The following is a 72,089-nucleotide window of genomic DNA, read 5'->3' as shown; positions in this document are numbered from 1 at the left end:
CCTTGAAACAAAGGAACTGCATTGAATAACATTTGTGTTCTATTTCTTATTAACCAATTACATTTCCCAGGTTGTCAAGCAATGGGCTGTTAGAATTCTTGCAGAAATCCCAGGCTTTCTGGTTTAAAGAATTAAGATAAAGGCAGTTGTCAGAGTTGCTGGAAATCAGGTGAAGGAATCTTAGGAAAGAGGGAGTCACAGAAGGATTGCTCAAAAATTAGCATATAAACTCTGCTCAAACATCTGGTTTGCTCTTAAACATTGTATACATGAGGAAGACTCTAAGCAATGTAGTAGAATTCAGGGGAAATTGAAGGCTGAAAGAACTCAGGGGAAATTTAAGCTATAGTGGAAAAACTTAGTGGACACCGAGTAATTGAAAGCAACATTACAAACAAGAGAAGCCATCCCTAAAGGCCTTCTCATACTACACAGTGAAAATTACATTTCACTTCTGGGTTAATTCTGCTCAAAATTCATAATCTGAGCCTCATAGCAGAGAAGCAGTAGATGAATTTAAATAAAGAGCATTCTATAAAATATTTGGCCTGTACTATTACAAAATATCAAGAAAGAACCAGAAAGGCTGAGAAAGTTACAGATTAAAGACACGCCTAAGTTGATATCAACAGTGAACCATCCTTCTGTGATGCTATCTGAGAAGAAAGTTGGGGACTAAGGATTTCATCCCCTTTACAAGGTAGCCAGTCCTCCCTCATGACTGATGCTCCTCCAGTGAAACACCTCTTTCCTCCAGGCTGATGTCAGCAGTAATGAGGCCACCCACACCCCAGTGTCAGTGGAGGCCTAATGGGAAGCTAGAAATACCAATTCTGTCCAATAGTAAAGAGGAACCCATGCTTCAAGAATCAAAGGAAGCCCCATAGGGGAATCTGGACTTAGATTCCCTACTGACAAGAATGATGTTTCATCCTTTCCCCAGCTAAAGCAATGTCAGACAAAAACAAAAAACAAAAACAAAAAAACCATACAAACAGAAAGTTTAAATAATACCTATACTCTTATAATGTAATACCTAAATGTCCAGTTTTCAACAGAAAACTACTCTTTAAACTAATAACCAGAAAGATCATAAACTGAATGAGAAAAAGGACAATAGTTATCAATTGAACTTCATGAGTCTTCTGATGGTAGGTCACAGAACACTAACACTCAATAGACAAGAAGCAAACTCCTTTGTTACAGCTGCAAACCAGAGAAGCCTGCTATGTGTGTGTGTGTGTGTGTGGGGGGGTCACACAAAGGGTTTATCCAGGGTCAAGGTGAAAGAATTAGTGAATATACTAATTGGTAAATAGGACAGCTGACAGAGTAAGCAAGGTGGAATTACTGAGGTTTCCCTCAACTCAAAATGAACTAGCTAGTTTAAATAATTTCATAGGCCACAGGGCATAAGGGCTGTCCCTATGTATTCGGTGCATGAGTATAAACATCTGACAAAGGTGAACAGAAAAGAGTAGGATGCATTTGGAGTATGTTTAATAGGCCTTATAGAATAGGAGCCTGATGAGGGAATAGTTGAAGTAGGTGGAATGAGAGTTTAGCAAACAGACAGTGAAGGGGAACTGAGAGATTTTAATGACTTAAAAACTGTATCAAGACAGCATTTGTGAGATGTTGCAACAAGAGTTAGAATAGAGAAAGAATGCACTCAACCCCTAAGCGTAGCATATTTTGCAATGTTCTTTGAACCTACTAGGTTATCAACTAATGCCAGTGAACTGATGAAACATTTAAAGTGCATATTATGTTTGTTTTAGTCAGTTCAGAAAGATCTGACCTGAACAATTATAGAGGAGGAAAACTTATTTGAGGGCTCACAGTTTCAGAGGTCTTAGTCCATAGAAGGCTGGTTTCATTTCTTGGGGCTCCAGATGAGGCACAGCATCATGGCAAGAGAGCATGGCAGAGGGAATCAGCTCACATCAGGAAGCAGAGAGCACAGACTCCACTCTCCAGGTACAAATACATACCCCATAGTCACACCCCCAATTAACCTCACCTGCCTCCAGTTACCACTCGGTTAATCCCACCAGGGATTAATTCAATGATTGGGTTAAGACTCTCACAATCCAATCATTTCTCCTCTGAATTTTCTTGCATTGTCTCATATGTGAGCTTTTGGGGGACATCTCATATCCAAATCATAATAATGTTGAATGAAATAAACTTTGAATTTAGGTCACATAATCAAAGCATTGGCACTGAAGAACTCACCTCTGTGCTCTTCAGTTCATACATTGCTGGGGGCAAGACACAGCTGATAATTGGGCACATTAATCTTTTGGTGACAGGCTGCTGTTACTTAGCACTTATTGTGTCTCCAAAGAACCATTCACAGCTGTGAGTTCATTCTCTCACAATAAAGAGATATGAGATAAATAAACTCTTGTATTATAAGGTCTATAATTTTCTTGGAAATAACTTGTAAAATAATGCTCATTGGTCTAAAGAAAGAAGATTAAGTCTTCCTAAAATGTTCACAAATGATGATTTCATCTTAATGAGAGGAAGTTTGGAAAAGGAAATGATGTCTAAGTCAGGACACATGTAATTTGGACCTATTAATCACTATTTATATAACATCAAGCAAGTTCTCACTGTTTCTGGGTTACATTTTTTTTCACTGAGAAAATAAAATACCTATAAGTAATGGTGAGATTGGTAGGAATAAGAAACTAAAGTGAGAAATAGGTTTAGACAGTGAATAATTTGTAAATGTCTTTAAGCAAATGTCTAATTTCAACTGTCAGTTCTATGGTTGTTATCACAGACAGCAGTAGACATAAGAAAAAAGAACACAAACTTACACATTGGGCTTAATTGAAAAATAGTAGGAAAGAGCTCTAAACTCAAATAATTGCCAACATTAACAAACCACAGTATTAACTACTCAAGTATTCCCTTATAAAATGCAAAGACTACTGGGAATGGTAAGAGAGAATGCCAGAGTTGATCTACTGCTCTTTGGTCTAAACTCATTTATAATTTTCACTTATTTACTTGAAGCAACTACTTAATATACATAGTTTTCTTTAAAAGTGTGTATCTGGGAGTTGGACAGATATTCAGCCAGAGAAGCTGTAGATATTTTCACCAAGTATCACAAAGTGTGTTAGGGAAACAATACTTGTTCATAAATAGCTATAATTCAAGGTGGAAAACTGTAAGAAGACACTTCAAAACATGGAAAATCATACATGGTTCTGTCTTGTGTATCTACTTGAAAAATGCTAATATCTATCCATTTATACACCTATGTAGATAGACAGATATAGATATATAGATAGAGATATCAACAGCATAAACTCACCAGTAGATAAAAAGGGCAATGTATCATAACCGAGTCAGGTTCATTTCAATGAGTGAAATGTGGGTTTGCATCAGAAAATAATGCAATTCACCAAGTAATTAAATTAGTGGAACAAACAGACAAATACGACGTGAAACTCTAAATAAATTGTATAAATTAGTAAAAAATTAATAAAATATTATATAAATAACACTGTTCTCATAAAGGGGTTATTGTTGGTGCCGTGGCAAATGTCTGTAATGCCAGCAACTCAGGAGGTTGAAGTAGGAGGATCACAATTTCAAGGCCAAACTTGACAATTTGGGGGGATCCTGTCTCAAAATCTAAAACAAAGGGCCAGGGTCTGGGGATGTAGCTCAGTATTAGAGCACCTCTGGGTACAATCCCTAGTGATACCCTCCCGCACAAAAATATATGGTCAACATAACTACCCTAACTGTTGTCTGCTATTGTGATCTTCTTCCAAAGAAAGCAGTATGGAAAGGAAGCGGAAAAAGAGTAGCATTATAAAAGGAACTTGACACATGCTGGCACCCAGGCAAGCAGGTTAGGATCGTCAGTGGGGTGTTGTTTTGTTAATTAAAGATTTCTAGCTTTTAGACAAATTCTTATGTGTGATTTTTCGAGCCCAACCACAGGCAAGTACAAAACCTTTATCTGGCAGTCCTGAGGGGCAGCAGCTGTCCTCCTCACAACAAATCAGGCACAAATAGTGTCCTACACAATCTCCAAGGGAAGTGGACAAGGACTTAGGATTCCTTGACTGGCCATCTTATACATACCTGCTTTTGTAGTCCAGGGAACTCCATTTGAAGATTTCCTGAGAAGGAAACCTTGAAAACAACTTTTCCATTCTGACTCAATATTTTTCACTCCCAGCCTACGGCTTGCCCTCAATCCTTGAGCCTCTCCCTCTGTAAAATTACAGGAGCATTTTATTTGGGGCTCCTAGGCAGAAAAGTGATCCAAATGCCTGTTGTGATCTCCCTGACTCTTGACCAGTGAACTAATCCATGAGGTAAATGGAGCAGCGGGTAAGTTACACTTTCTCTGATTTAGCACCTTGCTTATAGCATCACAGAAAGTGATTAAAGCCTTTCCTGGTACTTTCATTTCAGGCATGTTTCTTTAATTGGCTCCCCAACACCTGGCAGCTCAGCTCTCTTTCCAGCTCCACTGAACTGCACACCAACAGTATGCATCCTTGATATAATGAGCTGAAAATGGCACCCTACATCTGTATTCTTTAAATGAGAATTGTCCTATTTGTTCCCATTCATTTATTTATGTCTTTTCTCCTCATTATATGAAAAATGATGAAATAAATGTCAGACATTCTACAAAATACCTAACTTGTATTCTCAGAACTGTCAATGTCATTAAAAAGAAGGAAAGTGTGAGAAATCATACCAGTGAAAAGAAACCTATGGAGACATGGCCTCTAAATGAAATGTGGCATCCATGAAAAGGCTCTAAAACAGAAAAGCATCATCAGGTAGAAACTAAGGATCTCCAAATGAAGAATGAATATGAATATAGATAACAGAAAGGCATCAACATGAACTCATTAACTGAGATACATATACCATAGTAATGAGGATGTTAATACTATGTGGTGTATGGGAAAACATGTACTACCTTCCCCCCTTTTTTTCTGAAAAACTATCCTCAAAAAAAATATTTAAAAAAATGAAATGAGTGAAAAACTTGTCCCATGATTTCATCATCACAATAATTGACGAATTTATTAATTATATAGATTAAAGAACACAGTGGTGAAAACAAAAACATTAAAAGTCTTTCTTGTTTGACTCAGTGGTGCAGGCCTGTCATCCCAGTGATGTAGGAGGCTGAAGCAGGAGGATCACAAATTTGAGCCAGCCTCGGGAGGCTCTAAGCAACTTAGCAAGACACTGTCTCAAAATAAAAAATCAAAAGGGCTGGGGATGTGACTCAGTAGTAAAGCACTCCAGTATTTAATCCCTCATACCGAAACAAACAAACAAAAAAGTTAAGTCTGTGAAAGAATAATGCAGTTGAAAAACTTTGTTTGGCTAATAAATAAAAAATGACTTCTTATATCATAGCAATAAAAAGACATGACTACAGATTTTAAAAACTTAAATTACAATGAAAGGAAAGTATAAACAATTTAATGTCAATACATTTAATATTAAAGTAGTAATCACAAAAATACAAATAACAATAAATGCTGGTAAGGATGTGACTTATAAATTATTGGTGGGACTACAACTTAGTACAATCATTTTGGAAAGCAGTTTAAAGTTTCCCCAAAAGGCTAGGAATGGAATTTCCATATGATCCAGCTACCCACTCCTTGGCATTTATCCAAAAGAACTCAAATCAGCATACTATGGTGATGCATGCATACCCATGTTTATAGCAGCACAATGCACAGTAGTCAAACTATGGAACTACCATGTGTCTGTCAATGGATCAATGGATAAAGAATATGTGATATACTTACACAATGGAATTTTATTCCATCATAAAGAGGAATGACATGAATTGAGTGTCAACATACTTTATATACAAACAGAGATACAAAAAAATGTGGTATAAATGTTTATTAAGAATTGTAATGCAAAAAAACCAACACATGGATAAAGGCAAAAAAAAAGAAAGAAAGAAAGAGTAGCATTACCTTACATTAGGTAGAGGGAAATGAAAAGAGGGGAAGGTAGGGGATGTGGTGATAAGAAAGATAGTAGAATGAAACAGACATTATTACTTTATGTATATATGTGACTGTATGACCAATATGATTCTACAATATGTATACTCAGAAAAATGAGAAATTATATCCCATCTATGTATGATATATCAAAGTATATAAGTGCATTCTACTGTCATGTATAACTAATTAAAACAAACAAATAAATAAATAAAGGAATGAAATTATGTTATTTTCTTTTAAATGAATGAAACTGGAGAACATCATGCTAAGTGAAATAAACCAGAATTGGAAAGTCAATGATCAAGTTTTTCTCTTATATGCAGAAGCTAGAGAGAAATAAGAAATTTTAAAAGTTGAGGGGAATCTCATGAAAATAGAAGGGAGAATAGTGAAATAGAGAAAGAAAAATGAGCAGGAGGAAGAAGTGATGGAAAAGGGTAGGAACAGCAGAATAAAATTAACCAAACTTTGTCATGGAATGTATAAACAGATCACAATGTATTCTACTTTCAAATAGAACTATAATGCACCAATTGGGGGGAAAAAAATCAAGGCCAGGTTTGATGGTGTTTGCCTGTAATCCCAGCAGTTTAGGAGGCTGAGCAGGAGGATCTTAAGTAAAAAGACAGCTTCAGCAACTCAGATCCAGTTGCAAAGTAAAAAATAAAAAAATACGAGGGGGATGTGGCTCAGTAGTTAAACACTCCTGGGTTCAATCCCTGATTTAAAAAAAAAAAAAGTTCAAAAAATATCAATATAAATTGGAATTCCTTAAAAAATAATCCAAGTCCCCCAAACAGCCAGAAGAGTTAGAAAAATGGAAAAGGCCTAGATCTATTAAGTAACTAGAATATCCAACTTAAAAGCACTCCTCAAAGAAAGGCCCTTTCATCAATGATTTCACAACTGAAATCCTTTAAATATGTTTAAATGGTAAAAAAAAAAAAAAAAAAAAAAACCTTTTCCATAATTTTGTTTCAGAAAAAATAAAAAGATTTAAAGCTCCATATGATCTGTGAATTCAGGACAATATTAAAGTTAAGTGCAAGGGAATAATTCCAGAAAGGAAAAGGTTAGATCAACACCTCCTGGAAATTAAAAATTCCTAAGTAAAAATATTATTTTATTCAGTTTAGCAATAATTAATAATAGGTTCTGTCCAGGAATATGTTAGTTTAAAATTTAAAACCAATGAATATAATTTATCATCCTAATAGAAAATAAAAGAGAAGCATAGTAGCACTTGAATATGCAATTATATCAAATAACATTCACAAAAAAAGAAACTCTGGGGCTGGGGATGTGGCTCAGGCAGTAGCGCGCTTGCCTGGCATGAGTGCGGCCTGGGTTCGATCCTCAGCACCACATACAGACAAAGATGTTGTGTCCGCCAAATACTAAAAAATAAATATTAAAAAAAAAAATATCTCTCTCCCTCTTTCTTAAAAAAAAAAAGAAACTCCTTGCAAATAATAAATAGAACAAATATTCTTAATCTGATGTATAAATTTACACATATTAATGGAGATCCTCACCAGCAGAAGAAATCAAAGTTAAAATTATATAAATTAGAAAAAAAAATATATTTTTAAATAAATTTACAGTTAAAATAATTATACAGACTAATGAAATCTTCATATAAATACTAAAATTAGCATTTTCACAAGGTAACTGAGTATATGATTGGGTTTATTTTAATATATTAGCAACAAATAAATAAAAATTTTAAATTAAAAACTAAAAATCATTTATGATAGATTTAAAATAATCACACATAAGAATAAATACAGGTGAAAAAAAAAAAAAGAATAAATACAGGTGAACACCATGATACATACCTGTAATTCAGTGACTCTGGAAGCTGAGGCAGGAGGATGCCAAGTTCAAGGTGAGCTTCAGCAATTAAGAGGGACTCTGCCTCAAAATAAAAAGCAAATAAACAAAAAAAGGTTGGGGATATATCTCAGTGGTAAAATGCCCCTGATTTCAATCCCTAGTACTAGGCATTAAATTAAAAAAAAAAAGAATAAGTCTAATGACAGATATGTAACACTTCACAGACAAAAACAAAAACAAAATCACTACTTGTATAATATCTGGAGAAAATAAGGAAAACCCACATAAAGTCAGGTGTATTCAATGTTAATCAATTATTCAATAATTGAAAGACATCAGTTCTCCACTCATTTATAAATTCAATGTAGTCCCATCTGAAACTCCAGAAGGTATTTTTTTCTTTGTAAGTTGATGAACTGGTTCTATAATTTATTTGGAGACATAAAAAGATAAGAATGGCCAACATAATCTTAGCAATGAATCTGAAAGATTTTGAGTCACACCCTGGCATGGTGACACATGCCTGTAATCCCAGGAATGGTACATTATCAACTCTATTAAGAAGACAAATTCTCCAAGGTACAGATACAGTTCTATTAATAAAGAAGCTAGTAATTAGGCAGAATGATGTAGCTCAGAAACTGACAGACTGAAGTATAAGTTTCTTTGGGGAAAGGGATGAAAGAGCTGTAATTTCCAACAGTGGTGTTATAGAAAGCCTTGTCCCCAGTGCCAATCAATAATGAGGACACAGTTTTGAGTAAATGGAAAAAGAAAGGCAATTCTGTTCCCCTCTCCAGGTTAGGGATGGGGAGAGGGAGACAAAGAAAAGGAAATATGTCTTTTTAAAAATAAGCCTCAATTATTCAATGCATGAAGTGGATCACTGTTACGTTGGTATTTGAGCCAAACCAATCTATTGCTTGCATTTTATTTTAATGTATCATCATGCGGAATGAGAGGCACACTTTCACTTTCTCATTAATTTCACTTTTGTCCCTGTATAGTTTTCTCATAGAGCACAAAGTATCACATTTCTGACAGCAAACAATTCTTTTTTTTTTCTTTCTTTTTTTTTTTTTTTTTGGTACTGGGGATTAAACCCAGGGCATTTTACCACTGAGCCCCATCCCCAGTCCTTTTAAAATATTTTATCTAGAGACAGGGTCTTGCTGAGTTCTCAGGGCCTTGCTAAATTGCTGAGGCCCGCTTTGAACTCACAATCCTCCTACCTTAGCCTCCAGAGCCATTGGGATTACAGGAGTGCACCACTGCCTAGCAGCAAAGGTTTATCTCCCTCCTTTTTCCTGAAAAAAAAAAAAAAGACAGGTGTTATTTGGAATATCTTTGAGTATAAAAATGACAACTCCAATTTGGATTTCTGGTATGATTATGTCATGTGAATTCACCAAAATGTGTCGTTCAAAAGAAAATCAATGATTAAATAAGTTATTGTAGTTATGAATTCCATCTTATTGAATATCCTATTGAAATTTATTTTCCTAGCAAATAAATCTATTTTTCTTCTGTCCTTGGTGGAGTTTTTTCTTTATACAATAACCCTGACACTTCCTGTTGAATATGGCTTCTGATCTGAGCTGGAAGGTCTGGGGACACCCATTTCTGAGACAGGACCTGAAGCAACCAACATATTTCCCTCAGGGCTCAATCCTAGGTGTCCCCGAAAGCCAGTGCTGCTCCAACTACATCACTGGCCAAAACCATGCTAAGGTTCCTCTGACTCTACTATAGACAGGTTTATACCTGACCAGAGCCCCCTGGTTTCCCTTTCCTCAGACATTTAGTTTAGATAATTTACAATTGCAAATTCTTTCTCTGCCCCTTTGAGGTGCAAAACTCCCAGACTTTCACTAGATTACAATCCCTGAAAGCTTTTTCTCAAGCCATCATTTTGAAATAAAATCAGGATCCCTATCTCCCAGTTTCTGTGGAAAGGCAGAAAGTTGCATCAATTAGCAAACAATAAAGGCCTGATCACACTGAGAAGCTTTTCTCTAATGTCTCCCAGTACTTTTCCACTAGCTCACCTGAACACTTAAAAAACGGTCTCACCTTCTATTTTGGTGAAGTTGAGTTCAATCTCACTCCCGTCTTTCAACAATCTTGAACCATTTGTTTTGCCTGTTAGCTCTGTCCAGTATAATTTTTTTCTTTTACATCTCACTGTCCTTATCTTCCAGGTGTGAGTTCAGTGTAGGTCTCTTCTCAGCCTTCACTTTAATGATCAAGAACTTGACAAGGATCCCAAAATAAAAAGCCTTTATGTCTCCTTTCTAATGATTACATAGAGCCCTAGATGACAGGGGATCAATATGACATTCATATTTTTATTGAGGAGTGGAGTGTATTTATACACATTGGTCCTCTGTGTAATCACTGATAAGGAAAAAAAAATCATGAATGATAGAAGAGGAAGCTAATATTTATAATGAATATATCATGTACCAGGCATTCACACTGCTATTTTTTATATAAATGTTCTTATTTAACCCTTAAAACCCCACAAGAGAGAAATTATTATCTTTATTTTGCTGATAAAAACATAGTCATATAAAAGGAAAAGTATGGCAGAAGCAAAATTCTCACCATGGCTGGATGACCAAAATACTTGAACTTTTTTTTTTTTTAATTCCAGATACTTTTTTTTGTATTTGATTCAGAAATGTATTTAACCTGAATATTCTTGTCAGTTATTTAAATATGCCAGTCATTATTAATATTCCTGGGAATAGGAGATCCTCAGACTGAAAAAGAGGGGAAAAAATTGAAAGAAGAAAACTGTTCAGATAGCCAAATCTTTTTATTTATCTAGTATTTTTCAAATTATTATTTTAAAACACTTAGTGACATTTTTCCCACAAAGTTTTGGAAGGCAAAGATGAGGAGCAGAGAGAAAATGGGACTGACAAGTTAGAAGTCATCATATTTAAATCTTGTAATTAGAAGAAATTTCTCCAACATGACCCACACTATTGGAAAGCAGTCATTCTTAATTTCAGAACTAAAAGTTCTCATTGCCTCACAGAGGTGCAAATAATGGATATGAACATGTGGTGACCAAGGAACATTTATATATAAAATACCTCCCAAGCTTTCTCCCCACATAGCCACTAGAATAATGATCTCATTAAAATTTCTGGAAATCACGGGCTTAAGTGCCAGTATTTATCAATGATAACATTAGGTTATCATTAGGAATCTTGGAAATCTGAACTTAGAATAGCATCTCATTGTGCTGTATGTTAGGGAAAGCAAAAGTGGGGAGTAAGATTTAAAAATTAGGTCAGTCCAAATCCAGGATTGACCTCATCTTCTTTGTGAAGGCATTATTCTGTCTTTATGTGGAGTTTACAACTTATAGGGTAGATTCTCATTCATTTGAACTGTGTCCTTTTCACAACAATTGGTTCAAGAATGAGTATATAATTCCTACTGCTCTTTTTAAAGTAAATTTCCTTCTCATTGCAATGTAGAAACAAACTTGTGTTCTAAAGATTTAAGGTTTAGGATTACTGTACCCAAGAAAGATGACACAGAGCAGTTGAGTGATCCCTGTATGGAGTGATGAACTGCTATGTAGGTAATCCGGAGGGAGTGGAGCCCAGAAGGCAATGCTGCTAGAGTCCCCAATCAGGCTCTTTCTGATTTATACCTACTTTTATACCTACTTCTCTACTCATCATTTACATTACATTTACACCTTTTACTGAAAACCGTTTTGAGACCAGGGCAAAGGACAAGTAGCTAGTAATAAAAAAAAAAAAAAAAAAAAAAAAGGAAATGGGTTGATTGCACTTCCCCAATCCCTTGCTAACAGTTTCCAGGGGAGGGAAGGATCACACTTTCCAACATCCCTGGGACAGCTGTCTTCCTGCCTTTTGGCCACCAGGTAAGCAGGATTGGGGAGGGGCCATGAGAAGAAAGGAAACCTGAAATCAATAAAAAGGGTGGGACACCCCACTCACTCCCTTGGCACCATCTCTATGGGTCCCCTCCTCTCCGGAGGAGCCCCCCACCCTCTCTCTTCCCTATCCCTTAAATAAACTTGTTTTATTGCCTCAGCATTTCTAAGATGTTTAATCTTGAACACCAGGGATATGAGGACCCAATCCTGATTTTTCAAAACCGCTTTCAGTTTGATTCGGGTTTTCTCTTTTTTGATCTAAAAGCAATACTTAAACAATGCTAGCTTCATTTTTAAAAAGCAGACTAGGAAAAAAATAGGGCTCTTCAGAGAAAAATCACAATGAGTGAAGCACAGTACTGACAGGGTTGGGCCTGTTTCAGAGGCTGGGTTTTGTGATGGATAGGCACCCGCAGAAACTGGGTGACATCTCTTGTATCTGTACACTCCTGAAGAAAGCCAGTCTTGAAAAAAATGAATGGACTCTGAAACACTGCACTGGAAGGGCTCTACCTAAGGAAAGAAAGTGAGTTCATCACTGACTCGAGAGAGGGAATACCAGAGATGTGAAAAAGGTTTGGTCGTGGAATTAACAAGATCCTGCCAGTGATGTAGAAATCAGTGGACTATGGCGGGATCAGTATGTACTATAAACAGTACAGTCACTGATCTGTGACCAGCAAAGCAACAGAAGCCAGAGAGACAGTTGACCTGCTTAAGGCAGCTCTGATTCAGTATCTGGCAGATACTGAAAACACAAGAGGAAAATTTCCATTGACTAAAGACCTTGAAAAGTATGGCCTACAGGGGATTCTAGTTGGTTTTAAGTCTCCTTGGCTTCTTAAAAGTATTAGGAGAAAAAAGCCTGGGAAGGCCTAAATTTATCATTCTTCTAGTGGCAAGGGTGTGTGTTCACCAGCTGAGAGGTCAGAGTGCTTGGGACGAAATTACTCAATGTCTTCATATTTCACTTCCCACTTAGCAAGACACTAAGCTTTCAGTTGTGCAATACTTGAAAAAAATGCCATTATTAAATGTATCAAAGGATTAGACATTTATTATTACCAACTACAACAGTAAAAATGGAGCAGCCTAGTAATCAAGTGACCTAAATGTTATATATAAATTTGAGAGCCATAAAATTTTAGATTTTCTGATTTCAACTTGTTAATCTTCCAAGTGAAAATATTTCCATATTTTCTATAAATAATAGAGAAAATACCTTCAAGCACTGGCTCATCTACACTATTTCAAATCTTGAGAAATATCTTTCCTTGAGATGCTTATTGGGAAAAAAAAAGAAAGAAAGAAAATAACCCAATTAAGCATGTAAGAAGTGATTTTTTTGCATAATTTCTAATCAGCAGGTACTGCTAAAAATTGTTCTACTCTGATGAATGGTTCCTTCTTTTAGACTAAAAATGCAAAATTTTTCAACTAGAAAAGATAGGTACCTTCTTGTGTAGCTGCCTCTTACATTGTAGTTCCATTTATTGAATTAGATTTAGATGCAATTCTGCCCAGGTGGCATGTGTGTAGAGTTATTAGAAAATGTGTGCACTTATTGGATCTTATCACTGACATTTTTTCTCTTCTTCACATACCAATTTTCTCCATGTATCAATTGTCAAATAAGTTGATTTTAACCAGGCTACAGTGAAAAAAATCATAAAATCTAATTTTAATAAAAATAAGTTATTATATTTATACAGATTAAATATTGGAGTCACATTTTAGTTCCTCAAAATATGTGAAAATTGTCTTGTATAATTTTTGTATTTGTCAAGAGACTAACATTATATTATATTCTTTATTTAATGTAGCATAGAAGACTACATGAGAAATGCTAAAACTGGAAACTAAAAAAAAATTACTAGTTGGGCTGGGGCCATAGTTCAGTGGTAGAGATCTTACCTACCACTGGTGAAGCACTGGGTCTGATTCTCAGCACCACATAAAAATAAACAAATTAAATAAAGCTATCATGTCCATCTACAATTAAAAGTAAATCCAAAAAATAATAATTTGCTAGATATTCATAATTTCACTTGACATGCTTCTTTTCACAAGATACTTTGACTATATGAAAGTATTTTACTTGCTTTAGGACATACAAAAACTACCTTTGCTCTTATAGCCTTAGGTAAGTATTTGCTTACTCATCTTCATTTCTTTAATAAAAATGAGAAACTTAATCATTTGTAGAATTCTGCCTAATGCCAAACTCCTACTGATATAATCAATTGTGTTTTAGGATCTGTTTTAGTCAGTTTTTTGTTGCTGTTACTGAAAAACCTGACAAGAATAATTTTAGAGGAGGAAAATTTGCTTGGGTGCTGATGGCTTCAGAGGTCTCAGTTCATAGACAGCTGGCTTTATTTCTCCAGGCTCTAGGTGAGGCTGAATATCACACCAGGAGGCAAAGAGGAAAAATTCTGTTCCACAAAGACAAAATATATACCCCAAAGGGACACCTCCCAGGGACTCACCTCCTCTAGCCACACCCTACCTGCCTACAGTTAACATCAATTAATCCCTATCAGGGGATTAATTTACTCATTGGGTTAAGGCTCACAAAACCCAACCATTTCACTTCTGAACCTTTTTGCATTGTCTTACACATGAGCTTTTGGGGAACACATATCTAAAATCTGGAAACACATAACTCAAATCTAGAAGCAATTTAAATGCAGAAAAACAGCAATTATTCACTACATTTGGATCAGAATTCTTGTATAATTTGCTTGTTCAAGTGTCAATGTTCTATGTTCAGTCATCAAATACTGTGGGACACATTATTGACTATTTCTCCCTAAGAAGGGAACGACATGTGTGATATGAATTGTAATGCATTCCTCTGTCATACTTTTTAAAAAATAATATAAATAAATAAATAAAAAGAAGGAGGCAAGAGGTCTTATAGAGATAGAGGTCTTATAGGCGATCAGAGTAGGATCAAGAAAGAGGTCATGGGAAAAGTCATTTCAAAATAAGACAAACTAGCAAAACAGGATACACTAGCAAAACAGAATGAATTAGCTAAATCACATCACCACTTAATTAAGAGTGAAGAAAACAGGGGGTCCTGAGTAAGACCCTGAAATGGCTAGATAAGAAACAACCAATCAATTAGCTCAAACTCCCAGAAACAGAAACAAATCAGAATGGGGAGTAGTAAACTTCTCTACAGAAGCCCTAAAAGAGATTGGGCTTAAGACAGAAATGGTACTCCTGCCCATCCCATGCACTGTGCTGGGAGGTCTGTACTTTCCCCTTCTTAACAAATTTTCTTGTTTGCTTGACTCTGCGCTCAGGATGTTCATTCTTTGAATCCATGGCACATGACCTGATCCAATTTCTGCCAGCAACAATAACACAACTAAGAGCACATAAAGGGCTCTGATAAGTCATAAAAAAAAATGAAATCTTCCATTTATCTTACTTTAACTCCTTTTTTCCCCAAGTATATGTGGCTTTAAAAAGTCTCCTCCTCGAGCAATATATATTTAAATTATGTAAAAATTTCCACATAATCATCTCTTTAAAATTGTCTCTGAGATAATATTTAGACTGAAATTCTTTAGGTTCTACAAATTTGGACAATATAAAATTTCTTCATTGTTTTAGAGTTCTATAAGAAGTTGGTTGTATTAACAGTCAGTTCTCAACCTTGGTTATGTGTTTAGTAATAAATAGGTTCACAGTATGGGGACTTGCTCCAGATCCCCGTTTTTAACTATAAAACTATTCCAAATAGAATTCTTTTCCCTTATTGAAAAATAAACATTCTAGAAATGCACTAATCAATCAAGCTTACAGTACAATTTCCTTTCCAAGGGCAGTAGATGATTCTGTATATCACACAATATTTTATTATATCAACTTTAATTAGATTCTATATCAGGAAGTCTATGAAAAAATAATACTGTTTGCCGCAGTCCAGCTGGGCAAAATAACCAGGAGGTGACAAGCAACTTGAAGGTTGAAGCAAGCGGGAACTGCTTTATTGCAGGGAAACTCAGCGGGAACTGAGTGGGAACTCAAGGTAGCGGGCACCCAAGGTAGCGGGAGCCACTTTACTGCGGAACAGCAGAGGTATATATACCTAACTGATTACACACAGCTTGACTCAATTAGCATCATCCAGATACAGCAATCAGCCAATAAGGAATCTCCACCATCTTAATGGCTCGGTGGCATTGCCTCTGGAACCACTCCTCCTGGCAAACTGCCAGGCACCATCTTGACTTGATTTGTGGTCCCCAATAACTGTTAACACCAACGTATTCTCTAACAATGTACAGTCCTTGGCTTGATTTTTTCTCAGACAAATCTATCATGATTAAAGAAACAGCATAACATCCAAAAAGAATTGGCTAATAACAAACTACCAATTAATATTGTCCCCTCAATTCCTTCTTTGTTTATTGAATTTTAAAACTGAAAATGGGCAGTTTTTGAGATTCACTTTAATGTCCTTTGAAAATTCATGTTTCTATACTTTTTAATCATAAGGAAAAACTAAATATTATAGTTCCTTTAAGTCAACACTGACAGATCATTCTTATAAATTTTATTTCTCCAGCATTGTAAATATATATTTTATTCTTAAAGAAAAATGGACCATGTCAGCTTTTGAATCTCATGAGCTCATAATTAATTTTTCTTTTGGAGAAAGGAAATTTTTCACTGCTGGCATAGGTATGCTATACATTCGCTGTTGGAGAAATTATATATATTTTTAACTTCTCTATATTTTTATCTTTTCTGTTAGGTTTTCCTCTTTAACAAAGTTTGGTTAATTTCCTTTTTGATGAGGTGACAGTAATTCATACTTGCAAAATTGTTATATTAATTAAATAAAATTTCCACATTGATTTGGTGATCTAACTTTAAATTTGGATCCTAATTGTGACATTTCCACTAAATCAGTAACCTTAAATAAAATGATTCTATACCATAGGTATAGTCTATATTATTGCCACCATCAATTAATAAAACTTACTAGTGGTAAGGTTTCATCTATAAAATCATAGCAAAAATATTTTATAAGATAATATGTATTTTACACAAATCTGGGGAGGCAGCAAAAAAAATTGGGATAAATGTGCTAATGTTGAAAATATGTGATCACTAGACACCATGTTTTATTTAGTAAGAAGAGCTGGCAGGCATGGCTGGAAACATGGAGAAGCTCCATGGGTCAGTGGATATTCTGCTTCATGATATCAGCTGTCCCTACGTGTTGTCTAAGAACTGATGTGCTCTAGCTGACTTGTGATATATAACTACAATGATGGCTACATTTCTAGAAGTGATAGAAACAAGTATAAATTAGATGTGATCTGAAAGTCTATGAAAATACTGATCAGGTTCTGGGGAATTAGGAAAATTGCAATAATAAGATGATGTGCCAACAGAATTTGAAATAAATATTAACAAAACATACAAAATTTATAAAATTTTCAAATGTATGTTTTTACTGCATACAATATCAATATAACTGGCATATTAATAAAATGACGTATTTGAACTACTATAAGAATGAAAATAATATTTCCACTGAACTATGAATAAAAACAATATATCCCCACAATTTTGAGAAAAAGTCTCCTGGCTTTCTTTTTTCCTCTTAAGAATTTAATACATAGATTAAAAAGGAACTGTTACTTTGATCTCAGACTGCTTTAATTGTGTTTTCTATCTGCAAGCTTATATCATCTAAAAATTTTTTCAATGAGCATTTGTGAATGTATGAATAAATGATTATTTAGTTACACTTGAATATATATACATGAGTGGGATAGAAATTATTTGTGGCAAGTAATTTGAAATGATTCTAAAATCAGGTCCTAGGGCTGACACATGACACCTTGGGATGTTGGTTAAATTGTTGCTCTTATATATTCATTTTCAAGTTCCTACTTTGCTAAATATTCCTTTTCAGGAAGAATTTGTCTTCAGTTCCTTAAAAGTGCAGCAAGATTAATGGATTCATCAATTCAATCACTAATTCAATAAACACTCTGAGGTCCCTACCAACCAGAACATGTCAAGGCCTGGCTAACAGGTAAGTTTCCCTGAGGTCATGAAAGCAGAATTCCACACTGACCTCCATAATGGAGATCACAAGGTATTCAATGTCTGTGTCAGTTCCTCCTGGTGAATGAGAGGTAGTCACCCAAGACCTTGTTTTTGCAAGAGAATAATGGGAAAAACAGAAAGGCAGAACTTACTGAACTTCCAGTGTAGTATGAGAGAGAGTTATGATAGAAATATGCACAGAAGTGGTAGCTGATGCAATCTAAGGAGAGTATGTGTTAAAGTGTAAAAGGTCGAGGGAAACAGTCACTTATTGGGAAGGCAGAAGTTGGAAAGGGAGATTGAGGACAGTATGCTAGGAAAAGGGGACATAATAAGACAGAGATAAATAATACATAAATAAATGAATAGGTGTATATATATATGTGTGTGTATATATTTCATCCCTCTTGTAGTTTATATTGCTTTCATTATCATCATGTCTTAAAAATCAGTATATAAGTAAATTATCATTATAAATATTTCAAGAATATTGAAAATGGTAACCCAAAAATGAAAAATAGACTTGATTTTACACCCCAGTTTTTAGATAAGATTTAAAAATTTGGTACATGTATTAGTTTTCCATTAATGTTTTATGTAAGTATGCACAAACACATATAAATACACAAATTGCATATTTTGAACTGAAAGACTCATATCATATACTTAGTCTGACTTAATTTGTTGACATAACCATATCTTGGAGCATTTACAAGAATGTACACAAAAGGAGGTGCCTACCTCCTTTTCAATGGCTGCATCATTTCCCATAATACAGCTTGGGCATCTATCAGGTTCTCAGAGATGGACATGTAGGTCAATTTTAAGATTTTTATATAATAAACTGAGTTGTAATGAACATTCTTAGATCTAAGTCTCTGAGTTCAAATGTAGACATAGAATTATTTTTATTTCTGATATAAACTACCATTCTAATCACCATCTAAAAATTTTAAAAACATGTAATCCTAGCAGAAGTTATGCCACTGAATATTTTAATATCCTTCCTGGCACTAGGCATTCTCAGATTTTTACACTGTTGATGTTTGATTCTACAAATCTTTATGCATTTTCTATCTCATATAAATATAAGGCCTTAAAGTCAAATACCTTGTAAGAATCTGGCAAGTAAAATAAACTTTTGAATCAGAATGGAAAATAGCTTGGAAATTTGGAAGAAATATGTTCTAGTTACATTAGATATTAAAATTTAGACTGTTTTGAAAATATTATGTTGATCTTACAAAATAAAACTATAAATATAACTGTGGTCCTGTGGATCATTGATTTGAGGCCTATTGTAAGAAAAGAAGTCACTTGTGAGAAGACACAATCTTTCCTCTTTCCCAACTGAATGACTCTGTCCTTCTCCTTCACGTACACTTAGTCAGTCCTTACCAATAGATAGATTCAGAGATGTGAATGTTGTATCCTATTTTAAGGACTGATGTGTGAGAAAATCACTTTCTATTCTTTAGCATGGGGTGAGATATTTCATACTCTGTAGAAAAGCCATTTATCACATGATAAAAGACAGAGCATTTAAAGGAAATTTGACATGTTTTCTGCTATTTTCATGCAAAATATATGTTTTGCTCCAACATCTCATCTTTTAAAAAGCACCAATTATCTCTCTAGAGAAACCATGAATTTAAGGCTTTCATCCCATTTTCTTCTACCTTTCTGTTCCTTTCATCTGACACATTGCTTAACTTTTTATAACTGGAGAATTTCACATTAAAAACAACTTTTGATTTTACTATGGCAGACATTTAACTTAATATATTTTAAGTGGTAAATGCTCTGCTATGTTAAGCAGACTGTTATTAAACTGAATACTAGGGACTTATTACTATCAAAAAGAAAGTAAGTTCAAAATATTTTTAATTCATAAAACTCTCCCTTTGTCTTTACTATACCCAGTAGGACTACAGTTGGTGACATATCTGATGGCTATGAGCCTGAAGGAGAGTTGGCATATAATAACTAATATTCTTTAAAGATCATTCTGGCTTGCACTTGAAGGCCAATTTGCATATCTGACTACTGAGCTGATGAGGTTATGAAAACAGTCATGATTCTCATCAGAAAAAGAGGGCTGTTAAGTTCTGTAACAAATCTCTTTCAGCTGCTCACTACTCTAGTCTCCTCAGGTTTGCATACATAATACTGTGATAATAAACATTCATGCAGAATGGGTTCTATAACTCAAGCCAAACTCAGCCCCTGGCCAAGTGTTAAGCAAGCCAACTTGGATGGAATAAGCTACCTGGAAAGTTAGTGTAGGTTTCAGAGTCAGATTTATCTGGCTTAGCAATTTATTTGGAATTTTGATAGATTAATTTACTGGGTAATTACTATGACATGCAAACCCTTAATTTCTTAATAGGCAAAATGGTAATAATGATGCCTATTCCACTGAGTTGCAGTGATCGAGGCGAGGTGAGGTACATCAACAAACAGCACTCTGTCAGTTCTAGTCACTCAGTGATTCTCATTAGCTGAGAAAAGACATTTATTTATTGTTTGTTTTGCTTTGTCTTCCTCATGGATAACTAAAGTTGGATCAGTTATTCTGGTCCATTAGCCATGTGCCCCTTCTCTTCCAGATCATGCATGAATGGATGGTCTGCTTGAATGTCTGGTCTGTTCCAACAGAGAAGACCTTTCATCAAAAGGCTTTGAAGAATACTCACATCCCCACTGCAGCTTTCACTTGTGCATTTACCACCTCCTGCCTTCCCTTGATGCTCTTCCTGATATCCATCAGTTCACACCATGTCCACTATTCTCATCATTCACTTCAGCTGAGCTTTAGATGATAGTAACACCATTTTCTATAGCATCACGTTGCTCACTAAATTACAGGAGTATTATGAAGTTGATCAGCTTAAGCTTATTCTCAAGTTCTGCTTGTTTTATTCAACATCTTTCGTTTTCCACAAATTCATCTACAGATTGCTGCTGCTCTAATTTGGCATCTCAAAATATTACTCTTCTTAACTGTGTCTTCTAAATATGTTGATTGACTTTTGCTTTACCAGTGGTGAATGCTATGTCACTACCTGATGTCTCTTGTCCTCTGCCTGAACCTAGCAATCATCTTTACCTTCTGTTCTTTTCTGTTTGTTTGGTTTTTTTTTTTATAACTACCCTTCTTAAAAAGAAGTGGTTTAGGTTAGATTTTTAACACAACTCACATATGAACTAGTTGCAAACCACAGTTTTGATAAACATTCTGTGTTTCAGGAGGCTATAGCAATGGGATTTGTAACTAATTAGCTAATGATCCTGATGATTTCATTGAACATAGAGTCTACTTTTCATCACATAGTGCAACTGTAATTTGATATATTATTCTGCCCAAATAAAGAGTAGAATGTCTACTCTTCTAATTCAAAAGAAGATCCCCACAGACTGAATGCCTGTCAAATATATGATATTCATTATTTTTAATTAACTTGCCAATGTAATGTCAATGTAATTTGGTAGTATGTGACCCATGACACTCTTTCCATATGTATTGTCTTTTAATAGACTTTGGATCATCGTCCTATAGTTTACAAGAATGTCTATAAAACTATTCTGATTGTTCAAATGTATATGTAACTTTCAATAAATATTTAGTTATTTTAAAAGAACATTGTCTTTGAGCATCAATATAGCAAATAGTCTACCACATGAAAAACAATTTCTTGAAAACTGAGGAGACATTGCCTCTGACCTGTTGATCTCCATCTGGCTGAGAAATAAACTATGTCAAGGCCATCTGACTGTCAATCTGCCTGGCTCCTCGTCCCTTAGCTGTCATTGCCTACAATCAACTCTCCTAGGACTTCTGAGGATCATTTGCATTGCTAATGACAGAAAAGATCCTCAAAGCAGCTGAAACCCAGATGGCTAGTCAGGTGTATTGAGATAGACTAAAATCCAACTGACTTTGCTACTCATGGAAAAAGTAATATACAGGAAATCAGCCATTGTCATTCAAAGAAATCACCTTCTCATCTCTTTGACTTTATGGTAAATATATCCCAATATCTGCCAGGAGGACTCTACTCCTTGTGTTTTAGAAAACCCAATATTATTCATCCAACAATACATTCTACTCCATTATGTACTACAAATGTAGAAACCACAGAGAGACAATTCAGAGGCTGGCACTTTCATAATGGGGATACATTCATCCCATGGCCATGGCTTTAAGACCTTCAATAACCAGTGAGGGGCTTGGCTATACATCAATATGAGAAAAACAATTGTACAATAAATAATACAGTTGTGATACTACATTACTACTAAACAGTCTGAGATTATTTGTTCTCCAGAAAATCAGTATGCCTTTTTATTTTATTCATTCAAACTCATATACACAATGCTAAAGTTTTACAATTGTAAGGCAACTTTTGTAAAATAATGCATTGATGAAGCCAATGTCTTTGGAACTCAATCTCCTATTTGCAAGCAGCCTTAATTCATAGTCTGAAAAGATTTACTCACACCAGTGGAGCTATATATAGGATTCCTACTGATACTATATGCTGAGTGAATAATAGATTATCTGAAGAACTTTTCAAGAATATTTGTTAATGAACTCTGCCATAAATTAATAAAAACGTGTGGTTACATCCCTCCATTAGCTAATGCTGATGTTGTTATTTTTTAAAGCTCCAGGTGATTTTAAGGTAAGTAGATGTATCATGAACACTTAACAATGTTGTTACTAACAGTGTTAATACTTAACATTGGTAATATTACTAATGATAAATAGTGTTGAAAATTTTCCATAGGACAAGAGTTGAAGTGTCTTCCAGTTATGATGTCTGATAACTGAACTGAGTTGGAATTGTACCAGGCTGAATGTAACAGAATAAAGGGAATATCTTCAGCTAACAAGAACTTCAGAAGTCAGTAGTCCAAGATTAAATCAGAAACTACTCATGTTAATCAAAGCCACAGGATCCCTTGACTTTATCAACAAACAATAGACTGGCTTTTCCTTGTAGACAGTCGGTTTTTCCAGGAAACAAGAAGAAATTAACAGAGTGGTAAGAGGGGTTATATTAAAAAAAAAAAGCATTTTCACCCTGGAAATTCTCAATTGACTTCTCAGTACCCAGAAAAATAACCACAAAAGAAGTTAAGAAAAATCTAGAAAGTACATTATCATTTCTTTTTCTATTTTGTTAACATTAGTATCATTCTTACTTTGTATCCAAAAATGATGTTTACTGTTTTTATATACCCAGGTGCCATCTACATCAAAAAGTCAGAAATATTTCTCTTGATGAAATATACTTCTCATCTAAATATAAAAGACAATATATGTAAAATATTTTTGAAGGCTCATTTCCCCAAAAGGAATCATTTTCCATGAAAAATATGATATATAATTTGCTTAATAGCAATGCCAAACATGTGATAAAATTGCACTATCAAGAAAATTATACAAATGTGATGTCCCATTAATCAACATTTTGATGTGTTTCTTGAGCAGTGCTCACAAAGACTGCATTTTCCTAGACTGGAAAAATCACGCTTATCATGTATACCTGTTTTAAAATTCAGATGGCATTCACTTTGTGTTAAATTCTGAATCTAAAGAGAAAGAGTTCTATTTTTATCCCCTCTCAGCTCAATTATGAATGTAATTGCTCTGGCCATTAACTGTATGATTACATGTGCTTCCTTTGTCTTTCATTGCTTGATGAATCTTTTTGACATGTTATTTCAAAAGAAGAATGTACTGAGAGACAAACTTCTCAGGTTGATGTGATCCACTTATAAAAGTTCAAGTTAGTAATGCAGAAGACTTGGGAAATGTTTTATTATTTTTTAAAGGCCCAATAAGGAAACAAAAATCACAAAATATTTAAAAGGAAATACTTAAAGAATTATTAACTCTAAGGAGGTTTTCTATAAAGCAATAGAGTGCTCTTAAAAAGTACCCCATGGAAAGTATACAAGGAAGAAATCTCTAAGATTGAACTCAGATCTCCTTGGAGAAACTGACTGCAGATCAGTGCATGGCAGAGAAGGTGTTAACACAGGTAAGAACTTTTCTACAGTTGTTGGATAAGTATGAAAAATCCCTGCAGAGTGCAAGAGATAAATAAACATGACTATTACTGACAAACAGGAATTACTCTGAGTTGACAGAAGAGGCAGGTAACCAACCACTGGCTCACTTAGAAGCCTCATTAGTAATTCATTTATAATATACCATTCAATTTCAATGGCAAGTAGTGCACAGGACTCCAACTGATACATAATGAGGGTGAGTGGTACTGATACTGTCCACATATACTACCCCCACTGTCTCTACATGCCAGTCACGTGGAGCACAAAGAAAATAATGGGAATCCAAAAAGGGAACTCCTTCTTCTTGTTGTGTCTATTCAGTACCTACTAATGTCAAAGCTTAGCATCACCAGCTGCAAAGGAGACATTTTTAAAGGGCTCATCTCAATTTTTGAAGAGCAAACAAGGAAGGATACATTTGTCAATATGTTCATAGCCTACACAGTTCCTATCATCAACCTGGGCCCTAGATGGAAGGTGTAAAAGCTGGGAAAAAGCCAGTAGAGACAAACATACAGCTTTAAAATGCATGATGTAAGTGCTACTGATTTATCTTTAATTAAACACAAATTGACTCCAGAATTTACTTTAAATTTGATTTTTTGGCATTTTCAGCATATATTTGTTTACTTGTTGACAGAAAATGAAAATCTTATCTTGGTCATTAAAACCCATTGACTACTCCTTTCCTAATTAAATAAATTCAGCATTCAAACTTATAGAGATGCAAATAGCACAATAGAAAAAAATAGCATAATGCAATAAAAACAATATAAAATAGTAACACTTTTGTCGGTAATGTTGGTACACTTTATCATAGGGCAATTATTGATTAATTTGCACTTAAAAACAATATAAATTAATAAATTGTTATCCCTAGACATTTATGTTTAATAGCAGTATGTTTACTGAAAACAGATTTTGGGCTAGCATAGAGCATCTTTTAACCTGAAGAGAGGACTGAGTACTAAAAAAAGTTAAATAATCCCTTATATATCATGACTTCTATGTATCTCTGTATTGATAGAGAAACTTTTTAAAAAATGAACTGGGTTACATTTTCCCTTTTTGGAACTATCTAATTACTTTTGAGTACAATAACTCTTTAAACTCAAAGCAATTGCTTATCTTGCCATAAGTGAGTTTTTAATAGTATTTGATAAAAATGTAAAACTCTGTCACTTTTTCTCTAGAACTCAAATAGACATCTGAATCGTTAGCATTGATAAGCTTATGCTTAGGTCTCAGAGCTCAGAGATGTGCCCTGTGGGCTGGGACCTATCTTTGAGGACTGGGAACTGACATTTGTATTAACATCTTTTGGGGGAGTCGAGTTAAGTCTTTTCTGGAAACATTGGGGAATTGCAAAATGAATCTTACTACCACGGGAGAGAATTGCCACTGTCAGCATTAAGAAGATTGACAGAGTGACTCTCAGAGTAACAGGACACAAACAAGCAGAAAAATATGGGAATCAGCAATCCCTTCTTTCTCCTCCAGATTTGCAGTATTTCTGTAGTTCTCACTATAAGCAGAGTTTAACTTACAGACTGATGGGAAAAGAAAACTACAATTTCTGAATTTTAAATCCCAGCATAATAAATTAAATTATAGAAGTCTAAGTCTGGAGCTGAGAGACAATATCTTAATAATTACCACAGATTGTCTTAGAATTTGACTTGCTCTTTTATAATTCAACTGAATATTACCGCTTATTATAGAAATGTCATTATTCCCAATTTGCATATGTAAGTATTGACTCTCAATATTTAATTGTTCCATCCTAGCATGTCTGCTATAATGAACTTCAAATTTGAATGCAGTGTTTTCTCTTTCCATCTATTTATCTCCAAGCTGAAAGCCTTGATATTGCTGTTATCTTGAATGTTGTTACCTCCTTAACTTTAACTCGAGATTCTCTCAAAAACTTTGGGCATCTTTAGCATTATTCAATTCCTCAAATGTTTTAAATATCATGAATGAACTCTATCATTAATGAATGTTTTTTTGTGGGAAAATTTTAATTATAATTTCATGTCATTTATGAATGTATTTATATATACACATAGTTCATACACATATCACTTATATATACCTAAACAGAAGTATATATTATGGTCATATATATATGAAACTGGGTTTTCTAATTCTTGTGTCAATATCCCTGTTTCATTTGTCAGGTATATTCATATTTTTGTAAATATATAATATTTTCTGTAAAGTTTAAAACATCCTTTCAGTATGCTCTGTGGTCATGATCCTTTACTTCTGATACTGGTAATCCATGCCCTCTCTTCATGTTATTGGTTCAGAATAACCTTAATATCAAAGCTTGGGAAGGACTTTTATACCCAAGTTAAATGATGGAAAAACCCTTCTTGTAAACGTAGACATAAAACATTAAACACTATCATAGCAAATCAAATCTAGTAATATAAAATGTAGATGATGTCAAGTTTATTAATTCAAAGATCTATCGTATTACTTAATCATAAAATGATAAAATTAATTCACCACCTTAATAAAACCAAGCAGAAAAATGATATTATTTAAACAAATGTGTGTAAACATTTTATAAGATTTTACATATATCCAATTTGAAGTAAAACTCAATAAAGTAAGAATAAGAGATTTTCTTTAACCTTATAAAGAATATATCTTAAAATTTGCAAAAAATATAATATTTGTGAAATAGTTTAAATATTTTTCCATACATTGAGAACAAAATGGCTATATCTGCCATTTCTTTTAACAAACATTGTGCTTGAAGTTACAGATAATGTTATATGATGACCAAAATAAATTTTAAAATATAAACATCGAGAAGAAAGAAATAAAAGTGATTAATTCATAGGTAGTATATTTGTATACAGAAGAAATCAAAAGAATCTGTACATAAAACATTATCTATACATAAACCATGTTAAGATGCTAATTTTGAACATTTATATTCCTCATAATAACAATTTCAGGAGGTTTCACCTAATATCAGAATTGATACATAAGTTTAATAATATTTCTCATATAATATAAATACACCAAAACAAAAAAGAAACCCTATATTTTTAGAACAGTGAAAAGCAAATTAGAAAATAATAGCTGGAAATAGGAAATGCTAATGTACTCTCACACAGTATGGCTATTGTCAATAATAACAACATACCATCTATTTTGAAAAGCAAGTAAAAAGATTTTAAATGTTCACCATAAAGAAATGATAAATTTTTGAGGAAATGAATATGTTTAACCTAATTTAAAGTTTAGATATAAGTAAAATGTGTAGTTGTACCAGAGGATCACCTGGCATCCCATAAATACATATAACTTATATTTTTATGTATCAGTTAAAAATAAATTAACTAAATAAAATTCAAAAACAAAAAGATTAGAAAATAATATTTCAATTTCTGCCCTCTGAATTGTCTTGTAAGCATTGAATGACTGGGAATAAATATAAAGACTTCAAGGCCTCTAAAAGAAAAGCTTCTGAAAGAATTCAAGCCCTCTAAATTTTGTAGAAACTACAAAACTTTACTGAAACAAAATCTACATAAATACGTCAATGTGCAATGGTTACAGGTTGAATGGCTTAATATTATAAAGATGTCATTTTTTTTTCAAAAATTGATCAACAATACCAGTGCAAGACTCACTGTATCCAAGTGTTTTCTGGTGGTTAAAACTACTTTTAAATTTCATATAAATGTACAAAGAACCAGGATTAGCTCGGATACTCTTGAAGAAAAATAAGTCAAGTTTTGATATATACACACTTTTATAAAAATAAAGACAGCCCAATGTAAAAGTATAAAGAGCCCAGAAACAGAGCCAAACATGGTATTGGAACTATGTGAAATTCTCCCACTGTTCCAAATTATGTTTTGACTAATTGCTCAATAAATGCTAGTTGGAAGAAACTATCTCTAGCTTTTACCTATTTATTAAAAGGCATTTTATTTTACTAAAAACATACAAAAGCTATTAGATTTACTCAAATACAGAGATACATATTATTCCTACTACTAAATAAAATAAAAAGAAATTTTAGCTAAGAAATAGTCATTAGCTAAGTATTATTCGAACTTAGCATTATTGACAAGGGTGTTGCCTGGGGAGACTTGGTAATCTGTAGCTGGACTATGCCACAGAACAACACATCCACCTAACTTGATAACAAGGAGGATTCCATAGTCAAAACACAATTTGGAGCCATGTGAGAATTTCAAATTGCCCTTATGCCTTCAGTGTAAAAGTTCATATCTTCAATGAAACTTTTCCTGGCTCCATTACTTAGCAGTCATCAAAGTCAGTATAAATGACCAACTTTGAACTTTACCTTTCTCTTTTAAGTCTAAAATTTGTCTTCTGGATATATTAAACATTTTGTGAAAAATACAATGAAAGATTAAAAAATGTGTTTTTCTTGGATATGTTAAAGAAGCAAATGAATTGTGAATATTGTCTGTTTTATTTTGTTTCATTTTGCTTTTATTAAAAGAACTTGTAGAAGTTTAGTCATATGACTCTGAAAGATCTCTAGCACACCTACAAAAGAAAATGATAGGCATCTAGAATAATTTCTTCCTAAAGAATAGCAAGAGATATTTTTTAATGTTGTCAAGTAGGATTCTGACTTGTCACAAGGTTAGACATTGTCAACAGGAATTTTGCTATCTTCTCTACCTCCCAAATATAAACTATATTTTTCATTTATAGTTAACAGAATTTTATCTGAAAAACTTTATGTACATACTAGATATTATATATTTTTTATGCTGAATCTTAGAACACTAAGATAACTTGGGGTAAGAATTGGTTTATATTTATGTTTGAATTTAAAACATTATTATGATTTCCCAATGAAAGTCACCATTGAAATAATTATTTTAAGATGATTTTTTTCTGCATGTTTGTGTATTCTAGACATATTACTACCCTTTTTTAGATTGATGGAGATTTGACACTCACAAATCATAATTTGTGATTATAAAATCACAATATGTTCATTTAATTTTTGCATTTTTTAAATTTTGAGAACATTTTGAAATAACACATGAAAATGACAATTGTGCAATACCAAATTACTATAGTTATACAGAATACACCCATTTTGCTTATCGACCTGCCAATGTAAAAGCAGTGTTCAATGTACATCCAATTACACAGCATCCCAGAATGTTTAGAGATTTACTGCAAAATTAGGTGACTGATTTTGAAGTATTAATTGGTTATCTGCTGAATGCTTATGTAGTGTTTCATATTTGTAGAGTGATATTGATTAGATGGCTTGATTTTACTCAATTTGTACAATTTTTAGTTTATTTTAAAAATAAAAACATTATTAAATTCTAAAAAGTCTCCTGAAATTACTGCAGACTATCATAAAAGTTAGAGGGAACCAGATGGGTCAAACAACTATCTATTTTATATATATTTATATTTTTTTTTGCTATTTTGCTGTTAGGTCATTTATGTCATGTGTCTCAACTTTTCAAAGAGGTAGTTAAAATAATAGCTAGCATTTTTTGAATTGAAGACAGTATGTTGGAAAAGAAGGTGAAAAGATTTGCTTAATGTCATATGGAAAAAATTATAGAGAAAAATGATAGAGACAGGAAACAATATCTAGTTTTTTAAAATTTTCAGTTAAGTGTTTTTCAAAGTGAGCTATTCTCACAACTTCTCTATAATAGAAAAAACTTTTAAAAAATCTGCATCACTTCACAACAAAAGTGCTGAACACATTATAGAACGATCATATATCAACATAATGAAGGCTACATATGGCAAATCCATGTACGACCTCATACTGAATGAGGAAAAACTAAAATCATTCCCTTTAAGATCAAGAACAAGACAAGGATGTCTATTATTATTTCTCTTAATCAATATAGCACTAAAGATTGTGGCCATAGAATTAGACAAGAGAAATAAATAGAAGCCATATGAATAGAAAAGGAAAAAGTCAAATTATCCCTGTTTATAGATGATATAATTCTGCATATATAAAAAGTTAAACACTCCACCAAAAGACTAGTAAAAATGGCAAACAAATTTAATAAAGGAGCAGGATACCAAATCAACATTAACAAAACTGTAGCTTGTCTATATACCCACAATGAATTTGTTGAGAAAGCATAATTCACAATAGACACACAAAAAAATCTAATATGTAGGAATAAACTCAACTAAGAAAGCAAAATACCTCTACAATGAAAAAAATAAAAAAAGAAAGAAAATATACTGAATAGTGGAAAGACCACCTATGTTTATGGAGTGAAAGAATGAATATTGTTAAAATATCCATATTAGCCAAAGTAATATAAAGAGTCAATGCAAGTCCAAGAAAATACCAATGATATTCTTCATCAAATTAGAAAAAGCAATCCTAAAATTCATATGGAGTCACAAAACATCCCAAATAATCAAAGTAGCCTTGAGCAAAAATAACAAAGCCAAAGGCATATAAATACCTGATCTCAATACATACGAATGAGCAACAGTAACAGAAACAACTTGGCATTGGTATAAAAACAGACACCAATGGAACTGAATAGAGAACCCAGAAATCAGTCCATGAATCTACAGCCAACTGATTCTAGACAAAGTTGTCAAAACCATACATTAGAGAAAGGACAGCCTGTTCAATAAATGGTGTTGGTGTAAAGTTTTTTGAGCTCTTTGTATGTTCTAGGTATTAATCCTCTAGACAGATTTTTTTTCAAATATACACATGAAGAAGATTCAAGCTTAGCTTCTGTTTCAAAAATCAACTCAAAATGAATCAAAGACCTTAATGTAAGCCCTGAAGCCCTGAAACTGCTGGGTAGAAAAATAAGAAAAAAAAAATCAATGTATTGGTACAGGCAATGATTTTTTTCAAAAGGATTCCAAAGGCCCAGAAAAAAAAAAGCAAAGTATTGGCAAATGAAATTTCATCAAACTATAAAGCACCTCAACAACAAAGGAAACAGTAAAAAAAAAAGTGAAGAGAACTGACAGAATTGAGGAAATACTTGCCAGCTATTCATCTGACAGAAGGTTAATATCGAGTTTATATGAACAACTCAAAAATCTTACAACAGACCAGAAAAGTAATCCAACCTACAAATGATCTGAATAGATACTTCTCAAAAGAAGAACTGTAAAGGGCTAATAAACATATGGAAGAATGCTCAATATTATTATTCATCAATGAAATGCAAAGCAAAACTATAAGATACTAGCTCATTCCAGTTATAATGGCTACTATCAGATTAAAAAAATACATGCTGGTGAGAATTTGGTTGAAAGTAACCCTTGTATGCTGTTAACTATTCTTTCCAGAGAAAAACCTTGTGCTTTGGTTCTAGTAAATATAACCAAATCTACTTAATATTTTATTAGTCTTGAACTCCATCCATTTTCCTACAAATGACATAATTTTATTTTTCTTTATCACTGAATAAAACTCCATTGTATATCACCAATACATTTCTTTATCTGTTATCCACTGATGGACACATATGCTGGTTCCATAGTTTGTATATTGTGAATTGCGCTGCTATAAACATGGGCATGCATGTATCACTGTACTAAGATAACTTTAATCCTTCAGGGTAAATACTAAGAAGTGGTATATCTCGTTCATATGGTGTTTTCATGCCTAGTCTTTTGAGGAATCTCCATATTGATTTCCATAGTAGTTACATAATTTACAGTCCCACTAAAAGTGTTTCTCTTTCTCCACACACTCTCTGGCATTTATTATTTTTTGGATTCGTGATGACTGCCATTCTGACTGGTGTGAGATTATCAGTATAATTTGATTTGCATTTCCCTAATTGCTAATTATATTGAACATTTTTTCATGTATTTGTTGGTCATTTGTATTTCTTCTTTTGAGAAGTGTCGCTTAGTTCATTAGCCCATCTATTAATTGGGTTATTTGATTTTTTGATGTAAAGTTTTTTGAGCTCTTTGTATGTTCTAGGTATTAATCCTCTAGACAGAATTTTTTTCAAGAGATTTGTTGTTTTTCACTCACCTGGCAATACCTTTAACACTTTATCATCTATTCCCAGGTTTGCATTGGTCCCTTAGACCAGACACTTTGATTAGAGAATTTTCATCCAATGACAGAGAAGAAATTCCTTTTACAAAAGAACATTATGAAAGATAGAAAGAATATATATATATATATATATATATATATACACATATGTGTGTGTGTATCTGTATCTATCTATCTCTCTATACATAATTGTAAAAATAATATGTCAAATGAATGAAGAGCAGCAAGCAATAGAGGAATGTGGCTTATGGGGAAGCAAAATAGTTGCAGCTTAGTTCTTTGAACTGGTGACCTTAACTTGAAGTTGAACTTAAGCTAGAGAGATTCTTGGCACAAAGCTGTATGACTGCATCAGTTCCTTTAGACTTATTTAAAAAATGAACTGATTTTTTTTTCAGGTCATATTGGAAATGCTCTGGACAAATTCTTCTTCAAGGCTCTGTAAAGTTCTAGACAATAGTCTTGGTTAATGTGTTAGTTTTGATATTTTAGATTGCCAGGGCAACCAGATAACTTTATAAGGTAAATACTGTTAGTATGGAAATAACTTATATTAGTCTTTCTCAAAGCTGGCATTAAAAGATTTTATCTCTGAATATTCATAGTTATGTTTGAATTTAGGGAATAGGACAGGAAGAGGCAAAGAAAATTGATCTGAGGCAAACAAAAAATGTCAGTGTTAAGAGTAGACTATCTCACTTCTTCTCCTGACTCTATCTCTAACTTTGAGTCGAGTTGTGTTTCCTGGCTGCTCCTCAGTTTTCTTACCCATAAATCTGTGTTGCTGAATCAGATGAACTCAGAAGTTCTCTCAAATTCTCACACATTGCCAAGTGTCTTTAATGTCATAGCAAATGCACTTATATGGAAGGAATCAGAACTAAGGAGAAGGAGCAAGGTATAGGATATGTACAAACAATGGTTATCCCTAGAATGCCACACTTCCTTTATGAAAGTAATTGTTTAAAAATCAAGGAGGAGCCAGGCACAAAGGTGCATGTTTGTAATCCCAGCCACTCAGGAAGTGGAGGCAGAAAGATCCAGGTTTGAGGCCAGCCTGGGCTAATTAGTGAAATGTAGGTCACTGGTAGAGTGCCTCTAAGTTCAATCTCCTATATCACAGAAACAATGACCAAAAATTAAAACAGAGACATCAAAAGCTGTTCACCATGGGAAAGATAGATTCTATAGTTTAATTGCAGGCAACTTTGCTGTTCGTTTTTTTTAATTTAAATTTAGAGATCTTAGATTGTGCAATAAAGAAGAAAAATAAAATACATATTCATTTTAATTGAAGATGAAGGTCTATACTTATTCAGCAATCACCTAATTTATATACAGAAAATCATAAGCTTTTGTGAGTTTTTATTGCTTTTTTTTTCCTGGGGATTGAACCCACAAGCACTTAACCACTGACCCATATCCAAGCTCCTTTTTAATATTTTATTTGGAGTCAGGGTCTCACTGAGTTGCTTAGGGCCTCACTAAGATGTTGAGGCTTGCTTTGAACTTGTGATCCTCCTGCCTCAGCCTCCTCAGCTGCTGGGATTACAGGTATATGCCATTACACCCAGCAAATCTGTGGTTTTATAAAAAATAAACCTTAGCCTAATAAGTCAATTTATCAAAGATTCAGAATTAAAGATCAATATAGAAAAACCAATTGCATTTTATGTCCTAACAGTTAACAACATAAAATATAATGTTCATAAATAAAGACAATTCTATTCAGCATCAAGAAGAATAAAATACTTAGTTACAAATTAAATAAAACTAAAGTCATGCTGAGAGAAACTGAAGATTAAAATAAATGAACAGATAAAATTCATGAATCTCATGACTGGGATTTATTTAAAATCTTAGTTTTCCCTAAATAAATCAGAAGATTAAATGCAAACTATGTCAATATCCCAGCAGGTTCCCCCTGCCCTGGCCATAAATTGACAAATATTTAGCAAATTTTATATGGAAATAAAAAGACCTAGAATGACCATCTCAATTTTGGAAATGAGAAACAGAATTGAAAGTCTTAAAATCCCTGATTAAAAGTTTACTATAAAGCAAGAGTAATTGAAACAATAAAGATGCACATGAACACTAGAACAGAAGAGTCTAGAAATAAACCTTCACATTTAAATATATTCATTACAGCCAAGAATGTACTTTTGATAAATTATTCTCGGATAATGAACATATATATGCTAAAGAAAGAAAAAAGAGAGAATAAATTTACCTTTCACAATACAAAAAACATTATTTGAAATATATCAGAGATAAAAACATGAAAAAAAAGAAAGAAAACTGCATATCAATAAATTAGGCTTGGAAGAAAAATACTGAAAAATTGCAATATATCTGAAGAAGCTGAAGAAGGGATAAGGAGGAAAAACTCAAAATTACAAAAGTTAATTTTTTCCAGAATAAAATTACAATAGAGAATATAAAACAAATATTGGTCTTTGGAAAAAACTTTAAAATAAAAAAACCTGCACACATATTTGCGTAGATAAATTGTAAGAGAAATGATATAAAAAGTACATAGCTTACATATGTGTTCATTATACTGGAATATTCCACAATGCTAATATATTATAAAATATTTAACAATGGAAAACAAAAAAGGAGAAAACATGTTTTTTTTTCTTTATGCAATTGACCTCTAGAAAAAAATGTGATCCAATGAATTGAAAGGCAGAGGAGAGATTTTTGTTCTTTGCGATATTGACATTGTTTTGGTTTTATCAGGGACATATATGACTCTGCTTTGTTTTGAAAATGTCAGTAGGAGACACTGCTATCTCTTGTGACTACACTACTCTGGGGAAAAAAAATACAGTTCCAAGGAAAGAATGCTACTCAGGCTTATATGTAAGTTTGTTTTCTTATACAAATATATATTTATCCCAAACCCAAAGAGCATATCACCAGCATTTTAAAAATCAATGCATGAGTCCTAGCAGTATGGAGACAAAATTTTAGACAAAATTAGTGAGTAGGAAGCTTGGAAGGGAAAAATGAGAAAGCGAGAAATAAAAACAAGTTATAATATAAATTCAGAAAAAGATAAAAGGAAGATGTATACAAATCAAAAATAAAGTGTTTCAAAATTTTAATAAAAGATTGAAGATAGTATTATGAAAAAGACATCTGGCATCTGAAGATATATCACTTTACAGATTCAGACAACAAATGCAATCAAATTAAAACTTTCACTGTTATTAGATTTGACATTGAGGTGTGTGTTGTTCTCAGTATGAGGAATTGTGTGAGAATAGATAAACTATGCTCAGCAAGAGCAAAACACTACTTTCTTCCAATCACTTGAGATAATCACTTTCACAAGTGGTCAGATGGTTAGTCTTTAAAAGATAGCTTACTTAAGTGAGTCAATTTCCTCCTTTTTCCCAGAGAGAGATAATATTGGAAATATAAAGAAATATTAATATAATTTTCAGAGTTTTCACAAATATACCATTGGTAAGGTATGGACTTGCTCATTCCATGAGTAGAATTTGTGTAATTTGTTGTTGGATGGGTAGAACTGTGTACCCACTCTTTGTCCAACTTGCTTCCATATGGCCATTTTAGTTCCTCCATGTCTATAACACAGTCTTAAAACTGTCTCTCTTTTTGAGGTTGGGACATCATAATAAAATACCGCACACAGAGTGATTTAAACAATTCATCTATGTTCTCTCAGATTATTATTCTGAACTGTGTTTACTATGTGTTACGATCCTCTAGCACTCCCTCCCCAAAGGTGAAGCACTTCTAGCTACAACTGAAAAGTCATAGTAGCTGAAGGCTTTTAGCTAACTCCTTGTCTAGTACTTGGCCTTGGTTGGAGAGAGGTGTCTCATTCAAGGTCACAAATGGTGATGCAGGGGAGTAGTTTCAGACTAATTTTTTCAATTTGGGAAAATTCCAAAAAACCATCTCAGCTCCTTATCCCCATATATGGGTTAAGGACTTTTGTTCAACTTATCACAGTCCAATTAGCACCTCTTGCCAATCTTACTTTCTTTACTCCCTTTAAATGTGTTGATCTCAAGTGCACATACTTATAAATTTCCTACTTTCAAATATCTAGGTAAGAGTTGACTCCCTAGGAAACTTGGTGTCGAAAACAGTCCAAGAGAGGTATGAAAATAGAATTTGGGCACTTCATCATCTACCAGCTCATTAACCATGAGAACTGCACTGAAAATAAAGGATAGATCATGAAGTCCATAGCAAATGATAGTGCTGCATTTATATTTTCACCTGAAGGTCAACTGGGAGGATATATCAAGTAGAAGGGGTTGCACTGGAAAGTGAAATGTTCCAAGTGTGTGAGATACAAGAAAGCAATTGTAATGATACCAGGTGTGGAATTTAAGCATTTAATATATTGCAGACATATGAAGAGAGTCCCAGAGTTCCTCATAATATTAGATAGCAGTCAGTCATGAGCAAGTGGGTAAGGTGTTTAAGAGAACAATACAGAGAAAATCAGTTAATCTACAGCCCTGCCTCAGTGGTGGTACAAGGTCTGATAAGTTAGCTATTTCAGGACCCCTACCTGATCTCAGCTCTAAAAACCATTCCTGTAACAACAGAAGGAAGATAGATAAATTCAGGGGAAGACAAAGATATATTTGCTCAGAAGGGCCTACATACTAACACATTCTATGCAAAGCCCTATACAAATAACAAAGACTAGGGATTTTCAGATCTAAGAAAGCCGAATAATTGAGACTTGAACACCCCTGATTCTCACCCCCCAACTCACCCTGCCTCCCACCCTGACTACATACACACCATAAATTCTGTTAAATTAGTTCCAATTAGGACCAGGCCAAGATGACCAAAAGTTGCCCTTAGTGTATTAGCTACTATAATCTGGTAACCCAGAGCCAAAAGCTAATACTTGGAGTGGACTTTCTAAAAATCTCCCTGTTTTATTCAGCTTTTGCATTTCTGTGACCAAATACCTGACATGAACAACTTAGGGGAGGAAACATTTCTTTTGGTTCATGGTTCCAGAGGTTCAGTTCATGCTTGGCTAAGTCCATTGCTCTGGGCCCAAGGTGAGGCAGCCCATCGTAGTATAAGGACATAATGAAGGACAGCTGTTTTACTCATGGTGCCCAGGAAGCAAAGAGAGGAGGGGAAGTGGCCACATGAAAGCTGAACCTTTCCAGGGCATGCCCTGAGTGACCCACCTCCTTTAGCCATCTGCCTATAGTTACCACCTAGTCTATTATTGGATGGGTGGAACTGTGTATTCACTCTTTGTCCAACTTGCTTCCATATGGCCATTTTATTCATCTAGGATACACTCATTAGATTACATCTCTCACAATTCAGTAATTTCACCTCTAGAATCAACACAGGAACTTTTGGAGGACACCTTATTTCCAAATCATAACACCCTCCTCTTACTGGGACAGAAAGAAACTGGGACACAAAGAGTGCATTTTTTTGCTCTCTCTGAGAAGACCTCTCTCTCCCTTGAGAGTATTATACTTTCCCTTCTCTTTCTCTGCTAATAAACTTTGCTATATTTTACTAAAAGTCTTGTAATTTGCTTGAAATCCTCTTATGCAAAGATCCAAGAGCCAAGAGCACAACAAAATGTCTTGTAAAATCTTATCTCAGGAATAATCTTATCTCTATTAATTAATAAGAGATTAAAAGTGGAGAGCCTCCTAGACAGTATACAAAGAGATTCTTCCTGTCTCTATCTTCTTAGAAGTAGACGTTTCCTATCTTCAAAGAAGACAGAAAAATCTTTGAATACAGTCCATCTCATGATCATAAAAGTAGAATTCCAGTGGCTCTGGAGACTAAACCAGGAGGATCATGAGTTCAAAGCCAGCCTAGCAACTTAGTGAGGACTTCAGCAATTAGTGAGACCCTGTCTCACAATAAAATTTTTAAAAAGGGCTGGGAATGTTGCTTAGTGGTTAAGCGCTACTGGGTTCCATCCCCAATATGGGGGGAAAAAAAGAAAGAAAGAAAAGAAAATGAAAAATGGATGAAGATACTTCAGTTCTCCGTCTTCAAAATTCTGCAGGCCAAGGTAAATCCCTGGTTTTAAAAATATGGAACCTCAGGCCGGTCACGGTAGTGCACACCTGTAATCCCAGCAGCTCAGAAGGCTGAAACAAGAAGATCATGTGTTCAAAGTCAGTGAGACCCTGTCTCTAAATAAAATACAAAAATAGGGCTGGGGATGTGGCTCGGTGGTTGAGTGCCCCTGAGTTTAATCCCTGGTACTCCCTCCCCCCACAAAAAAGTGGAAACTCAGATATGAAACAGTGACACCAGTATCAATGGCCATCTTTGGGCTTGCATAGTTTGTCCTCATTAAAGGCTTGAATATCCTATTAATCTGGAAATAAAACTATGGCCTATGTCTTATAAGACAATATGGTTTTCCATTAGATCTACCATATCTCTCCCCTCTTGGCTACCAGATCAATAACTATGGTTGAGGCCAGAAAAACCACCAAATGATATGTTCTCTGGAAATTCCTAGAATACACTCATTCATCAAAGCTCTGCTAATATAGGAACTGGCATCATTAAGAAGTTCAGTGGTGTCTGTCTTTGGTTGGCTAATCACAAGAGAAATTGTCACATGAATTGCTCTCTGATTATAAGGGTGTTTTTAGAGTATTAAAATAACATAAGGAAGATGATGGTGTTTACCCAAAGAAATAAAGTAGAGTCAGTTATTGTAACAGGTACAAAGTAGAAGTATCATTTGGAGTGCCTAACCCATAGAGAGCTGTGGAAATAGTTAATAGAAATGTGATATCCAGACAGGCAAGTTAGATGAGCAGCCAACTGAAGTATTACTCAATCTCCACATCCAAAAGACATCACACATGGGAAAAGAGGGTGTTACAGCCACCTTAATAAAAAGACAAAATTCCTTGATCGCTCTCCAGACCTGATTTAGTTTTGAGACCCACGGACAACTGATTGAAGTATAAATAGACTCACTATGGAAGTTGGGGGGTATCCCTACAATAGTATTAGAAATTGACTACATTGCATTGGATGGATGGGCAGATACATTTATAGCCTTCTCCCAGGGCTATATGAATTTTTTTAACCTTTGTCATATTGTCTAAGGGGAGCAGAAATATCTAGGCCTGGACTATCTGAATAGGAACAGTATATTAAATAAAACAGAGCAAGATGAGCATAAAGCAATGTCCGTTGGATCATAAGACACATGAACTCTTGAAAGTAGGAGCTAGAACCTGTGAATGAGTAGAATTTCCAATGATCTGTGAGATGTTAAGGCATCCTCACCAAATAAAGAACATGTTATTGAATCCCACACCTTTACCACTAAGAAGGAGGTACAATACCTTATAATTTTCTTTGGGTTCTAAAAAGTAACATACTACTTGTGAATAATGCTCCATCCCAGTAACTAGATAACTCAAGGGGTCTACATCAAGACTAGACTATTGTGCAAGTGGACCTGCTGATTGAGTTTTATGTAATGGAAAATAGATCACACCACCATACCATCATGAATGATATTTTAAAAAGTAGCAAGGGAAAATTAACCTGGGAATGGAACTTTGGGTTTGGTAATTGGTAATATAAAATATTATGGGAATAAAAAGCTTGGCTGATTGGTCATTGTTCTAGAAAATATTGGAATAATGAGAAAATAGAGTATATTAATTTCCTAGGACTGCCAAAAACTGGGTAACTTAAAATAGGGTCTCTCTCTCTCTCTCTCTCTCTCTCTCTCTCTCTCTCTCTCTCTCTTTTTCATGAAGGCCATGAAATCATGAAGGCCATAAGATGAAATCCAAGTGCTGTTGGAACCACACTCTCTCCAGATACGGATTCTAGGAGCTGTCATAATTCTTTACATTGTGTTATTCTGCTCCAATCTCCGTTTATATGGTCACATTGTCTCCTCCTTGTATCTTTAATCTGCCTTCTCTGCTATGTATGTTTTATGACAACACTATCATTGGATTTAGACACATCCAGTTAATCTAGGATGATCTCCAAAGGTCAAAATTCTTAATTGCATCTACAAAGACTCTTTTCCAGAAATGTAACTTCCACAAATATTGACGATTAGGTTATACACATCATTTGAAGAACTGCCATTCGACCCGATAAAAGAAGAAGAGGAGAAGAGGCATATAAATCTATTTAGGAAAGCAAAAAAAAAATGAAATATTTATATCATACCAAATTCACTAGTGTGCATTTACTCATGTAGAGGTGTTCAATAACCAAGTAGACAGAATGAATTCTCCAGGTACATTTGTCAGTTTCTACATGAGCTACCTTCTTTTTTGAACCGAGTAGACAAAGTAGAAGGTTATGCTTGATCTCAGTAGCATGGGCTCCATGTCACCAAGGCAGAGTTAAATACTCCCACTGATGCTCCCACTGACACTGCCAACTATTTAAGAGACACTCAAGCAAAATCCCCACTATAAAAGTATCTATAAAGGAGACAAATCAGGTATTCACTGATGAATTGAACATTTTAGATCCTTTATACCCTGAAGGGGGAAGTAATTATTTCTGACTGCCAGCAATGTATAGTCCAGGATGATTTTCCACATGCGTAACACAACCAGCACCACTATCCATTGACACAGGTGTGTTTGGTCTACCCAAATGGATCCCTCCATTATATCTCTCAGAAAAAGCCATCTACTTGATTACAAAGGAAACTTATGTTTGCCACATGATCATGGAATCCACAATCCTATGATATACTATACCATCCAGAGATTGCTATCCTTTCAACCATCAGTTGAAGGCCCAGGGAAAGCACTAACTTGAAGAGGATACTCTGTGATATTGATATGCTATGATAGGTCCAATTTTAAGATAATTTCAAAGATCTTACTTTGTGTTATAGAAAAGCTGCCTAATCCAAGGGACTGTTAGTTGACCTTATATTGTAATAGGAAAGTGGCATATGTCATTCAGATTCCAGAGCAGTTGACTTTAAGATGGGCAAAATATCCAAGTGGGCCTATCACATATATTCTGTAAATCTGAGTTTAAATATCAGAAACCCAAGGCACCCAAGATATTTGATGTGCCATTCCTGGCTTTAAGATGGAGAGGACTACATGGCAAGCGATATGAGCAATCTCTAGGAGCTGAGCATGGCCCCAGATAGGTAAGCCTATAAACAGATGGCTTCCTGAACATGTATCTAAAATGAGGGAGTCATCTTGGAATCAGTCAATCAAAGCTGGAAAATCATGATAGAAAAAAAAATCTAGATTTTCCTAAAAAAAAATTGTAATTATAATGCACACATGGAAAACTGCTATTACAAACAGGAGGAAGATCCTTCTTAGTCACTGAAAGCTTAGTGAAGTTGTTCCAGTTGTCTGGAAAGCAAAATGCGTAAGGAATTAACTCAAAAATAAATGTAAGGAGGTCTTCAAGTAAAGTGTTTAAAATACACACTGGTTGCTTCTCACAGTTTATAGTAAAATGAAAAGAAATAAATATAAATGGAGAAAATATCATTCTACAAAGGAAGATAGAACTTGATAACTTGGATATTATTAACCTACCGAAATGGCAAAAGATGCTAAAATGAAGAGAAGACTTACAAAAGTGTGGCATAGAAAAAAAGGCTGAGAGTGTGGTGTATAACTTGATGTTAAAATCTCAGATCACAAGGTCAGAAAATTGTGTCATGCAACTGGCTTTTTGATAGCTTAATGGTATATGCTCAGAGGACCAACTAGGAAACATAAGGACTTTGTTCCTCAGCAAACTCAACATAAGCCAATAATAGAGAAGGAATTATCTCAAAAATATTTGTAAGTGAGTCTCATGGCTAGTGGAGTGAAACCCAATACAATTCATGCAAGATCACAGGTTTTTGAGAAATTGACATCAGCAGGAACGCTGCCATTGTGAACTGAAAAGGCCAGAGAGTGGCAGAAATCAGGGTGATAAACCTCTCTGCTGCCAACACGGGATACTTTTTATGAAAAAGAAAGGATGATTCTGAAGGCAGAACAGAGGGCAGAGATAAGAGTTCAGATGGCAACAGAATATTACTCCCAGGCCTTAAAATATAACCAAGAAAATTACAAGATTGCAGAAAGCCCTGGTTTTCAGGTAAGTTTCAATTAGCAATTCTTTTGCACTTCTCATTTCTCCTTTTGAAACAGAATGTCTGAAATTATCCTTCTATGCCCATCACACCATTGAATCCTGTGAGTGCTGGAAGCAGATAATTTGTCTCTAAGTTTCACAAGCCCCCAAATGGAGGAAAATTTTGCCTAGGAGCTGTATCTAATAGATTATACCCAGGAGTCTTTTCTAATCCTGATTTTGATAAAATTGAGAATATCTGGGACATTGAGCCAATGGTAAGACCCTTGGAAACAATGGAAGAGGATGAATATATCTTGCTTTGGGAAAGAACATAAAATATTGGGGTCCAGGGTGGGCTGATTCTGTTCCTTGAGTATACTCTTCCTGAAAGATTACTAGTTCGTATACATGAGGAATTTGTCTCCTGTGTTTATGTTGTGTTATGTCTTGTGACTCTGCAATAGCAGATGGAAACTAGTTCTTTTCTTTTCTTTTCCTATTGTAGTACATCATCCCTCTCACCCCATGATAAATTCAAACTAACTGGTTGCTGCTGCCATACTGATCTCATCATTGATTACTTCAATCTACAACCATCCTTGTTTGTCCCAGGAGGCTGATTGTATGACAGTTGTGGCTGCTTCGATTCCCACAGTGTTCTGCCTGCTGCTTAATGAATTAAGTCCCTGTGAACCCAGATGGCAATAACTATTGACTCCTCTCTAAGTACCCACTGCTCTCCTAAGTTGCCATATCTAGCCATGTGTGTCCTAAAGGAGAGTAAAACACCCGCTCTCCAACACATGGATTTCCTAATAATCAGCATCCTAGGAGCAGCTCCAGAAGGGCATTGACCTGAGAAAGTGTGCAGTGGGGATGGGAACAATAACTTTTTTCACCTCTTGCTTAGTTCAGAGCATTTTTTGTATGACTGAGGATTACCAATTATTTCTCCAATTTATTTTATGCCTCAAGAAATGTACACTATATATCCACATGCAAACACACACACACACACACACACACACAGACAGACACTCTCCTACCTGAATATTATTTTGGAGATATTCACACAGAATGACACCAGAAACAAACAAATGTAGATTCCCTTATAGTTGAAAAACATTCATTTCAATTATGCCAGTACTTTGAGCACCCGATAATCAGAGGTATGGTAAAATATAATTAATAATCACTCAATTCCTTAATATTTAAATGAAAATACCCAGTACTGAGATAAATACAAAATTTCCATATTATTAATTTATTTTAAAAAGAAGTCATCTCCTAAGATTATAAACATTAGGCAAACCCAACACTTAATATATTAAAATAAAATATAAAATTGAAATGATTATTGAAATAAAATATAAAATTGAAATGGTTATTGAAAAAAAACACCTATTTATTTATTTATTTATTTATTTTTAGTGAGTACAGGGACACCTTGGGTATGGTAGACAAGTGTTCTACGACTGGGCTACATCCAAAACCCCCTTTAATTTTTTTTTTAATTTTTTTAAATTTAATTTTATTTTTTTTATATCTTCCTAAATTGCCCAAGCAGGGCGTGAATTTGAGAATTTCCTACCTCAGCCTCCTGAGTTGCTGGTATTATAGATATATGTAATTGTATTCAGCAGGACACTTACCATTTAGAAAGAAAATTTCATATGATACTACAGACTATACAGACATTCTCATTTCATAAGTAAAATGAAAACTGAAAGAGACAACCTTAAACTAATACATTTCTAAAAGGAATCATGTGTTTAAAATTATGTGATTAAATTTTATCTAGAACAAAAAAAATTAAGTAAGCTTTTAAAAATTTTCATATTTTAACAAAATAGATCATTAATAACTTTATAAAATTTCATAGACCCAGTGAAAAGAGGTATTAACTGGGGATAAGAGATGGAGTCATGATTTTTCTGACAGCAACAATGAGTATTTGATTCTGATAACCAAAAAATATTCAATATTTTTACCAAAAAAGATATATAAAGGCTTTATCAATTTTCCTACTATCTCTTTTAATGCTTTGATATATATGTTAATGTATTCTAAAGCATGCTTTATGCCACCATTTCTTGGGTGTTGAATTGTATCCCCTATAATGCTACATGTTCAAGTCCTAACCACCATTTTTTTGAATGTGACTTTATTAGAAAATAGGGTGTTTGTAGACATAATCAAGTGAAGACGAAGTCAGACTGAACTAAGGTTGGCCCTAATCCAATGACTGGTATCTTTCCAAAACAAAGGAGAGGAAGATTTGGAATCATAGATGCAGAGAGAGTGCCATATGAAATAGAGGTAGAGATTGTAGTAGTTTGTATACACACCAAGGCTTGCCTAGAATGTCCAGAAACTACCAGAAGCTAAAGATAAACATGAGACAAGATTTTCCCTCAGATCCTCCAGAAGGAATCCTCCATGCAATACTTTGTCTTTGGATTTCCAGCATCCCCATCTCTAAGGGAATAAATGTATGTGGCTTTAAGCCACTCAACATGGCACCTATTTATGTTAGTCCTAGGAAACAAGTATGTCATCCTTGTCAACTATGTCTGCCTCAGTTAACTATTTACTCATCCAATTCTTTCAAATCCTTATCTACCAATTTCTTCATCAGTAATTTCAGTTCTACATTTTTGTTCCTATGGATTTTATTCATTTTGTGTGTGTGTGAGGTGTATGTGAGGTGTATGTGTGTGTGTGAGGTGTATGTGTGTGTGTGTGTGTGTGTGTGTGTGTGTGAGAGAGAGAGAGAGAGAGAGAGAGAGAGAGAGAGAGAGATTTCATTTTGGATCAATTACATGCAATTATTAAATATGCGAGCTTCTGAGAAGTCACTAAACTGAATGGACTGTGATTGATTGGAAAGAACAACCATAATGGATAGTTATGGTAGAAAATTGTTTGAAGAGGAAGGCTATATATTATATTAGGTCAGTTGACTCGTATGTTTTTCTTTTTGACAACTGTTGGTTCCCTAGGCATTCTTAAAACTAGAACTCTGTGACTAGTCAGATAAAAATGACTTGCTGCTCTTTACTCTTTCTTTTTGAAAGAAAAGGAGGGACTAACTGGGGGAAAATGCATTAATATATACTTGATATGAACTTTGAAGCATATGAAAAAAACAATAGAAACAAAGTTATAGATACTAAAAACCAAAAATCTAGAATTTGGAATAAATTTAGAAGAAGATTATAAGAAATGCACTATTAGATTATAGGTCTATTAAGTGAGAAAGCTGTTATAGGTTATATGAAAAGCCACTGATTGGGCTGGAATATATCCATGCAATCAATTCTTTGCAGACTAGAATTTCTTTTTAAGCAACCATAATAAGAATTCTTTGCAACAGAAATAGATATAATAAACAAGCTGTCAAATGAGACAAATTAGAGAAATTAAGCATTAAAAAGGACAACTTGCCTCAGTAAAAGATATGTGAGAAAAAATAAGTATCAGAGACAGTGCAGAATGGGAATGGCAATAATATCTGTATTTTTAATTTCCTTAGAACAGCAACTTCTGAAATACTATTTTGAAGATGAATAGATGTTGATTGAAATGAAAGAAAATAATATTAATAGACCAATAGGAACAGCAGATTTTTATAATTCAGAATTCTTATATGATTTAGAAGATTTAACTATAAGTATACACCTTTATATCTATAAGAGTTTTCAGTAAGGAATTGACAAATACAAGAACTACTGTCTTCTGTGAGAAAGATATCTATCTTTAGAAAGCAATCTAAAGTTTTGTTTTGTTTTAGGAAACCTTTTCTATTTTTTTTTTTTTTGGAAAACTATTTTTTAGGAAAACTTCTTTAAAGTCAATGAAACAGGAAGCAACCTATAGGTGGTCAGCGCAATACTTGATATAGTGGTTCATGATGAGAAAATCCATTCATAGAAACACAAGAAATATATAAAAATATTAAGGTACACTGTTTAAATTATGATAATAAGAAGGTCATATTCCTAGATATTTTATATTATCACATTGCTTCACTGTTTAGAATTATGATTTGATTCACTGTAACCTAAAGAAAAAATTTCAGAATCCCAGACATGATGTGTTAACTTCTTTCACTTCAAATTCCAATTCTTCCTACTCCTTCCTGGGCCACCACTTCTCCTTCTTGTTTCCTCACCTCTTAAGCCTTTTGATATTATCAAGGAAAATTCCTAGCCCTTCTCCAAAAGCCCTTGCATCTCTAGCAAACATTTCCCCTTCCTTTTTTTCTCATGAATAACCTTTCTTGCACTTTGACAATCTGTTCAAGTGTCACCTTCTCTATGAGGCCTCCCATGATTTGGTCATCTACCAGTCTTTCCTTGCACTTTCATTTCTATGCCTGAGAAACTGAAGATCTCTGGAAAAAAAGAGTGAGTTCAACTTAAATTATATTTATATATATATAATTTAAATTTAAATTATATATGCAATTTAAATTAATATATATATATAATTTAAGTTTATATATAATTTAAGTTTATATATATATAAATTAAGTATATATACATATATACTTTTATATATATATTTATAAAATTTAGTATAAGTGATTGAAGCCAAGGGCACTTAACCACGGAGACACATCCCCAGTCTGTTTTGTATTTTATTTAGAGACAGGGTCTTGCTGAGTTGCTTAGGGTATCCCTAAATTGCTGAGGCTGCTTTTGAACTCACAATTCTCCTGCCTCAGCTCCTGAGCCACTGGGATTATAGGTATGCACCACTGTGCCAGGCAACATATATCTTATAGGGGAACTCCAAACAGTCCATCATTTCCTGTGTTGCTTTTCCTGGAGTTTTACTTTCTTACTCATCAAATTGCATTTTCAATACTTCCTTCCTTCCTTCTTTATTTCTGTTTCTTTCTGATTGCAAAAAAAAAGTTGAAATATCTGCACACATGCTCCTGACCGATAATGACCTTGTTTCATAGTTTATTGAAAGCATAGATGCTTTCAATGAGATGCCCTCACCTTCTTTCCCTTAAACCCCAAAGTTTCCTGGCCTGAATCCATTTCCCTCCCCTTTCCTTATAATTATACAGAATATCCTTGTTAAAGTCTCTTGCTTTCCAGATCTCATTTGTCCTCAATTTCTCATAAATTTTATTAAATTTACATTTAGTCCCTTGAATTCTCAGGAATGAAGATGTAATGCATTGGTAGAGCACTTGCCTACTATGTACAAGACCCTAGGTTTGATGCCCCGCATGGAAAAAAAAAAAAAAACATAAAATGAAAATAATGCACTAAATTCTCACTTTCTCCTTTTCTAATGTCATTACAATTAACCTACAATTATGTTTTTATACACAAACACACACACACACACACACACACACACAGCATCTCTTGACCCCCATTTCTTTGTCCAGGCATCCTTTTTCTTCTGATGGTCTTTAAAACAAAAATTTTTGAAATAAAATATCTGTCACCACACCCATTCCAGACAGGTCTCTGTCACCATCACTTACCCGAATTCCACCGGTCAAGTTTACCAACAACTTCAATTTGACATACAAATGCTACATCTCCATGTTAACCTATCGTGTACTCTTAGTATCATTCAACACAATGAACAGCTTTATTTAATAATTAGCCCTGCTTTTCTTGTCTCCCATGCTATGTATGCTTCCTATTTTAGCTTTACGTGTCTTAATCCTTTCATGTTGCTCTAATAAAACATCATAAGGTGGTAGCTCATACACCAGAGGAATCTATTTCTGAGAGCTCTGGAGGCTGGGAAGCCCTTGACCATGGCACCAGCACATTTGATGTCTGTTGAGGGCCCACTTCCTTCAGAGATGTGTGGCTTGTCACTGCCAACTTGCACAGTAGGAAGGACTAGCCAGCTCTTTGGGATCATTTTTTTAAGGTCACTTATCCCACTCATGAAGCCAGAACCCTCATGAACTGTCTCCCAGAATTTTTACCTCCTACTACACAGACTATTAGACCATAGGACTACTTCCTGAGGTGATGCTTCTGATTTTCTGTTCTTTGTTCCTCTTCCTTTTGAAGATCTATAAACACTGAAGCACTCTCAGACTTTGGAACTAGTCCCTATTTTGTTTTTGTTATACTCTTGTTTTTTATGATATGATTTCAGATGCAGTTTTCAAAACCTTCTATACACAGATGAATTTCAACTCTGTACCTCATCTTGAACTTTCTTCTAGGCTCCCACTCTTAGTTGACATTTTTCACTTGTCAAATTTGCCATGTACACAGCAGACCTTATCCTTCACCCTCTTACCATGTCACACTAACTCACTGTGCTCTTATATCCCTCATCTCAAATATTATCCTATGAAATAGGAACTTTTTTTTTTCTGAATCAGGGATTCAGGGTCAAACTGTCAAAATAAAATACATCCCAAAGTTGTCTCTATTTGTTTTCCCTGCTGCTTTCCTAATGTAATCCTCCATCAATATTCTCTGAACTCCTGCCATGAGTGCTAATAGGGTTATGTGAGTACACTTTTCACTTGTCCATTGCATTCTCTACATGGAAATCAGATAATGGATTAATTGGTACCTGAAGGCAGGTAGGGTGTGACTGAAGGAGGTGGGACTTTGGGGACATGGCTTTGGGGTATATATTGCATATCTGGTGAGTGAAGTTTCTCTCTCTGCTTGCTGATCATCATGTGAGCTACTTCCCTCTGTGATGTTCTCCCTCACCTTCAGTGGTGAGGAATGGAGTCTGTTGTCTATAGATTGAGACCTCTGAAACTGTGACCCTCAAATAAACTTTTCCTCGTCTACATTTTCTTTGGTCAGATCATTTAGTCACAGCAATGAAAAAGCTGACTAAAACAGTTATCTCACTTGGATTTCTCAAACTTAGGTAAGAATCTGATAATAAAATAGCAATGAAAAAAGCTGATAATTTTGGGAAAATGATGATGGGTGGCATGTATTTCATAATCTCTGGATCCACTATATATATATAAAATATTGCAAACATATGCAGTACACATAACAAACCTAAGTGACAAGTGATGCCACCTCATCAGTTGTACATTACATTTATGAGATCAAAGTTTGTAGAGGAAAAAAATAGATGGAAGCAATGATGTATCAGATAGGTCAAATAAGAGGAAATTTTCCTAAAGAGTCATCATTTATTCACTAAAAGATCCTCTAAGTCACTCTGAGAAAAACAGCTAATTTAGTGAGTTTTACCACCCTATAAGAAACACATTGTGAGGGATCCTAGGTAACTTCTGGTAGATCCCAGAATAATCCCAGTCACAAGGTCCTTTTCTCTTAAAAAGGACCAAACAAAGCTATACTTGGCTGGGCCTGACACTGAGGAGTAGAACCACAGTGAAACCAAACATGGACATGAGAGATTAAGGAAAGGAGGTTCAGATGAACATGGAAAAGAACAGAACCAGGGAATCTCCAGAAAGTAGACTATTGTTTGTTTGTTTGTTTGTTTGTTTCCTTCATAATTTCAGAACTGGAAATTATGTGAAATTAGGAAAATCTATCTTAAACCATGACTCCTTTTGGACAAAATAATTTTGTTTTGAAATTAAACTTTGAAAACATTGAGGTTATACCTCATAAAATCGTATTATAAAAGAAAGTAGGGGTCAAAATAACATTTCTATAACCAATAATATGTATGCCAGAAAATTATTTCCACAAAACAGTTCAAAAGCATTACCCACTATTTATAAATAAGAAAAAAAAATATATAACTAGAAAGCAAGACATGAAAGACCATATTTTTTGCAATCAAAAAGCAAAGTTGAAAAAAAAGCAGCAATAAATAAATAAATAAATAAATAAATAAAAATAAAGCAAACCTTACAGCTTCCTGTTAGCTGGAACTGCCAGCTTCTGATAATTCAACAAAATGACCACAAAGAGAAAGAGAATAGACACGATATATTTTCTCTAGGTTTTTTAGAGAGCATGAAATTTTTCCTTTGGCTGCATACATGGGAAGGTATAATAAAGGCATTGTTCAAAAAGAAAGGATGCACAAATTATAAATTATACCACAGTAAGAATGGAATCATCTACAGTGTTACTCAGCATGTTGTTGGAATTGTTGTAAACAAGCAAATTGAGGGCAAGATTTTTACTAACAGAATTAACGTGCATATTGAGCATACTAAGCACTCTAAGAGCCAATACAGCTTCCAAAAGGCATGAAGAAAAGTGATCAGAGAAAGAAGAAAGGGAGTTAAAGAGATAGGTATCCAGGTTCAACTGAAGTTCCAGCCTGCTCTATCCAGAGAAGTACTTCATGAGAACCGTGGGAAGAAGCCTGAGCTGCTGGAACCTACTTCCTATGAATTCATGGCATAGTAAACGTAAAAATAAATGAAAGACCCCTAGACTATAAGAATGAACAAAAATTAAAAAAAAAAAAAACTCACGAATGAAGTAAAATATCTCACATAGGAAGAAAGTAAAAGAAAATAATTCACTGATAAATTTTAAATTACAAGAAACACAATAGCAAAAAAATTGATAAGACATTAAAATAAAATAAAATATGTGTATGTGTGGATGAGAGGAGGGCTTGAAAAATATGTAGAGCTGAGAATTTTTAAAAATATGAAAAATAATAAAAAATATGGATTATAAGAACTCTTGAAGAAGGAAAATAAAAGAAGACATATAATCATCCTGGAGACCATTATTCCTAGAAACTTTTAGGAGATTTTAAAAAATAAAAGTAGATATTGACAGAGCATACTTTATACCTGAGAATATCAACCCAACAAACATAATCTTATAAAATGACAGAACTTTAAGAAAAAGAAAGATCATTTTAGATCATCTTAGGTGATCTAAGATCACCCTTAGTCATCTAGACAAATTTGAAAAGATAAGTTATAAAGGAAGGAAAGAAATTTGGATTATAGACATTTTGACATAACACTGTATGCCAGAAGCAATGAAAGAAAACTCGAGTCAAAGATTTTATATCAGAAAAAAACTTACAATTACGTATTAAAGACACAAGTTGTTCTCAATCTCCAAAAACTCAGATTATGACTCCCATAAATATTCCCAGAGACATGAACTGCAGAACAAGCCACATGTGACCAAATAGTTAGAAGCATCAATTTATAGTTCTAGGCATGAAGATGGAAATTCAACAAAAGTGACTTTAGAGATAGAACTACATAAAAGTTTAAAAAAGAGAATATAGTTTATAACATCTCTGTTCCAGCAATAAGATAAGGTAGATAAGGTACAACTATTAAAATATTAGAGTGAAAAAAATATTAGAAAAAATAAGAACAGATGAAAAATTACTTTTATCTCTAATAGCCTTAATGCTCATAGTAATAATATTGTAATCCTGCTACTATCTCTTTAATGCGTAGAAAAAAGTCACCTACAGGTGGAGTAGAAGGCACCATCCTCCAGCCCTGTCTCCTGGTATTCATGGCCTAGTGCAATGAATACCATTCCTGAGTGGCATCTTGCTTCTAACAAACAAGATATACATAAGGTAAAGAATCATCAACTTGAAATTTATCTAAGATTATCTTTAACAGGGCTTTGTTCTCCTAATACTAAATGAAAACATTTAGTTGGTTAATAGTTAAGTACCATCTGGCTATTGTCACATGTAGTTTTCAAAATAAAAATTTTTACTGTATTGATGTAATGATTACCCAAGGAACAAGGTTCTCTGATGAGAGGTTAATTATGTCATTATGAAGTCCTTTTGAATTTGTGGAGCATGTAATGTCTCTCAGTATGGAGCCATTTCTAATTATAAAGCATTTAAATAAAATAATTCAAGGTGGGCTGTTTGATTGTTCATCAATTAATTGGAAAAATAGAGGTGAGATTTGAAATTAAGTGATAAGTATCACTAACAGATGACCTGTTGTAGATAGGGGACACACTCAGCCCACAATAATCTCAAGGAATTTTATCTCTTAATTGAACTTGGAATGGTGGATATTGAAACATTATTGAGACATTATGTCAGGAAACTTTATTCTTTACTATGACTAGAAATATAATTTCATTAGATCATTGCTGCATTTAATCCTATTTTTTTTTCTTTTCTTATCCAGATTTGTCATTGACTAAAGAGGTACCTTTCCACTAGCATCTAGAGGCCGCTGAAGGCAATGGTGCTTCAAATGTAATGGCTTACTAAAGAGAAGCATTAAATGATTTTTGATGGAAAAGAAAAAAGTTTTACAAATTTGACATGTAAAAGGAAAGCATATTTATTTTATTTGAATGCAAACTAATTAAGTTTTAATACTGAGATTTTTTTTTAACCAGATTTCATAGAATCTAAGCTGCTATTATTTTTTTTCCAACACTGGAAATGGAACCCAGGGGCACACTTTACCACTGATTGGACTACACACCCAACCCTTTTTAGTTTTTTAAATTTTAAGACAGGGTTTCATTAAGTTGCCCAGGCTAACCGGGAATTGGTTATCCTCTTTCCTTACTTCTGGGGTAGCTGGATTATAGGTATGCCCCACCATGCCCCAATGAGCTGTTATTGATTTAAAGAAATTCCTAAGCAAGAAAACAATGCCACTATTTATAACTGTAAAACACAAACAATTATAAATGCTCTTGATTTTAGAGATGATAAATGTGGGAAAATGTGAACCATAAAATATGATAAGAGTTAATAAGTTATGAGACCATGGATACAATGGTTGATATCTTGGGTCTTTCTTTTTTTTCTATTAATTTTATTTTTTAAATACATGATAGTGGAATGCATTACAATTCCTATTACACATATAGAGTACAGTTTTTCATATCTTTGTATATAGAATATGTCATGCCTTTATACACGTACTTTTTTTTGCATTATAATTCTTATTACACAAATATGCTTTTCTATGTGAAATGCCAATAATCTGTCAATTATCTTCCATGCAAAATACAAAAATCATTAATTTTCCCTGTTCTAAAGGGTAGAGAATATTGAATAAAACATTTTTCTTTTTTCACGAAGATGTGTCCTCATTTGGAATGAAATTCTAGGTATGTCCATTATGACTTGATGGTAAGCAAGGGGGAAAGTTACTATTACTTTACAGGTGCCTTATGTTCACTATTATTTTCGTAAGTCTTTCCTGTCATCCTAAGGTAAGTGTTCCTGAGACTCAGACCCTTGTCTTTTGAATAGGGAAAATAAGCCAATCTTTATATCTCAATTATGGCTCTACACAAAATAGAAGAGAATTTAGACATTCACAAAATTTGAGTCATTGTTGTATGCTGAACACTGGCATGCGTGAAATTTTTCTATTAAACGCAAGTTTAATGACCCTCTTGAGCAAATAGTTTTATAAAAAGTGTAAAGGTCTATATATATTAGTATTAGAAGGAGGTTTTAATTATTAAAAAAAAAAATTCTAAGACATCTGTCATCTGAAGAGGGCAGATACTCTGGATTTTCCAGAGTTGACCTGTATTAGTTTTCTAAGCTCCCATAACAAAGTAAGACAAATTGGGTGGCAAAAGCAATAGAACTTTTGTTTTTTCATGTTTTCAGAGGCCAGAAGTTCCAGGTCAAGTTGTCAGAAGGATTGGTTTCTCCTGAAGGCCTCTCATGTTGACTCCTAGAGGACCATGGACTCTGTGTTTTCACAAGATCTTCCTATCTTCTTTTCTTAAAAACAAAAACAAAAAGACAAACAAAAACAGTTATACTGAATCAGGCCCTACCTGTATGATCTTATTTTACCTCAATTATCATTTGAAAGGCTTTTTCTCCAAATACAATCACATTCTGAGATACCCGGGATTAGGATCTCCCCTCATGAATTTCAGGAGGACGCAATTCATCCATCACATACCCCAAGGAATTTTGTCTTCTAAATGAATTTGGAATTATAGAGCTCAGAGCTAGTGATTCTATCACCTTGCATCTGACCTCTGATATTGTGAATTCAAGTGATTGAACTTGCCCATTTCTTATGTTTAACATAACTTCAGAGCTTTTGAGCCATGGCCCTTTGTTTGGGCTTAGAGACAGGGTGTTCCTGCAATGAAGCTGAACCCTCTGAACAACATTTCTAAAAATTATTAGTCGCCTGGCACTGTAATTAAATAACAACACATAGGGATATAGGACATTATTATTCCTCCCTGGCACTAGGACTGTAGATTTACATAGCACCAAAGGATTTAGTGGTGACAATGTAGACACAGATTTAAAATTATATCTAGTCAATGTCCCATAAATATGTGGTCTGTTCTTTTTCACTGAACGTTCAATTTAGATGAAAGCAGTTGCTTAACTGTTTAATTTCAAAAGGATAGTTGCTTGATAAATTTATAGACAAAGATACCAAAAAAAGTAAATAGATAATATAATAAATAATTTAAAGTTTTGAAAATATTTCATTAAAAGTATGTTTAATTTCTTTTTACTTTTGGATTTGAGCTCTTAAACAATGGTATAATATTTCATTTAAACTTTTTTAAAAAGACTGTAAAGAAGCTATTATGTTTAGAAACCAAGAAATTCCATTAATCAGTTTTATGGAAGTTTTTGGAAATTAAAGTTCTAAAGCATGAATACTTCAGTAGCAATTCTATGTTTGATATAATTACTTTTAAGCACTTAAATGCAATATCGATACCAAAGATTTTCTTTGACAGCTGTGATGGTGGTGCATGCCTGCTACCCCAGCTATTCAGGAGGCTGAAGCAGAGGGATTGTAAGTTTGGGGACAGACTGCACAACTTAAGGAGACACCATCTCCATAAAAAAATTTTAAAATGGCTAGGGACCTAGTTATGTGGCAGAGCATTTGACTAGCATTCACAAGGTCCTGGAGAAAAAAAAAAAAAGATTTTTTTTTTTTTTTGAAATACAAAACTCTCTACCTTTATAATTTGTTTGTCCTTGATATATTTGAGGCAAAATGGTCTGCCATATTTATCCTATTTAATTTGTATTTTCACTGTCCCAGAACCTTATAAGTTCCTAGAAAATAGATCTATTCTGCTTTATGTGTGCATTAAATCTTAACTTACCTTTCTGTTGATATCTCTGATAGGAAACTTTCTCCAGTGTCTATGGTTTTAGTTTCCAATTCTTGAATGCTGCTGTGGATGAAGCATTTAGATGAGATAAAGGGTCAATAGCTAAGCAATAACTGGGCTTTTTTTTTTCTTTCTTTCTTTTATATTCTTTTTCTTTTTTTAATGTATTCTGACTCTGTTTTATTTGTAGCCAAAAATCATACTGCTTCTCTGAAGTGGAGATATAAGATAAAATAGCAGCTTTGGGGAAATTTAATTAAAAGGAAAATTTATGGAGATATTCTTTAGTTCAGTAAAATGTAACATCCCAAGGACAATTGGGTTTCAAATATAAAATCACAAACACAGCTATGATCAGAAATTGCTATAACTAGAAGTCATTGACAAAGAAACTTCTTAAATAAGAAAACTAAAGTCTAGAGAAATTAATGGCTTAACCAATTATAACACCAGTTAATCCCAAAGGATAATTTAAATACAGGTTTCTTGAATCTCAGATCATTGATCCTAGTATTTTGTTATCCTATTTGCCTTGTGGTGTTTTCACATTGCCTAATAGTTTATGAAAGAAATTTCATGAATACTGTAGATATTACTTTTTCTCATATTCAAAATGACCTTTGCAATAGATAGGGAAGTATTTTAACTCTTGAATTTCACTTACAAATGAAGAAATTCTACCGTAGGGACACAAAGTGATTGATAGAAAATTACAAGATCAGACCTGTGCCATCTTACTAAGGAACTTTGACTACTCCCACTGATATCAGTTCAATGTCTAAAGTAATTTGCTGACCAAGTACTTGTTATGCCTTCTTCAAACCAAGTATATTTTCTGTCATTTATAACTCCATAATAGTTTGCAGTCCCTTAATGCTGATTCAGCTGAAGACACTATTATTGCATTACAGATGTGCTATAGAACAGGCCTCACAGAGACAGGGGAGTAGATAACCTGATATTCTTCTGAGTCACTGAGATTTGATTTAAGTGAATTTTGGATTCCAGGTTTCTTTTTTTTTCCCCTTGCCTTCCAGTAATTACAACAAGTAGTGAAAGGGTCAGATTCATTGTATTTTATTTTGCCTTCTACAGGTAAATCAATAAAGCTAATAGAAATAGAATTCAGCTTTTCCATAGAAATTCAACCCAAAATAAAATTGGTTCCATCTTTAAGATTTTTCACGTCATTGTCTGCTGGCAAGGAAACCTACTTAATCAATAAATATTTGTTAAGCATCATACAGTTGCAAGGAACCATGCTCAATTCCGGGAATTTTATGCTGAGCGAGCATAGCTGTCTTTATCTACAACGACTTGTGCTCTTTCTACTTTGTGCTTATAGAACCAAAAGGGAGTATTTGACTCACTAAGACAAAAAGCATTTGAGGAAAGGAAATTCATAGTAGAATGAATTTGCTGGAATCCAGCAGTAGAGTGATCAACAGAATTTAATTGGGAGTCAGGAGTTCTTTGGGTTTCAAATATAAAATCACAAACCAAGGAGCTGTGACTACTCCCACTGCTATCAGTTCAATGTCTAACCTTAGTTTTACCCCGAGCTTCTTATAAGGACATGGATATGTTCTTCCTGGAACCTCTTCAACAGCTTGCCTTCCTATATTTTCATGTAAAATACTCTGGGAAATCCTTTCTTTTTCTAAAGCAAAATGATTTAATTTTTTCTGATTGGTTTTGGTGCTTGATATGTCTAAATATTTCCTTTTTAAAAACATACCTACATAAATCCCTTCCTCCTTTCCTTCCATCCTTCTTCTCTTCCTTCCTTCTTTCCTTCTTTTCCATGTTCTTTCCCTCCTCCCCCTCTCCCTCCTTTCCTTCTTTGTGTTTTTCATCAATTAATCAACTTCATCTTTTTTTAAAAATTCACAAATAATTTACTCTGATTTGAATTTGTTTTAGTTGCCCACTGAAACAGTTTGAACAGAGATACGTGTGTTACTGTTGAGTGCATGTGGCTTCTGAGTGAGGAGAAAAATGTTCGTTCAAGTTAAGTAATGCCTTTTGTTTACTCCTCTACTAAGCCTCTGAGTAACAATTTATTCATAATGATTTTGTTTCATTAAATATTGAAATGATTTGTCATTATGTAATTCTAGTTTATTGCTCCTTGTTCAAAGAAAGTAAAAACTACCACAGGTTCATACACTATGTGGGCATCAGGCTTGACAGTGGAGAGGGCTGAATTGCAAATGACTGGATGAGCTGAAGGTACAAAATACACCAACATACACATAAACCTGCATGGAGCTTAAATAATTCAATCATTCATTCATCCAACTATTCATTCATTTGTATGGTAAAACTTTCCACGCTCTCAAATGCACCCGGTGTGGAACCAAATGCACATTGTACACTCCCTTGATTTCCAAGATTTCTCAATCATAAGGTCCCTATTTCAGTCTCTGATTCTCCTGATCAATGCCTAGAATTTTGTTCTGCTCAAAGAAACACAAGCTAGCATCTGAAAAGCACTTTGTATACCAATTTCTTTATGTCTCTCAAACCCCTGAATGTGACACCATTAACAAGATCATTAGCTTTCTTTTCCTTGTTCATCTCTCAGACATGACTCACGTGCTTAGAGATGCTCTACATGTCATAAGTTTATGCTGAAAAATTCTTTTCATTTGGTTTAATTCTGTCTGTTTTGATCTCTCTCGAGATGCTTTCACAGTGATTTACTGATTTTCTAAGACTTTGTCAACAAGGATTATGTATGAATAAGATTCCAGCTTATCTAGCTAACTGAATGCATGACCTAGGTGAGTAATCTTCTATGTGCTTTGATTTCATTATCTGACCGAAAAAAAATTTTTTTTTCCTTGCTAAAGCACCTACCTTACAGGGTTACTTTAAAGGTTCAAAGAGATAATAGATATGCCATTTTGTAATCTCTAAAACAGTTGGTTTCTATAATTTGTGGAGTTGGTGTTGATGATGATGATAATGATGATGATGAAGATGCAATGTAGCAGCATCTGCTGGGAGGTGAAAATTGTAAGTTCTTTATATGGATATTCTGCTTCTTCAGTTTAAAAATGTCTCCAGATAATTAAAAAAGATTTCATTTTGATGAAAAATATTATGATATTATTTGAGGCTATGCATATGTATGTGGCTGTTATTCCAGATGAAAATAACATGAGGTTCATCCACATTGTAACATCTGTCAATACAGCCACAGCCCAGATGTTTCCAGGCCTGGAAAGGAATGGAGAATTGGGAGTGACTGTCTAATGGTTACAAGGTTTCCTTTTGCAGTGATGCAAATGCCTTGGAACTGGAGAGAGTAATGTTTGCACCACGTTGCAAATCACACTGAATTGGACCCTTTTAAAGAGTTACTTGCCAATTTTGTTATGTAAATTGCACCCCAATTTAGTGGAATAATTTCCTGAAAATCTCATTTAAAATGTGTTCAAACAAAAAGGAGATATGAGAATATTAAATTATGAGGCTATTAAAAGCTTCTCTTGGGCTGGGATTGTGGCTCAGTGGTAGAGTATTTGCCTGGCACATGTGAGGCACTGGGTTCAATCCTCAGTACCACATAAAACAAATACATAATTAAAATAAAGGCATTGTGTCAATCTACAACTAAAAATTTCTTAAAGGAAAGAAATAAAGTAGAATTTTAAAAAACAAAAAATCTCCTCTTTCAATGTTCTTTTATAAACTTCATTTGTAAATATAATCTTTCAAAAGTCACCAAGTCTGCTACTTTCCATTTATTTTTGGTCTGAATCTTTGATATGTAGTTTGCGTGATAAAGTGAATTAATAATTTCTCCTGTCTGAAATCATAGAGTAAAATTCAAAAGTAAGATGAAATAAAGAAAAACTAAGGCAAATAATCCTATCCTATAGTTTCTTCCTTCTTTCCTTCCTTCATTTTTTGGTACTAGGGATTGAATTCAAGAGCATTTTACCACTGAGATATATCCCCAGTCCTTTTTTATTTTTTTAATTTGAGACAGAGTTTCAATAATGCTGAGACTGGCCTTGAATTTGTGATCCTCTTATGTCAGCCTCTTAGTCACTGGTTTAGATGAAGATTTCTCCGAAAGCTCATGTGTGAGAAAATGCAAGGACGTACAGAGGTGAAATTATCAGATTATGAGAGGTGCAACCCAATCAGTGGATTAATCAACTGATTTTGATTAACTGGGTGGTAACTGTGGGAAGGTAGAGTGTGACAGGAGGTGAGTCACTGGGGACTTGCCTTTGTGGTTTATATTTTGACCCTAGTGAATGAAGTGAAGCACCCTCTACTTCGTGTTGCTGTTTTCTGAGCTGCTTTCCTCTGCCACACCCTTCTACCTTGATGTTCTGTCTCATCTTGAACCTAGAGCAGTGAAGTTGCCCAACTATGGAGCGGACCTACACCCCAAAATAAATTTATCCTCCTTTAGGATGTTCTTATTAGGTCTTTTGTCACAGAGGTGTTCACCACCATGTGTTCGCCACCATGCCTGGCTCCTATAGTATATTTTACCAGCTCATTAATCTTTTGCCATTGGGTTAAGAAGCTATTTGCTTGGTTTATAACTCACCAAACATTAAGCTTCACCCCATCCACTGTATCCAGAAAATGCATTCTTAAACTGTCCTTTGTGCAAGAACAAATGGATGTGATATTGTTTTCTATATGTTTCACGAAAGGGAGAAAAACAAATAATAACAGTGAATATGTGAATAAAATTATGAGTAAATAAAGTATGAATAAAAGTTTTAGGTGAGTGAAAGGTATTAGATTTTATAGGATATCATGTTTAGAACTCATCTTTTTTCATCATAAATTAGTTAAAAGAGAATTATTTTCATTATTAAGGATCTAACTCAGAGCCACATAGGTGCTATGCAAGTGCTCTACTACTGAGCTACATCCCTTTTTTATTTTTTTTTATTTTGAGGCAGGATCTCACCAATTTGCCCTGGCTGGCCTAGAATTCATGATTCTCCTGCCTTAGTCTCCCAAGTAGCTGAGATTAGGCTTAAAGGGTAGAAGTTTTAATCCACGGAGATGAAAAAGTAACCTGAATGAATGATAACATTCATATTAGCAATTGAAACTAAGTGTGTGGTCATAATGCATCTTTTGATTCTAAACCCAGGAATTTGTCAGAATAATGAGCCATATTCAGGGTAAAATAGGAAATCCCAGTACTCAGCAGATCGAAGTACTTATATGAAATTTATAGCACAAGAAAACACAGCTGAGAACTATTTGCTCTGTCTAGGCAGCTGGCTTTGAAAAGTAAAGAAAGAGCAAGAGAGTCTGATCTGCACATGCTGATTTCTGCTCCCAGAGACACCATCAGAATCCACATGATATAGTGGAGAGGGATCATAGAACCAAAAGAGAATCACAATTGACTGAGGTCCTTGATACAAAAAAACAAGAGGCACAGTGAGATTTCCTTCCAAGATTAATGGAGTGGGGGACTGGGAGGGAGTCTTGTAAGAGAAAAAAGGAAGTGTTTTTTAACAAGTCCTGGTTAAATATATACTAAGTTCCCACAGAATCTGAGTTAGAAACTTGTTGATTCTTTTAAAGAGTAATTTATGATAAGATTTCATAACTGCATTTGATGTTACCCACCTTTTTTATTTTAGTAGAAAACTTGTACTAGTTGACAATCTTTCAAGTTTCACAATAGTTCAATCCTAAAGATGAAATTGGGGAAACAATTAGTAGATCTGCTTGATAGAAGAATGAGTGGGGAATGAGAGAACATAAAAGGGAATAGAGCATATTCTGTCTATCTACGTATCTACCACAGAGCTAAAGAGCCATGTTAAGGTCAGAGGTCATGTGTGAACAATGACTGCTTTGCATTAAAACTTACACTCTTTTGAACATATGAGAAGTCAAGATGTGTTTGCAGAGGTGAATTGGAGATGTAGAATTGGGATGAATTTCTTCATAACTCTTATATGTGATTGTTGGAGGTCAAGGAAATGATTCTTGAGAAAGAAAGATAAGAGATGTGAGTACACATGTGTTGTTATATAACCATGTTTGGATATCTGTACAAAGAGAAAGAGGTCATTCATCCATAAAGTTACTGTATAATAAACTAAAAGCATGAATGGATTACCCTCTTCAGCACTGTATTTGTTCTCTTGTTTGTACAAATATTGCATTCGTCCTTTGAAATGTTGCTCACCAAGGAAACTAATAAGGTGAGAAGAAAGGAAGAATGAATATGTGAGCAACGTTCATGATAATAGGAACTGTTCCCAGCACACTACATCATGGGAGCAGATGGGGTAAGATGGATAGAGACTACATGCATTGAAACATTCAGAATATCACTTGGTTTGAAAGAGTCTTTTAAAAGGCTACATACATACACGGAGCCCAAGTGAGGTTGTCTATTAAAATGTATAGCAACTCAGTGAGATTATAAGTAGCCTATATTTGTAAGTACCCAACATAAAGTACTTAATGAGTATATTGATTTTGAAAAATAAAATAGAAAGTATTTCTTCTTTGTAAATAAAACACAATGATGTATTTTTGTATTGCTAAATCTATAGGATGATAGAGATATGCAGATGGATAAATCTTGGGAAGAAAATAAAGCGCCTGTAAGTACAGATTTGTTAATATATCACAGATTAAAATAAGAGCAAGAAATGCACATTACAAATTAGATTATTTATGTAACTAAGTAGAGCAGAGATTAGCACATTCATTTTCTGTTTTACATTTTTAAAACATTCTATTTCATCTTTGTTGGGTTGAAATGATACTCTTCTCCCACCAAAAAAAAAAATCATAATACATGGAAATTAGACAATCGTTTTAAAGATATTTTGTGGGAAACAAAGTTGGAGTGAGAAAAAATTCAATCTCTTCACTCCTTTATCACCTGAGAAATGAAAGAAGGAACTAGGACCTGCTAATACAAATAGTAAATCCTTAATGTAAATAAAGTATTCTCCTTTGTTTATATTTAAAAATAACTACTACCATCATCAGAATCCTCACAGTATTTTCAATTTATGTTTTGCTTTGTCCAGATAATTCTTGGTGATGGATGGGATGGCCAGCCACTGTGATATCATCAAGTCATAAGATATGTTGATATTGGCATCTGACTTCCATGGAAAAGATCAATAATTTCAACATTTCTATATAACAGGATGAATATAATGAAATAAACCTAAGATGCAATTCATCTCACCACTGGTGAGTTAATAAGTTTTACCTCATGGTTAAACTACTAACTCACGTTGATCCAAAGGTGTTTTAACATTGCTCAACAATGTCAGAGACCTCATTTAGTCCAAGATTTAATAAACAGTGATTAATTTTAAAAAGAAATAACATCTAAAAGTCTGCCTTGAAATAATTAATTGCTTATTTTTTTCAAAATTACTCCATTCTTATCAGATGCAATGAAAAGTAACTTGTTGACTGCCTGATCAATTTGAAACAATTCAAACAATCTCATTGTTAGAAGCAGGCACACACTTTTCAGCTTAAATTTAACAGAAAAAGCATATTGATTTTAGTTTTCCTGGCAAAGTCATTATTGTGTGCAAGCCCTTCTTTCATATTTTATTATAAGCATAGCAAAATCAAAGTTCTTTCTTTTCCAGGTGTCTTGAAACAATACAGATAATTCTTCACAGATTTTGTTTGTCATGCACTGATAAATATACTGAGCTTAAGAATTACCTTGAGTATAACTTCTGAAATATTATTGAAATCCAATTTTTCTTCTCTGAATCCTTGAGATAATTGCATGGCTTGATTAAACAATCTGATGATCTCCTATTTTCATGCTATCTGAGATTCAAATGCATTTCACAAATTAGTGTAAAATCACAATGTCATGTTTGTCCTTTTTGCTTGTCTACTCTTCTTTTGAAAGTGCCTCCACCCTGCCCATTGTGCCCTGGTTGTTCAGAGAACTTAAGTTTCTCTTTTGAAAAACCATGCTATTTTCATCTTTGCCTTTTCCAATGCCAAGCTGATCCTAGATTCCCATGATTTCCACTTTTGAAAGAACAAGAAAATCTATGTTTTCTAAAGATCTACTCCATCAGACAGACTGAAATACTTTCATATCAGGAAAGGAATTGTCAAAAGCATTTCCCCATTTCTATTCAAATTAATTATTTAAAATTTTAGACAGGAGAAATAAGTTCAAGAGATCAGGGTGTCTCCAGTTAATAACAATATATTTTATACTTCAAAATTACTGAGGGTGGATATTGTGTCCTCACCACACACAAAAAAGATATATGTGGTAATGCATGTGGTAATTACCTCTGTTGAGCCATTTTATGATGTCTGAATATTTTGAAATATCATTTTTAGTACCACAATATATGCCATGTTTATTGGTCAATTCAAATTACTTAGTTAAAACAAGAGAAATTCAATATTTTTTTCCACTTGAAAACTTCTGTTTACTGAGATTTTCTTTTTTTTCAAGAAATTTTTTGTTTTGTTTTGTTTCCAGAGCCTTCCTGACATGGAGAGTTAATATTTCATGGAATTATTTTAGAAACCTGCCTTGGCAAAATCATTTCTGTCCCTTGTTTACATGACTCTTGGGATGGCCTCTTCAGACAAGGATTTCAATGAATGGAGAGAGCACTTTTAACTAGAAAAGGCACAAAATGATGGTGCATAAATGAACCAGAAACACTCAAAAGTTTTTATGAGAGTTGGAGGGACAAAATATATTTCTCTTTGAGTTTTTCAGCACTTTTGTTATAGCATATTCTTTATGATTTAAGTGCTTTGATGGACAAGGCATAGGAATTTCTTTCCACATGTTGAGTATTCCTCATCCTAAATGCTTTTGGACTAGAAGTGTTGAATTTCAGATTTTTTGTTTTGTTTTGTTTTGTTTTTGAAAAGTGTGCCTACACATAAATAAGATAACTTGGGGATGAGATCTAAATCGAACACAAAGTTAATTTAAGTTTTATATATACCTTATTCGTCTAGCCTGAAGGTAATTTTATACAGGATTTTTAGAGTTTTTGCTTTTTGACTATGACCCATTACATGAGGTTAGGAATAGGACTTGTAGTGCCATGTTGGTGCTCAAAAACTTCTGGGTTTTGGAGCATCTTGGATTTTGGATTTTTGGATTAGCCCTGTTCAACCTGTGTTTCAATATTGGGGAGAGAAAACCACAATGTTTTCTCACAATGAAGAAGTACAAATTGAGAGTACATTTTCAAATCTGTTACAAAGCCAAGAGCAAGGCCATCCTTTGGTGGTGTCACTGGCATGGTGGGTACAGCCTCAGCTACACCTGGATTAGTTTCCTTGTCATCCATGCCATTGTCTGTGGTCTCGAGCAAGACAGTTAAGTATGATTCTCTTGTTCTTCATTTAGAAATGGGAATGATAATAGTATATTTGTCCTAGGATTATGATTAGGTACTGTTACTGACTAGTGTTTTCAATTCAGGTCAATATTTGCCTCATAGAACAAAATAATACTGTTTTTGTTTTCATATTCCTTAATATATTCTCAAGTCCCTGACTTCTCACTGCCAGTCTTTTCATTCTGCTATATTCCATGTCGATAACAACTTTCTAATATGCTTACTAAGTGGATTTTTAAAATTCTATGCAAGAAATCACTGCAGTTTCTAGTGCTATTAACCATTGCCTTATGCTTGTATCTACTTTCTGTTTTGTGTTCTCAATTAATTAAAAAACTCAAAGGACTCTTAAGATGAGAGGGTCCTCTCTTAAATTCCTGCCTAGCTGTGACAAAAATTAATATCACTTTAAGTATTTGCTTTGTTCTCTTTGTCCTGTATTCCTTTATTACCTGTGCCCTTCTCTCTGGACTATGTGAGTTGACTTTTCCACTATGAGCTTTCCAATATTTATTTATTTATTGTTGGTACCAGAGATTGAACCCAGGGCTGCTTAACCTCTGAGTCACATCTTCAGCCTTTTATTTTATTTTATTTTATTTTATTTTTATTTTGAGACAGGATCTTACCAGGTTGCTTATAGCCTCACTAAGTTGCTGAGTTTTTGAACCTGCAATCTTCCTGCCTCAGCCTCACAAGCCATTGTGCCACAATTCTCACATGGGCTTTCCAATGTCTAAAGCAGCAAATTTATACACTTGCTATTTAAAATAAGTGAAATTGGATTACTAGTCCAATCCTAGATACATCTGAAGGAAAACAACACTTGTAAGATGGCTACAGGTCCTAACTGGGGTGGCATGGACTATCTACTCTCCCTTGGGGCACCATCACATGTCACCTGGGTACAGATTTCTTGCTTTTGGACTTTGGAGTTAAGTAAGTCAGAAAAATGGTCATAACATGAGATTCATAGAGGTAAAGAAATTTAGAATGGTCCCTGGAGACGTTTTTGCTCAAAGTTAAATATACATATCTTTCAGAGCAGAAACAGATAACTGAAAGAAACATTAAGACATAAAACAGGAGGTAAAGCACAGATACTGTTGCTTCTGTCATTAACACAATCATGCAAGGTAGCAGGAAAAGAAGAATATATATTTCAACCAAGTTAAAAAAATACAGGATAGTGGTTCTCAAATTTTTAAGTATATGAGAATCATCTTGGATGTTTATTAGAAATACATATTTTCAAACTTTATGCACTTTGAGTATCATACATGTGTTCCCTCTTGAAGAAAGCTCTCACCGCTGACCACCATTGCTCTACCACCCAGACTCTGCAGGCATTTGACAGGTCCACTAGAAGTCTGCTCTGCCCGCTCTTGGTATCATGTGCCACATCTCTACTTCTCTCAGGAGATTTCCCCTCCATCAGAGAGTTGTTTCCGGTAAAACCCACAGTCAACATTCCTGAGGTTTTACCATCCTCCTTCAGGTTCTCACCACACTGGAGCTTAGCCTTACAAAGATCTGCACAAAATCGAGGAAGAAATGCATTTTTTTATATAATTTCTTTCATCTTGACTCATCATCCATATATTTGTAGGAAAATTCCTTCTTTCATCCTCTTTCCCCCCATATATTTCATGCAGGAAATGCATGTCCTAGAGATTAATTCCTATATTTACCCAGCCCCCTTGGAGGCCCACTGGGAAGAAACATGATGCTGAAAATTTTGCCAGAGGTTACAATGACCTTTCTGTTGTTATCTTTGTGCTTTTCTCACCTCATCTAGTTTGTTCTTCCCTCAACTACAGCTGTCTCTCTCTAATGCAAATCTTATCATATAACTGTTTGGCTTAAGTTCCCCCTTCAATTACCTTTACTTTCAGGATAAAATCTAATTGAACATAACTAGCATCTTGTTACTGTTTCAGTCTTAGTTCTCGCTAATTACCTCCATACCTCGCACCTTGTCTTTAGTCTGTTAGTCTTGCATTTGGGCAGAAATTAGTGCAAACAACACTTTTTCTCCATTTACTGGTTATAAGCCTTGTCAATAATAATATAAGATTAATTTTTTTTCAGGGAACATTTCTATTTTTTCTGTATCTCCCTTCTTCATAGAGTGGGGCTGTGAATATCATTGCCAAATAAGGCAGGGAGGCAATTAGGATGAATAGAAAATGGAAGGAAGAAGAGAGGGAAAAGGGAGTGAAGGAACCAACCACATATTTTACCTTGAAACAAATACCTAGATACATGGGTTTGTTTTACTCCTTTATATATTAAGACTTAGCTTTTCTGGTATGTTTATACAACACACAAAACTAATACAGAGAGAGCAATAAGCTATTACTTCTTGGCTATGTTGTCTAGTGCTACTATACCCACTCCTCCCCTCACAGATACACACCATTGATGTGGGCATCAATTCACTTGTGGTTATTAAGTGAAAATCCATACAAACCCTTCAATCATTTAAATTCCCGGGGAAGGAAGTAGGTAAGAAAGATAAAGGAATGCTTCCAAACTGAGGAAGATGGAAGGACAGGAATGAGTAAAAAATCCCCAAGTTAGGAGTTTTTAAAAATTCATATCCTTCACAGTTGTTTCTCTTCTAAATAACTCCTCATGTCAGAAATTTCAGTTATGCAACGAAGCAACAGCCCATTTCCTCTGAGTTCTCGGAAGTATGATGAATCTCAATTGAAGATAATACTTTTCATTTTTAATGCTTTCCATTGTTTGTGATCAGACATGTAATCATGAAGTAGAAAAAAATGTTGGGCATCCCTGTCATTTATCAACACATGGTTTCTCAGCTAGGGCCGATATTTTCCATTTTGCTCTGTGAGGCTGGGTCTAGTACTCAGCAATGTATCTCTACCAGTATTTGGTTAGATTCTAAGAATGTTAGGCTTTAGTGGGAGAGTAGGTGGCAAGAGGAGAGAAAAGACTAGTTCCTCCCTTCTTAGTTTTCCTAGCACCAACCATCACAGCAACAACTGGTCCAAATGTCTAGCATCTTTCTAAGATGTTCTTAACAAGGATGAAATTTCTTAGTCTTAGCCAATTAAAATATTTCTGGCCTGTTTACTTCTGTTTTAATTCTTTCAAAGCCCTCATTGGAATCTCAGACTTAGTATATTATTGAGTAATTGAAATTCCTGTGCCATCTTGCAGAATGTCACCAGTTCTTTGACTGGACTCTACTAATCAAATTTTCCCCTCTCCACTAAATAGAGACTATTTGCTAGTGGAAAACAATTTGAGGAAAGTTATGCAATCTTAGCTTTATTTCTAATTTTCATTACTTACATTCCTTTTTGGTGGTTCTCCATGTTTTATATCCACATAAGGTCTGCAGTTAGATGAATTATACTAGCTGAATATGAAGAACTGCCAATTAAAAGTAAGACTGCAGGAACTATTCAGTCTAAATGGTTTATTATGTCAAGGAGAACAGCTAAAAAGCAAAGTTTGCCATTTATCTTCAAAGAATACTGTAAATATAAAAGTGCTATTTTCACCTTGTTCTTATATGGTGCATACTATTAGAAAGTAGACAAAAAATTGAAAAGCAGAATATTTTGTTACTTTATTCATAGAAGTGAGGTGAAAAAGTCTTAAAAATAAACTTTTTATTATTAAGTTTGAGTAACAATGAAATGAGCAACATGTCATAGGCCTTTTTTCTATAATATGTTACTATAAGACAAAAATAAGCTTCTGTCTAAAGTATCTAGTGGTTGACTCAGCGATAGGCTGTTACAGGATAAATTGAAGAACAAAGGATTCTTATTTTGTCAAATAAATAAATCTCTCTACACCCCTCAATGAAGTCATGTATTTGATGGTCAGTCCTAGAAGTTGTTGTAGAAAGTTTGCATGAAAACGAAAAACATTTAGAAGACAGTGATATTCTATGAGGGCTTTCACATACTACATTGTTTTGTTCTTGTTTTTGTTTTTGCAGTGCTGGGGTAGAAACTATCACCTACTACTTTGGAAAGTCTTTTGGTTCTTGTTTTCTCCTCTGTCTTCTCTAGCTTCTCAAGAGTTTGAGAACCTGTCCTCTCACCATCATCAGACAAAGGCAGATTTTACCTCTAACCTCAGTCCTGCCATCAGGTAAATTGAAGAAACAATTCAGCCCTGCAGATGGGACACTATGGTGCCACCAATTGAAGAATTCTAGTCTGACCCACTGTATAACATCCAGTACCTCCTGGTGACTGTGTTCTTTTTTTTTTTTTTTAAAAACCACTTCCCCCTGCCTTTATTCCTTTTGTATCATCTCCCTACCTTAAATTCTGCCCCTTATTTCAAACTGGCCTTCCATTTTCTCTTTACCACTGATTCTGCTTTGAAGGAATGTTTCCAATTCTCTACCTCTAATAAAAGGAATCTGGAATATCAAGGATAATTGTTACCAGGACTTCCTGCAAATGGACTGAACACATTGAGAGTAGCTGATAATTATGAAAGATTCATGTACTCCTTGGTGATCTGGTGTTTATTTATCCCATGGGCAAAGAGAATGGATTCTCTTTTCTTCCTTATCATTGGGGTATTTCTAAACACTTATTATAAAAATAACATTGACACTTCTATCGGTTCCATAATTTTCAGGTCCTATTTCTCTCTCACTCTTTTTCTCTCTTCTATTTGTTTGTTTGTTTTTAATGAAACTTTTGGTCCTTTTATAATTACTAGCAGGAATATAAATGAGGTAGTTGAATTTTGTTTGCTCTTCTACCTTTAAATACCATGTATTGTACTCAGACGGTAAAGAGTCAAATGCTTCCTGCACACAGGCTCATGCATGCTTTTGATACAAAATGTTTGAGGCTTTAATTATGATTTCAATTAACTATCTTATTAGGGACCAGGTTTGGCTGTATTACTCACATCTGAATGATGCAGTAGTTCACTATAAGAGTCCACCCTTTATATTATTTACAAGCTAAGAATTTAACTAATTATGGCTTCATGGATACGGGTGGATGGCATGAGACTCCAGTGTCAGAAATAATGGGTTTTATTATATACATTTCAGCAAACATGCTGTCAAGTCCCACAGGGGTAATGAGATATTGTTTTGTTGGAATATATGCATGCAATAAACTTGCATTGCAGCTGAGGAAATACTAAGTTTGCAGAATCACTGCTTCCCAAGTGAGCTTCATTTTTGTCTTGTTGAAGATATCTTATTCCTCAAGGTGGCTCACTGCACATACAACCTTATGACATGGCTTGAGTAAAGGATGATCAGGATCTTTCATTTTTGTAATCTTCAGCCAAATTCTACATTAAAAACTCAAATGTTAATGCCAGATGATCTCTTCCAGTTTTCATTAACTTCAATTTTCTTAGGAAACTCTTTGAAATTTTGTTTTAAATCCATATCCCTGGATACCACTTAGATATCAAGAAACTGCATTATTAGTGTAAGCAACAGCCAATCCTGAATCAGGTTTCTCCTAGAACTGAATTTTGTTGCTTCCAAATTGCTTTCTTATACATGGTATCATGAGCAATTGAATTGCTTGTAAAGACATGCCAGTTGAAAAGGGAAAGGAAGAAAGAAAGAAAGGAAGGAAGAAAGAACCTCCCTAAATCTAAATATGCCATGAGTTCAATAGGAGAAGATTAAGGTTTTATATAGTTATTTTTTAACCTGGCTTAGATTATAAATTCTGACCATAGGAGAGAAATTATACATGGTAACTGCACTTGACAGTATGTCCATGTTAGTGGCTCTCTGGAAAGTGTTTTAGCAAAGGCATAAACTAGGATGAATCAATGAGCCTGATTCAAATGCAGTCAAAATGCTTCTTTCTAAGGATCAGATGGTTATTAGAAAAATAGAAGAGAAAAAGGTAAGGAGTACACATTTTGAGATCTGTTTTAGAGCTTATTCTACTATAGATAATATACCTTTGAGAAAGTCACAGACTATGTTAATTCATTTGTAATAGGGATGATATTTGCCTTGCCTGAGAGGTATTTGATTCAGGGGAGAAAAATGTGTAAAGTATATTGTCAACTAAAAAGTGATATATGGATGAAAGAAATGCTGGTAGTTTTATACATGGCAATTTTTATCATTTAAGAAAAATGTACATTTTTCTGAATAAAGAAAAAAACAGCACATTGAAATAAATCTTTTTTCCCAGGGAATTGATTAATGTATAAGATATTATTTGATGAGCCCAAATATAAATAATTTTGATTACACTATTCTTGCACTATCAAAGAATCTGTTGTTAAACAATACATAATATGAGATTGAGAACTGGTATTAGTTGACAATTCTTCCATCAATACCTTTTCCCTCTTAATAAAAATTAAAGTACCTAAATTTTATTCACCTGGAAATAATTTGAATATGTGTAAGCAGTTACTTACCCAGAAGGCCCTAACATTGTCACAATAAAATTATCTTCTTTCAACCATTATTCTTTGAGCTCTTTTATTCTTATTTGCCAGTTCTGTATAAAATGGCAGCCCGATTATTAGTAGGTTATTCTTTGGCTTATAATGTCAGAGCAGAAATTCAAGAAAAGTTTATTCTTATGGTTTCATCCTAAGCGTGACTTATGATGACGTAATGGCTCTGCTCCATTTACACTATCTTCTGAGCAAAGATTACTATGTTTGATACAAGTTAACATATTCAAGTTGATTTGATCTAAGTCATACATGTAGACCAGGTGCTCTGAGTTCCAATGCTGGACTCATTGTGATGTCCCCTTCCAGAGGTTCATAATTTATCAACAAGCACTGTTTATCTGCCTAGAATTATTTTTTTAAGTTTAGGTAATCCAAATTGAGTAAAAAGCATTTTGCAATATGATATATACAAGAATGATATCATAAACATTTGTAAAATGAAGATTTGTTATTTTCTGCCTTTTAAATTTTTTAAAAAAGTTTATGACACTTTTTCTATAACTTAAAATAGGTTACTCATTTGTCTTAATGGTTTTAAGAAAAACCAATAGGCCCTTGGTGTCATCTTTATGACGTCAGCACTTGTTTTGGAATCCTCAGGCCTCCAGTGAATACTGTAGTTCAGTAGCTCACCAGTTGGAAAACTGTTTCTTTTCAGTGAAGGACCAGATAGTATTTCTTGCTGTACAAATTTGCCAAGAGATAAATGAGGATATTGCATGTTTATATTATAAGTAAGAAAACAAATTGCCACTATGTTTTTACTGATAAAATCTAAATAATAAAAGTAACTGAATAACATTTCTTTTGGTAATTTATGTTTAATAATGTGGAGTATGAATTTTTTTGAGGATTTCATTTAATGGAGGTGCAAAGTTATTCTTTATCACCAGATCTATGGCAAATATTCATTTGAAAAAAACATTCTTAGTTTTCAGGATATATTAAATATGCCACTCAGGGCATTTGGTGCAAATCCAATACTTCTCCTATCCCTTTAGTGAGTGGCCTCTTCCGTGTGCCTACTTTAAGCCAGACCCCTGAGTGTTTACTCAGCTGCTG

The 72,089-nt window shown here is 34.1% G+C and overlaps 1 long non-coding RNA gene across 1 annotated transcript; it reads left to right on the top strand.

Moving 5' to 3' along the window:
* The first annotated feature begins 11,694 nt into the window (after window positions 1-11,694).
* LOC125617479 lies at window positions 11,695-26,494 on the top strand. The gene is made up of 3 exons (XR_007348507.1): window positions 11,695-11,778; window positions 17,741-17,863; window positions 22,668-26,494. It is a non-coding gene; the product is annotated as an uncharacterized LOC125617479 (long non-coding RNA).
* The last annotated feature ends 45,595 nt before the right edge of the window (window positions 26,495-72,089 follow it).

Source organism: Marmota marmota, unplaced genomic scaffold, assembly GCF_001458135.2.
Source record: "Marmota marmota marmota unplaced genomic scaffold, marMar, whole genome shotgun sequence".
In the NCBI taxonomy this organism is placed as follows: Eukaryota; Metazoa; Chordata; class Mammalia; order Rodentia; family Sciuridae; genus Marmota; species Marmota marmota.
This window is presented reverse-complemented; position numbering and strand designations above follow the sequence as displayed.